Raw genomic sequence first — 64,840 nt, 5'->3', positions numbered from 1 at the left:
ACGGCCGCAGTAATCTCCACTTGTATACGTCATATGTTCAGTTTTGTGACCCCCGGTGCCGGGTCAAATTTGAGCCCAGGGGAATAATTTGAATAAATTTGGTAGAGGACTATTATATATCACTACATACCAAATTTAGTAGCCCTAGGCTCTATAATTAAGAACAAGAAGATTTTTAAAGTTTGCACACAATAGGCCTTATTTAAGCATATGTTCATTTTTGTGACCCCTGGGGCAAGGTCAAATTTGTTCCCAGGGGCATTATTTGAACAAACTAAGTAGAGAACTATTATATGTCACTACCTACCGAATTTAGTAGAAATAGGCCCAATGGTTATGGACAAGAAGATTTTTATAGTTTGCACAAAATCGGCCCAATATAAGCATATGTTCAATTTTGTGACCCCTGGGGAACGGTCAAATTTGATCACAGGGGCTTAATTTGAACAAACTTGGTAGAGGATAATAAGATGTCATTACATACCAAATTTGGTAGCTCTATGCCATACGGTTATGGACGAGAAGATTTTTAAAGTTTGCACAAAGTAGGCCTTATATAAGCAAATTTTCAATTTTTTAACCCCCGGGGCAGGGTCAAATTTGACCCCAGGGGCATAATGTGAATAAACTTGGTAGAGGACTATTAGATGTCACTACATACCAAATTTGGTAGCCCTAGGCCCAATGGTTATGGACAAGATTTTTAAAGTTTGCACAAAATAGGCCTTATATAAGCAATTTTTTTAATGTTTTAACACCCCGGGGCAGGGTCAAATTTGACCCCAGGGGCATAATTTGAGAAAACTTGGTAGAGGACTATAAGATGTCACTACATACCAAATTTGGTAGCCCTTGGCCCAATGGTTATGGACAAGAAGATTTTTAAAGTTTGCACAAAATAGGCCTTATATAAGCAAATGTTCAATTTTTTGACCCCCCGGGGCAGGGTCAAATGTGACCCCAGGGGCATAATTTGAACAAACTTGGTAGAAGACTATAAGATGTCACTACATAGCAAAGTTGGTAGCCCTAGGCCCAATGGTTATGGTTAAAAAGTTTTTAAAGTTTGCACAAAGTAGGCCTTATATAAGCAAATTTTCTTTTTTTTAACCCCCCGGGGCAGGGTCAAATTTGACCACAGGGGAATAATTTGAACGAACTTGGTAGAGGACTATAAGATGTCACTACATAGCAAATTTGGTAGCCCTTGGCCCAATGGTTATGGACAAGAAGATTTTTTAAGTTTGCACAAAATAGGCCTTATATAGCAAATTTTCAATTTTTTAACCCCCCGGGGCAGGGTCAAATTTGACCCCAGGGGCATAATTTGAACAAACATGGTAGAGGACTATAAGATGTCACTACATACCAAATTTGGTAGCCCTACGCCATACGGTTATGGACAAGAAGGTTTTTAAAGTTTGCACAAAATAGGCCTTATATAAGCAAATTTTCAATTTTTTGACCCCCGGGGCAGGGTAAAATTTGACCCCAGGGGCATAATTTGAACAAACTTGGTAGAGGACTATAAGATATCACTACATACCAAGTTTGGTAGCCCTAGAACAAATGGTTCTTGACAAGAAGATTTATAAAGTTTGCACAAAATAGGCCTTATATAAGCAAATTTTCAATTTTTTGACCCCCAGCGGCAAAGTCAAATTTGACCCCAGGGGCATCATTTGAACAAATTTGAAAGAGGTTCACCACAGAAACATTCCTGAGAAATTTCATCAGAATTGGACCAGTAGTTTAGGAGAAGATGTTTTAAGAAAAAGTTAACGCACGCACGGACGCACGCACACACGACGGACACAGGGCCATGACATAAGCCCCGCTGGCCTTTGGCCAGTGGAGCTAAAAAGGAAAAACAAAACAAATATGCGCCTGCTCTTGAGTTTGAACCCATGAACTCTTGAAGCAAAAGCTAACGCAATTTAAACAAGAGGGCCATGATGGCCCTGAATCGCTCACCTGACTCATTAAGATCAGATGAAAACTATGACCTCTATTGTCTACACAATGTTTTTCTATGATTTGACCTAGTGACCTAGTTCTTGACTCTAGATGACCCAAATACAATCCCAATCCAGATTTCATCAAGATAAACATTCTGACCACAGTTCATAAATATTGGATGAAAACTGTGACCTCTATTGTCAACACAAGGTTTTTCTATTTATTTGACCTAGATTTTTACCCCAGATGACCCAAATACAATCCCACCCAGATTTCATCAAGAATTCTGACCAAAAGTCATAAAGGTTGGATGAAAACTGTGATCTTTAATGTCTACACAAGGTTTTTCTATTATTTGACCTAGTGACCTAGTTTTTGACCCCAGATGACCCAAATAAAATCCCAACCCAGATTTCATCAAGATAAACATTCTGACCAAATTTCATAAAGATTGGATAAAAAAATTGTGACCTCTATTGTCTACAGAAGGTTGTTCTATTATTTGACCTAGTGACCTTGTTTTTGACCCCAGATGACCCAAATACAATCCCAAACCGGATTTCATCAAGATAAACATTTTGACCAAATTTCATCAAGATTGGATGCAAACTGTGACCTCTACTGTCTACACAAACAAATTGTTGACGGACGGACGCACGGACACACGCAGGCACGCACAACGGACGCCGGACATCACACGATCACATAAACTCACTGTGTCACTTCATGACAGGTGACCTAAAAATATGTGTCGGAGATAAACATGAACAGTTGTGGTTAAAATCCCATAGAAACAAGGGCTGTTTGTAAAACATGCATGCCCCCCTATATGGGCTATAAGTTGTAGTAGCAGCCATTGTGTGAATACGTTTTTTGTCACTGTGAATGGTGGTGGTCGGTGGTTGGTGGAGTAGTAGTAGTAGTAGTAGTAGTAGTAGTAGTTAGTAGTAGTAGTAGTAGTAGTAGTAGTAGTAGTAGTATAGTAGTGTAGTAGTAGTAGTAGTAGTAGTAGTAGTAGTAGTAGTAGTAGTAGTAGTAGTAGTCGTAGTAGTTGTCGTCTGTCGTGTCGTTAGTAGTAGTGTAAGTAGCCGTCAGTAGTATCGTCGTGTTCGTCGGCGTGTGGTAGTGTCGTCAGTCGTCGTCGTCGTAGTCGTGGTCCCGTGTAGTAGTAGTGGCAGTATAGTCGAGTCGTATCGGCCGTGGTGGTGGTGGTGGTGGTGGTGGTGTGTGGTGGTCGTAGTCGTATTAGTCGTACTAGTAGTAGTAGTAGTAGTCGTAGTAGTAGTAGTAGTAGCGTCGTGTAGTCGTAGTCGTCGTAGTCGTGAGTAGTCGTCGTCGTAGTAGTAGTAGTAGTGTAGTAGTAGTAGTAGTAGTAGTAGTAGTAGCAGCAGTAGCAGTAGCAGTAGCAGTAGCAGCATTACAAGACCAATACTTAAGAATGATCAAATGGGAAAAGGTAACATAGCACCAGCAGTAAATATGGGGCTCATTTACAGGTCAGATTTGGAATCTCTGCTGTAAAATGAGATTTTGAATGAATTGAAGGGAGGCAAATCTGTAATAAAAAGAACATGCATAAACCGTAGTTGTTTCCCTTGTTTGAACCATGCTAAATCCTTACAAGTTTGGAAAGAATTGGATGAAAAATTTGGACTTTATTGCATAAACACCATTTTCTCAATTCAAGGGGAGGTAATTCTGTACTTCATGGACCAATAATGCTCATTTTTTGAAGGGTTTGTGTCCTCATTGATATAAAGACACTGTGCAAATTTGGAAAGGATCGGACAAAAAATGTGGAAGATTTTTGAAAGTTTTCACAAAATAGGCAAAAACGAATAAACATGCAAAGTTCAACGAGCTCCTGCGGCCATGTTTTTTGACGAATCAAATTTCTTTGAACAACTTTTTCAGGGGAGCCCTCAAAGGTCATCCCTGTGAAAATTTTTGAAAATCTGATGAGCGGTTTCTGACAAGAAGATTTTTTAAGGTTTTTACCATATATGGTCATGGCGGCCATCTTGGTTATGTGATTAAATTTTTTTTAACAATTCTTTTGTCCCATGACCTAGGGATGCTCCAAATGAAATTTAGTTGAAATTGGCTCAATGGTTTAGTAGAAGAAGATGTTTACAAATTTGTATACGGACGGACGGACGGACGGGCGGACGGACGCTGAGTGATCACAATAGCTCACCTCGAGCTATCGCTCAGGTGAGCTAAAAATAAAACAAGCATTCTTTTAAAATCTGTGACATTTTTGTCAATTTGCAAAACTGTGAACAAGTCCCTTTCATGTGTCTCATTTTGCTTGTTTCATAGCATTGTCGGTTAAAGGTACACATGCACGGTTGTCTGTATATTTACTACGACAAAACTCTTTCTTGTGGAGTTAGCTTTTCTATTTTTCATTCACTGTGAAATTTTATGATGTTGCTTTTAGACTCTGAGTAACCTTTTTCTTTAAGATGACCTAGTGGCATAGTTATTGACACACATGGCCCAGTTTAGAACTCTGCCAAGATAGCGTTGGGACAAATGCTTTAATCAAGTGTCATAAAATCTTCTAGAGAAAATGTAAAACAAAAGTTGACCACAGACAATGAACAAAATGTGATCATAAGAGCTAACCATGTACATATTGTGATCAGGTGAGCTAAAAAGTGACGGAAGTTGCTGTTTCCATTTAACTGATATGAAGTCATTTATACAATTGAAAATGCCTCTAAGTTTTCAGTTGAAACACAAGTTATGTAGACATGGACGCAGTTGGAAAACTCCGCTGATGTGTTCATACGACACACAACGCAGTCTTGGATGTGAAACTAATTAACATTCCCTCATTGTTTATTTATTTATGTTTTATAACTGTCCTCGTTCATTTTGGCGTGTTATTTAAATGCAAGAAAATTAAATGTTGACATTAAAATTGTTTTTTAAAACATAAATATAATTATTATGATCATTTCACAGACCAAAATGTTTATGGTTAAATGGTTGAAAAAACACAATTCAATGTACACTGAATGTTTTCGATTTAATATAAAATCTCTTTGAACATGTTCACAAAAAAAACAGTAACTGTTGGAGTTCAACACATACACAGAAGAGGCATAGATAAATTCATTAGTATGGTTGTGCTTAGCCCTGCCTGTTATTATGAGTTACTATCAGTGCAGGTTTGTTACTAATAACAAGACAGAGCTTGAAGGATTCAGTGCAAATATCTTCCATCGTAAAACACTTGTGTACATAAAATACAGCTGTCACACTCAGTCCATATACAAGTTGGTTTCTATACGTGTCTCAAAACAATGTAGTGGTCTGGTAGCTTATAAGCCTCTGAAGCCAACACATAGCGGCCCAACATCCCTTATTATCACTCATAGGAAATCCTGAATGCATGTTGCTTTCAAGGCCCTCACATTTTCTCCAGAGGTCGCAAACCAAGCAGTTCCATTCCTGAAGACAGGACTACCCTACTCGCGTTGAACATCTGCAGATACGCCTGCAACACAAGATTTTACCCTTTACCACTTAGATACATATTTTGACGCATTTGTCATCACTATCAAAGTTAACTTTAATTCAAGACTTTTCTTACTTGTTTCAAGTTTTAAAGGCTTTATATTGAAGCCTTAGATACTGATGAGCAGCAAACAGCATAAAACCTGACCAGACTGCCAGTTACTCGCAGGCTGTTCTGGTTTATACTGGTTGCAAAAGCCAATTTCACTTCACTTCTTATGGCGAAAAAGGTTAACAGTCCAGAAAGTGGTTGGTCCAGACCACAATACCATACCAAAATTGAGTACCTTTCAATAAACAATTTATAGCTGGAAATTGCAACTATAATTCAAAAAGAGTGCCAACTTGTTACTAAATACGCTTTTTTAGGGTCTGGGTAAAATTTATAAGTGAGTGACATATAAATGCTGTTTAGCATAATAAACTAAATAAATCAAAATAATGTGCAATCTAAAATTATGCATGCAGGAAAGCTACCTACACACAAAAATATACCATATTAATACCTCAATCACAAGTCAACTAACAGTGCAGAATATACCATATTAATACCTCAATCACAAGTCAACTAACAGTGAAGAAACTTCTTTTTTTTATTTCTAGCCACAGTGACATTGAGGTTTATAAAACTGGTCCAAAATGCAGTCCAAGCTAAGTCTTCATCACAGTAACTTACACACAACATTGCAATGCAATACCATCCAAGATCAGGTAATTCAGTTGAAGCTGTTGTTTATTTCAGTAAAAGAGACCTTGACATACAACTGACAATTCCAAGCTAGATCTTCATTCAAGCTAACTAAATCCACAGTGTCACCTCAATTGGTCATTCAAACAAAAGTTATTGACAGAACAAATCCTTTAGAGACTTTAATTCGGCAAATTTTGGATCATTCAAGGGCCATAACTCAGAATTGCCAAAGCAAATTTGGCTAGTTGTCATACATGGGGTACATTATTTAGAACAAACATGACCACAAAGTTTAATAATAACTTGGAGTAAAAGAGCTGACAAGGTATTTTTGGCTTTATTTTATAATTCATGGTACATAATTCAGAAGTGCTTCAGGGATCTGGTTGGTTATCAGCCATGAATGCCCCTAGACATCATAACTAAGTTTCATCATGTTCAGATTTATAAAGCAAACATTGTTTTCCTAGATGCCTCTCAACTGCCCATCCTGATTTTATACGTTTCTTTAAAAACAGTCATATAACCCATTCCCATTCAGAAATAAAAGTGAAAATGGCTCTGTGCAAACAGCATAAAACCAGAACAGAATGCAAGTAACTTGCCGTCTGTTCAGGTTGTATGCTGTATGCTGCTCATCAGTATATAAGGGTTTGAAATGAAGCCTTTAAAACTTGAATCTAGTAAGAAAGGTCTTTAATTAAATTTAACTTTCAAATGGACTACAAATGTACCATAATAACTATCTGAGTGGTGAAGGGATAAATAAAGTTCCAACTTTCATGAGTTGATTAGGTAAGAGTGTTGGGGCACTCTTCTTGTCCTCACATAATGCATGGATGGACCTCTACTACTTTGAAATACACCTACAACATACACAACAGTGTTAATGTAGAAAAGGCACATGCTTTTCTATCAGCTGCATGGACAGGCCTCTTACACTTTGAAATACACACACACCATACACAACAGTGTTCACTTGGAAAAGGAACATGCTTTTCTATCAGCTATCAAACAAAGCTTATTGATTACCTACAATTTAATGATCTAATGGAAGCAAAACATGAATATGAAAAGCTACAATCATGATATTTGTGTGTTTTTCCTAGACTATCAATTAGACATTGTAATTCCGCGGAGATAAAAGAAACTTTACCTATATTATCTGATAAACTCAAGAAAAGCATAACATAAATTTGTGTTATCTCAGCAAAAATTCTCTTTGCAAAAATTAATTTATACCATTAAGAACAAACAAATGAGGAAAATATGACTAGAAAATGATTAAAGAATATGATAGGAATTCCTTAAAAAAGGAATTTAAAATAAAATAGATGAAAATATATGTACACTTCTCATTTACACTAAACTGCACAAAAGTAAGCGAATCTACTAACCCATTCAGGGTAGACTTATCTTCATACATGATCAACAAATTTATTACCCTGCGTCGCCATGACATCCTGAATACTTTACCTGAAGCTTGGCATCTTGAGCCTCCTTTACTCTGCATACCTTGTATGCTGCATTCACTTTGTGACTGAAGTGAAATGAAGCAGATATATACAAACTGACAGCGCTCCAGCTAGGATTTGAAAAGGGCAGGGGGGGGGGGGGGGTACTTGGTCAAAGGGGCACTTTCAAGCGTGCAGGGGTATTTGGAATACTCCCTGTTGCATATTAATTTAAATGTTATTAATAATTGTTAGAATTTATTATTCCCATTAGTATTCAACCATGCAAACAAAATGTCTACAATGAGAAATAAAATTATATTCATTAAAATGTTATAAGAGATTTATAAATTATCATATGTAAAAAAAATATATATATTTTTTAATAACTAAAGGGGCAGGGCGGGGCTTCGGAAGGGCAGGGCAGGGCGGGGCACCCTTCCATTTAGGCCAAGCTGGAGCACTGCATAGAGAATGGTGACTGAAGTTAAATTATGCAAGAATATACACAATGAATGGTGACTGAAGTGAAATGAAGCAGGAAAATACACAGAGATTTGTGACTGAAATGAAACAAAGCAGGAATACATGTATACACAAATAATGGTAACTGAAGTGAAATGAAGCAGGAATATAAACAATGAATTGTGACTGAACTTAAAGAGGGAGAAATATACACAGAGAATGGTGATTGAAGTAAAAATAAGCAGGAATATATACACAGAGAATGGTGCTTGCAGTGAAATGATGGAGAAATACATGCAGGGAATGGTGACCGAAGAAAAATGAAGCAGCAATTTACACAGAGACTTGTGAATAAAATTAAATGAAGCAGAAATATAAAGAGGAAATGGTGACTGAAGTAAAATGAAGCAGGAATATACAAAGAGAGTGCTGACTAAAGTAAAACAAGAGCACCGCCTTGCCTATGCAGACCGCTCATCTCTTTTTCTTTTTAAAGGTTAAGGGAACTATCTCAATACTTCAATCAACAAGATGTGTTTGTGAAACACAATGTCCCCCTATATGACGTTTGACCTTGAAGGATGACCTTGACCTTGTGAAGGATGACCTTGACCTTGACCTTTCACCAGTCAAAATGTGCAGCTGCATGAGATACACCTGCATGCCAAATATCAAGTTGCTATCTTCAATATTGCAAAAGTTTTCATAAAATAAGCAATTTGGGCCACATATATTAAACCTCTGACCTTGAAAAATGACCTTAACCTTTCACCACTCAAAATGTGCAGCTCCATGAGATGCACATGCATGCCAAATATCAAGTTGCTATCTTCAATATTGCAAAAGTATTTATAAAATAAGCGATTTGGGCCACATATATTTGACCTCTGACCTTGAAGGATGCCCTTGACCTTTCACCACTCAAAATATGCAGCTCCATGAGATACACATGCATGCCAAATATCAAGTTGCTATCTTCAATATTGCAAAAGTATTCATAAAATGAGCGATTTTGGTCACATATATTTGACCTCTGACCTTGAAGGATGACCTTGACCTTTCACCACTCAAAATGTGCAGCTTCATGAGATACGCATGCATGCCAAATATGAAGTTGCTATCTTCAATATAGCAAAAGTTATTGCAAACTGTTAAAGTTGGCGCAAAAAAACCAACAGACCAACAGACAGGGCAAAAACAATATGTCCCCCTGCTATAGTGGGGGACATAAAAAAGATGGATGGGTGGGATGGAGAGGGGTGTATAGTGTGGGGGTGTGGTCATTTATTATATTATCTTCCAAAAATAAGAAATAAAAATGCAAAAACAAAATAAAAATAATTTATTTTTTGGGGGGGGAGGGGGATTCTTGGGTGGGATAGTTGGACGGTCTTTCAAAAATAAAATAATATAAATAAATATTTTTGTTTCTTAACCATGTGTTTCCAAAAAAAAATAATTGGGGGGTTGGGGGTTGGGTGCGGTCGGGGGTGGGTATAGTGTGAGGGTGTGGTCATTAAAAAGATGATCTTTCACACACACAAAAATGAAAAATAACAAGGGCTGTTTGTAAAACATGCATGCCCCCCATATGGGCTGTCAGTTGTAGTGGCAGCCATTGTGTGAATACGTTCTTTGTCACTGTGACCTTGACGTTTGACCTAATGTAAGTTATCATCCGGAAACCATTGTACTATTTCGAGTCACTGTGACCTTGACCTTTGAACTAGTGACCTGAAAATCAACAGGGGTCATCTGTCAGTCATGATCAAGGGGGGAGTGAGAGGGGTATAATGTGGGGTGGGGTAATTTATTTTTATTATTTTTTTTGGGGGGGGGTGGGGGGGTGGGGGGTGAGAGGGGGGGGGGGTTATAATGTGGGGTGTGTGGTTAATTTATAGATGTTTAAAACAAAATTGGGGGGGGGGGTGGGGGGGTAGGGGGAGTGAGCGGGGGGTTAAAATGTGGTGTGTGGTAATTATTAGATGTTAAAAAAAATTGGGGGGGGGGGGGGGGGTGGGGGTGAGAGGGGGGTGGTATAATGTGGGGTGGGGTTATTAATTAGATGTTTAAAAAAAATAAAATAAATTGGGGGGGGGGGTTGGGGTGGGGGGGTAGTGGGGAGTGAAAGCGGGGTATAATGTGGGGTGGGGTAATTTATTAGATGTTAAAAAAAAAAAAAAAATTTTTTGGGGGGGGGGGGGGTAGGGGGGAGGGGGGGGGGGTGAGAGGGGGGGTATAAGTGGGGGTGTGGTAATTTATAAGATGTTAAAAAAAATGGGATGGGGTGGGGGTGGGGGGGGGGGGGTAGGGGGAGTGTGAGAGGGGGGGGTATAATGTGGGGTGTGGTTATTATTAGCTGTTTAAAAAAAAAATTGGGGGGGGGGGTGGGGGGGGGCTTGGTTTGGGGGGGGGGGTGAGAGGGGGGTATAATGTGTGGGTGTGGTAATTTATATAAAAAAAAAATTTGGGAGGGAGTGGGGGTGGGTAGGGGGGATGGGGGTGAGCGGGGGGGGTAATAATGTGGGGTGTGGTTATTTATTAGTTGTTTAAAAAAAAAAAGGTTTTTGGGGGGGGGGGTTTATAATGTGGGTTGTGGTAATTTATTAGATGTTTTAAAAAAAAAAATTGGGGGGGGGTGGGGGGTAGGGGGTTGGGGCGGTAGGGGGGGTGAGAGGGGGATATAATGTGGGGTGTGGTAATTATAAGATGTTTAAAAACAAAATTAGGGGGGGGGGATGGGTGGATGGGGGGGTGGGGGGAGTGAGAGGGGGGTATAATGTGCGGTGTGGTAGTTTATTGGATTTTTAAAAAAAATTGGGGGGGGATGGGTCGGGGGGTGGGGGGTAGGGGGGTGGGGGTGAGAGGGGGGTATAATGTGGGGTGTGGTAATTTATAAGATGTTTAAAAAAAAAATTGGGGGGTGGTGGGGGGTGCGGGGTAGGGGGGATGGGGGGTGAGAGGGGGTAATAATGTGGGGTGGGGTAATTTATTAGATGTTTAAAAAAATGGGGGTGGGGGGTGGGGGTGGGGGTTAGGGGGGGAGGGGGGGTAGGGGGAGTGAGAGGGGGGTTATAATGTGGGGGGGTGGTAATTTATTAGATGTTTAAAAAATGGGGGTAGGGGGGGTAGGGGGGAGTGAGAGGTATAATGTGGGGTGGGGTTATTATTAGATGTTTAAGAAAAAAAATGGGGGTGGGGGGATAGAAGGGGTGGGGGTGAGAGGGGGGTTTAATGTGGGGTGTGGTTATTTATTAGATGATGTTTAAAAACAAATTGGGAGGTGATATCCTCTATTCATTAAACATGAAATTTTAACTTATTGCATTTGTTTCCCCTGTATATAAGAAAGATATAATAGTGTATTACCTCCCCTGCCCTGCTTATATTTATATTAACCAACAAAATTAAACATTAACACAATATTTAATTTACCAAATATACAAAAAGAATCATATTCTTATAATATTTTTTCTGATCCACTTTATTTTACTCAAAGGATGATGTTTCATTGGACTGATAATTATAGATTTAGGATTACAGACCCGTTGCTTCAGTTATATTGTTCAGAGTTCGCCCTGTTGGCCGTGTATGCATTCTTGAGTTATCATCCAAAAACCATTTTACTATTTCAGGTCACTGTGACCTTGACCTTTGACCTAGTGACCTCAAAATCAATAGGGGTCATCTGCAAGTCATGATCGATGTACCTATGAAGTTTCATGATCCAAGGCCCAAGCGTTCTTGAGTTATCATCTGACAACCACCTGGTGGACGGACCGACAGACAGACAGACAGACAGACCGACATGAGCAAAGCAATATACCCCCTCTTCTTCGAAGGGGGGCATAAAAATTGTTTTCTTTGGGGGGGGGGGGATTAGGGGGGGGGGGGTTTGGGTGGAGTCTATTGTAGTATGTCATGTAAGAGTTGTTTTGTCAAAGTATCAATCAAATCTGATCATAAATAACGAAGTCATGGCAATTTTTGCAAAATTTAATCATTTGACATCGAGAGTCAAGGTCATTCAAAGGTCAAGGTAGAATTCAACTTGCCAGGTACAGTACCCTCATGATTGTATGAAAGTATTTGAAGTTTGAAAGCAATAGCCTTGATACTTTAGAAGTAAAGTAGATGTAAACACAAAATTTAACCATATATTCAAAGTTATTTAGTCAAAAAAGGGCCATAATTCCGTCAAAATGACAACCAGATTTATGCCACTTTTTCCGTACAGTCCCCTTATGATAGTTTGTGAGTGTGCCAAGTCTGAAAGCAATAGCTATGATACTTTAGGAGTAAACCGGCCCAAAACACAAAACTTAACGAAATTTTCAATTTTCTAAGTATCAAGGGGCCATAATTCTGTCAAAATGCCAGTCAGAGTTATCTAACTTTGCCTGCCCAGTCCCCTCGTGATAGTAAGTAAGTGTACCAAGTTTGAATGCAATAGCTTTGATGCTTTATGAGAAAAGTGGACCTAAACACAAAACTTGACCAAATTTTCAAGTATAAAAAGGGAAAATAATTCTGTCAAAATGCACGCCAGAGTTATCTAACTTTGCCTGCCCAGTCCCCTCATGATAGTAAGTAAGTGTACCAAGTTTGAATGCAATAGCTTTGAAACTTTATGGCAAAATAGGACCTTAACACAAAACTTAACTGGACGCCGACGCCAAGGTGATGACAATGGCTCATAATTCCTTTTTCAAAACATAGATGAGCTAATGAAGCAGGAATACACAAAGAGAATGTTGACTTTAGTGAATTAAGTGAAATGCAGCAGGATCATACTCTGCCAATGGTTTTGTTCACAAATTTGTGAATTGAGTCAATATCAAGTGGAAATACATTCATAAAACAAGAGGGCCTGAAAGGCCCAAAGTCACTCACCTGAGATAACAAGATATTATTAAGACAAATCTTCTGACCAAGTTTCATGAAGATCGGAAAGAAAATGTGGCCTCTAGAGTGTTAACAAGGTTTTACTATAGCCATATAAGGAAAAATGCCCCGCCCCTTGGAAGCCATGTTTTTCAAGCAAACATAATTATTTTCGAACTCATCCAAGATATCATTGAGACCAATCTTATGACCAAATATCATGAAGACAATAAATGTGGCCTCTAGAGTGTTAACAAGGTTTTACTAAAGCCCTATAAGGAAAAATGCCCCGCCCCTGGTGGCCATGTTTTTAAAGCAACCAAAACCATTTTCGAACTCATTCAGATTATCATTGGGACAAATCTTCCGACCAAGTTTCATGATGATCAGAAAATAAATGTGACCTCTAGAGTGTTAACAAGGTTTTAATATAGCCATATAAGAAAAAATGCCCTGCCCCATGGTGGCCATGTTTTTCAACCATTCGGCATCATTTTTGAACTTGTCCAAGATATCATTGGGATGAATCTTCTGACCAAGTTTCATGAAGATCTGACTATAAATGTGGCCTCTAGAGTGTTACTATAGCCACATATAGCCATATAAGGAAAAATGCCTCGCCATTTGGCAGCCATGTTTTTCAAGAAAACGTAACCATTTCAAACTCATCAAAGATATCAATAAGACAAATTTTCTGACCAAATTTCATGAAGATTTGACATAAAATGTGACTTCTAGAGTGTTCACATATTTTCGCTATATACATTTAGAGAAAACTGCCCCGCCCTTTGGCGGCCATGTTTGTTCACCGATCTGGACCATTTTCGAACTCGTCCAAGATATCAATGAAACAAATGTTTTGACCAAGTTACATGATGATTGGGCAAAAAATTGTGACTTCTTGAGTGTTCACAAGGTTTCTCTATAGCCATATAAGGAATACTGCCCCGCCCCCTGGCAGCCATGTTTTTCTACGAACCGGAACCATTTTTTAACTTAACCAACATATCAGTTAGACAAACATTTTGACAAAGTTACATGAAGATTGGGCATCAAATGTGACTTCTACAGTGTTCACAAGGTTTTTTCTTTTTTTTGACCTAATGACCTAGTTTTTGACCCAGCATGACCCAGATTCGAACTCAGTCGAGGTATGAGACAAATGTTCTGACTAAGTTTCATGAAGATCGGACAATAAATGTGGCCTCTGGAGTGTTCACAAGGCAAATGTTAACGGCTCACGACGCACACCGCACAACGGGAAAAGGGCGATCACAAAAGCTCACCATGAGCACATTGTGCTCAGGTGAGCTAAAAACAAATTATTAATTTGTTTGCGATTGAAGTTTATAATTATCATGATGATTATTTTTAATCTGGGACTGAGGAGAGATATAAGAGCAACATACACAAAGAATTTTCTCGTTTGCTTTGCAACTAGTTTGCTGCAGGGAAATACACACATTAAATGATTTTCTTTACTTGCTGAATAATGAGGTTTGCAAGAGGAGCATAACAGGAAAATCGTTATGCAAGGTTAACTTTGCCATTATTTTCAGTAGAAGTTTACCTTTTAGTCATATTCTTACCATAATGCATAAAGATATCTGACGATCACATACGGCTCTAGAGTGGAGAATGACCTCTCAACAGCCTGCTCAAACCTTCAAAAAATAACACAATATGTCTAATATCCTCATAGAAGTCATTGACAAGAAATTCATACAAACTGATATTTGAAAAACAACATGCTTTTTACTTTCAAAGGCCAATGGCCAATATTGACAAAGTTTGTAAGGTGAACTTTGCACTTGAATGGAAAATTGTGTTTTATATACGAGAGTGCCTGTTTTGTCACAAGTAATTGCAAACCCAATTTTCACACGATCTTTGGTTTCAGCATTATCAAGACATCTTTTATAAACATTAATCTGACAAGCCTGTGACCTTGACCTCTAAATGGATACTTCTGATACTATAACAAGTTATAACTTGTCAAAGGTGTCTTGCTTTCCTACCCAATGATCATCATTTGACCTAAAATCATTTGCATGCTTGAAGTTCAAAGAATTCTCTATCAAGCAAAGACAAAAGTTATGGGCCCACAAATAAAAACACAAATGCAATTTAAAACTTATACTTTGAAACACAATAAACAATATATCTCTTCAAGCAAGAAATGTGTTTGTCAGAAACACTATGTCCCCTTCGGCGCCGCTTTGAATTTTTTTGACCTTTGACCCTGAAGGATGACCTTGACCTTGAGCTTTCACCACTCAAAATGTGCGGCATGTGTTTGTCAGAAACACTATGTCCCTTTCTGCGCCGCTTTGATTTTTTTTTTTACCTTAAATGATGACATTGACCTTTCACCACTCAAAATGTGCGGCTCCATGAGATCCACATGCATACTAAATATCAAGTTGCTATCTTTGATATTGCAAAAGTATTCATAAAATGAGCAATTTTGGTCACATATATTTGACCTCTGACCTTGAAGAATGACCTTGCCCTTGACCTTTCACCACTCAAACTGTGCAGCTCCAAGAGATGCACATGCATACCAAATATCAAGTTGCTATCTTGAATATTGAAAAAGTTATTGCAAATGTTAAAGTTGGAGCAAACAGACCAACAGACAGACAGGGCAAAAACAATATGTCCCCCACTATAGTGGGTGGGGGACATAAAAATATACTAAAATACATTCTTGCTTGCCTCATTTTACTAGAATGGAGCCCTAATCTGCGATATTGAGGCATAATTTATGTGCCTAAAGTGTCGTCTCATATTTACCTGTGCAGTCTAAACAAAAGTCCAGTGCAGGCAAAAAGTGTTGGCCCTGATATAATTATATAGGCTAACTTGCCATGACACTTTCAACTATGCATTAAGCCCCATTTTCTCAGACACTTTCAACTTTGCAGTAAGCCCCATTTTCAAAGACCCTTTCAACTTTGCAGTAAGCCCCATTTTCTCAGACACTTTCAACTATGCATTAAGCCCCATTTTCTCAGACACTTTCAACTTTGCTTAAAGCCCCATTTTCTCAGACACTTTCAACTTTGCATTAAGCCCCATTTTCTCAGACACTTTCAACTATGCATTAAGCCCCATTTTCTCAGATCGCTGCTCAAATTAACTCTTACTCCTGCAGATGGTTGATCAAATCTGCTGCTTGCTGCACAGAATAATGTTCATCCTCCAATACCATTTCCTCCAAGATTGCGACTTCGCTATTCATTCTTTCTATGCTGAAAGAGTAATATTACAAATGAAATCAAAACATTCATCATAAATGACACAAGTAAAAAAAAAGGTCTTCATTCAACATCTCAACTAAAGATGAAAAATATAATTTATTTACAATTTTATGTTTTACTTTGCACCAGATACCAACAAGACCATTCAACACTCAACTGAGTTCACAGACAACTATTTATTCAAGACTTGACATGGTGATCTCGTTTTTACCCCACCTGACCCTGATTAAAACATAGCCTTCATATTGTAAGATAAACATATTAATTTCATAAAGACTGAGTCGTAAGTGTAGTCTCTAGATTCGAAACAAGTTCTTACATTTAATCTGGTGACCTAGTTTTGGGACAAATGTCATCCAGATACAAGCTTGGCCAGGACAGTGTCAAATAAATGATTTGACTAAATTTCATCAAGCTTTCGTAATAATTTCTGCTCAATGATCACTAAGATTTTTTGTAAAGATCTGACAAGATGCATGTGACATAGATTCAAACCTTGCCAAGATATTGTCAAGATAAACATTCTGACCTAGTTTCATCATAACTCAGTCATAAATGTGGCCTCTAGAGTGGTAACAAGATTTTTCTAAGATTAGACCTGTGACCTAGATTTTGGGACGTACATGGCACAGATACGAACTAAATCTAGAAAATGTCATGATGATCACTTTGACCAAGATTTATTGAGCATAAAAAATAAAGAGTGTTATCAATATTTTCTATGATTCACCTGGTAACTTTAGATTTTTACATGTATGACCATGATTCAAACTTGGCCTAGATATTGCCAAGATACACTGATAAATGTGACCTCTGTAGTGGTATCAAGATTTTGACATGGTGACCTAGTTTTTTACGCATCTGACCAGCCTAAAAAGTATCAAAATAAACATTTCAACACATTTCATCAAGATTGAGCCATGCCATAAATACCGGTAAGGCTTTGAAAGAGGTAACACAGTTTTTCTTTGATTTGATTTGGTGATCAAGTTTAAGGTTGCACGTTACCCAGATTAAAACTTGGTCTACATATCGTCAAGAAAAACATACTTTCCAACTTTCATCAAGATTGAAATGTAAATGTGGCTTCTAGACTGGTAACAAGGTTTTACTAATCATTATTTAACATTGTGACCTAGGTTTTGAACACACATGAACATATTCAAAATTGGCCTCATTATTGTCTAGATAAACACAAGTTTCATTAAGATTGGATGAACACTAACGCCTCAGTTAACAAGCTGAAAGCTGACGACATACACGACATACTGCACAATGACAGAGGCTGCTAATAGGCTGACCACAATAGCTCACTTCATTTTTGTGAACTAAAAAAAAATGTTGAGCTGCATATTTGTTTCCACATATGTTAAAAGTGACTGTAAGTACAGACTTAAGAAAAACTGTAATTATGCCTACCTGCAAAGCCGTGAATGACAATACTGCAGAAAGACTCCTGAATCCTGATTAAAATTCAGCACTCGGTCCCAATCAAAAGCGTAAGGTTTCAGCCTTTGTTGGCTCAAGTCTTGGGCAAATATTGCACTGCGACCAAGTTCCTCTGCAGTGCCAGCAATCTCACCAGGTCCAACACGTGTGGCTGTGAGGCGATACAAGAATACAATGGTCAATGTTTTGACCAAGCATAAATAAGCAATTTAAAATTTAGGCGAGAATATCTTAAAATAGTGATTTTCACTTATAAGTGTGCTGAAATAATCTGTAATAAAACATTCTCTGCTTAGATCTTTTCATTTAAATACTGATGTCATGTTTTCCAGTTATATATAAAAAGGAAAACAACAATTACACTTCTTTTCTTATAAACTCAGACAGCATTACTTTTTAACCTTAATGCAAGTATAAACAATCGTATTACTTTAAAAGAAAACAGGTAGTGTTAATGATTAAACAAGAGCTCATCTATTTTTCTTTTTAAAGGTGAAGGGACTCTCAATTTCAATCACAAAGGAGGTAGGGATGGAGTGAAGAGGGGTGTATAGTGTGGGGGTGTGGTCATTTATTACATTTTCTTCCAAAAATGCAAACAAAAATGCAAAAAAAAAAAAAAAATCGGGGTGGGGGGAGGGGGTTCTTGGGTGCCATGGTTGGACGGTATATCAAAAATAAATTAATAAAAATAAATATTTGTGCTTTTTAACTGTTTCAAAAAAATAATTTTGGAGTGGTGGGGGGGGGGGGGGGGGTTAGCGTGAGGGTGTGGTGGTCATTTGTGAGATGATCTTAAAAAAAATGGGGGGGGGATTCGGGGGGAGGGAGGGCGTGGGGATTGGTTTGGGTGGAGTCTATTGTGGTATGTCAGGTAAGAGTTGTTTTGTCAAAGTATCAATCAAATCCAATCATAAATAAAGAAGTTATGGCAATTTTAGCAAAATTTAATAAATTGACCTTGAGAGTCAAGGTCATTCAAAGGTCAAGGTAAAATTCAACTTGCCAGGTACAGTAACCTCATGGTAGCATGAAAGTATTTGAAGTTTGAAAGCAATAGCCTTGATACTTTAGAAGTAAAGTGGATCAAAACACAAAATTTAACCATATATTCAAAGTTACTAAGTAAAAAAAGGGCCATAATTCTGTAAAAATGACAACCAGAGTTATGCAACTTGTCCTTTTACTGTCCCCTTATGATAGTTTGCAAGTGTTCCAAGTATGAAAGCAATATCTATGATACTTTAGGGGTAAAGTGGACCAAAACACAAAACTTAATCAAATTTTCAATTTTCTAAGTATAAAGGGCCCATAATTCCGTCCAAATGACAGTCAGAGTTACATAACTTTGCCTGCACAGTCCCCTTATGATAGTTAATAAGTGTTGCAAGTATGAAAGCAATAGCTTTGATACGTAAGGAATAAAATGGACCTAAACACAAAACTTAACCAAAATTTTAAATTTTCTAAGTATAAACAGGGCACATAATTCTGTCAAAATGCACACCAGAGTTATCTAACTTTGCCTGTCCAGTCCCCTCATGATAGTAAGTAAGTGTACCAAGTTAGAATGCAACAGCATTGATACTTTATGAGAAAAATGGACCTAAACGCAAAACTTAACCAGACGCCGATGAACAATGATGACAAAAGCTCAACACTTTTTTTAAAAAAAATAGATGAGCTAATATTTTTTTTCAAAAAATAGATGAGCTAAAAATAGATCAACAGTTCAGAAGAGGTATAAGCAGAAAAGAAACAAAAGAGAAGTTCTATTCAAATGAAAATAATAGCCCAACATGCAACAGAAACAAATACTCTGTAGGTAAATCCCTATTACCAGTATTCTGAGAGACAATTACTCCGTAGGGAAATCCCTATTACGAGTATTCTGAGTGACAATTATTACGTAGGGAAATCCCTGTTACTGTTATTCTGAGAGACAATTACTCTTTAGGGAAATCCCCTTTACCAGTATTTTGAGAGACAATTACTCTGTAAAAACCTGAATCTAGGTCTTTAATGTAAATAGATTTTCGAAGGGACTACAAAAGGCTTCAAAGTGTATATCTGAGTGGTAAAGGGTTAAGACGTACTAGATTTGGTTTTGAGGGTTTGGGTCATTCTGTTCCTGGCCTCATCCAAGATATCCTTGAGGAACACCACGTTCCCCTGTCGAGTGCTCATGCCTTCCACACGACCAAACTTAACGTGCAGGTCTGCATTCAATCTGGACAGAAAAAATTTGCACATATATAAATGCTTAATAATTTAACATCCTTAACCAAATAAATTGGACTGTGCTCTGTGAAAAGGGGGTTAACTTCAAGTGCATAAAGTGTCGTCCCAGATAAGCCTGTGTAGTCAGCACAGGCTAATCAGGAACAACACTTTTCGCTTTTATGGTATTTTTCGTTTATATAAAGTATCTTCTTAGCAAAAATCAAGTTTCAGCGGAAAGTGTCGTACCTGATAAGCCTGTGCGTACTGCACAAGCTAATCTGGAATGGCACTTTACAAACATGCATTAAACCCCCTTTTCACAGAGTTCGGCTCAATTGTATTTCCTCTGGCTTTCACAAAGGCATCCAACTGTATAAAAGTATGCAGTGAAAAGCAGTACATAAGCATTGCTCAGTAGGCACACTATTTTTCAGTTTTTATGTCATTTTTTGTCATGGTGACAAGGCCCCATGCTTGACGTAATACCATATTTCTCAAACGTATTAACATGAGAAACAAAAATGAAAACATGAATTTTCCACAGTTCATTAAAAAATTTCAAATGCCATAAACATATTCTTGACAACAAATCTTGAATTAATTGCAAGGACAGACACGTGCTTATCATTCTTGGCTAGGGCTGCACTTTATTCCAGAATTGAGAAATTGAAAACCAGCGCAAGGAAATCAGATTTTGTTCAGATAACAACCATTTTACAAACTTCACATAATATAACAAAACCCTACCTATCCTTGTATTCTGGCAGTGTGTTAATGACTCCATACATGTGCTCAAAATGCAGGTGCTGGCCATTCTCCACCTATGAACAACAAATGTTTCAATAGGAAATCTAGTGCATCTGATATAAGTTTGCTGTTCAAGGGTGACAATTGCAACAGTTCCTAATTTTATAAGGTTAACCAAGACTGCACTCATTAAAAATATGCAACAAATGGTCTAAGAGTCTAATGAATAGCTTTTGGGCAAGAAACAATGACCCTTTAAGGTAAGTGTTTATTTATCAATTCAATTGAATTTTCACACACATGTATAGAATTTGATTGTCAACTAATTCATAGAATGTTTAAATCATTATTGTGTATACATATCTACAAGAATTATTCACACAAAAAAGTTAAACAATTAAGACATTATTTGTGGGTATAATTATTATCTTAAGTACATGTATTTGATAAAATTTAATTCACAAGAAGGCCAGAGGCTAACAGTCCCTCACCTAAGACTTTCGGGAACTGAACTGGTTTCAGCAACTTTTAAGATGTTTTTGAAACTATTTTCAAACTTGGCGAAAATATCAACTTAAGATTATTATTTTATTTATTTTTTCCAACACATTTTTTTTCCAATTGCAAACAAGTACATATACAATATAAATTGTGACAATAATGATTTGCAATACGACACAACAAAAAAGAAAGAGTTAACAAGGTTTTACTATAGCCATACAAGGAAAAATGCCCTGCCCCCTGGCAGCCATGTTTTTCAACCAACAGGAACAATGCTTGACCTCAGCCCAGATATCATTAAAACAAATGTTGTGACCAAGTTTAATAAAGATTGGACTAAAAATGTGAATTCTGGAGAGTTAATACGATTTTATTATTGCCATAAAAGGAAAAATGCCCTCCCCCTGCGCGGTCATGTTTTTCGGCCCTAACTATTTTCCAACTCAGCTAAGTTATCATTAGAACAAATGTTTTGACCAAGTTTCGTAAAGATTGGACCAAATATGAGACTTCTAGAGAGTTAACAAGGTTTAACTGAAGCCATATAAGGAAAAATGCCCTGCCCACTGGTTGCCATGTTTTTCAACAGACGGGAATCATTTTCAAACTCAGCCCAAGTATCAATAAACAAATGTTTTGATTAAGTGTCATGAAGATTGGACAAAAATGTGACTTTTAGAGTGCTAACAAGGTTTTACTTTAGCCATATAAGAAAAAATGCGCCGCCCCATGGCGAACCATTACCATTTTTTAACTAAGCCGAGCTATTATTATAACAAATGTTCTGACCATGTTTCATAAAGATTGGACCATAAAAGTGACTTCTAGTGTAAACAAGGTTTTACTATGGCCATATAAGGAAAAATGCCCTGCCCCCTAGTGGCCAAGTTTTTCAACAGATCAAAACCATTTTCAAACTCCTCCAATATATAATCAGAATTAATCTTCTGACCAAGTTTCATGACGATGTGAAAATTAATAAGACTTCTAGCATGTTAACAAGGTTTTACTATAGCCATACAAGGAAAAATGCCGCTATGTTTTTCAACTTACCGGAACCATTTTCAAACTTATCAAAGATATCATTCAGACAAATTTTCTGACTAAATTTCATGAAGATCGGACAATAAATCCGGCCTCTATAGTGTTAACAGGGCAAATGTTGAGGCCACACGACGCACAACATAATAAAGACAAAAGGCGATCACAAAAGCTCACCATGAGAACCTTGTGCTCAGGTGAGCTTAAAATATACAGATAGATTAAGCAAAAAAAGTTTTAGGGATAAAATTGACACCTTGTTGTCACAAAAGACATTTGTAATTAACAAAACAGGATAATTTGGGAGCAGTGGTCTAATGGTAGGACGCTGGCTAAGATATCAAGAGGTCCCTGGTTAGAATCACGCCCTGACCACTAGAATTTTCCTTAGCAAGAAATTTATCCTACATTTGCTCCTCTCTACCCAGGTGTATAAATGGGTACCTGTGAGGGAAATAAGCCAATGTGCTGTGGCTGCATACTGCGCCGAATGTTAACATAAGAGATCAGGGGGTAAATGTGAAGTCAATTGAAGATCTATATTGAAATCAGACTATAAACACACCTTTACTTTACTAATTTCACCCCTGATATTCAAACTAAGGTGTCTAGAATAAAATGATGAAAACATAATTCTTAAAGAATGGAAAAATCATACCACATAGTGTATTTTCTCAAAGCGGTATCTCTCAAACCTGTCCATTAGGGCAGCAATCTCTCTTAAATAGAATGTATTCACATTCAAGCTTTAGTTGAAGACTTCCACTTGAACAGTAAGAAGACAAAATCATTAATCCATTTATGCCTAGCGTCTAGAAAAAAAGGCCTTGGCAAACAGCGTAGACCCAGATGAGACGCCACATAATGTGGCGTCTCATCTGGGTCTACGCTGTTTGCTTAAAGGAATTTTTGTAAGAAATATTCAAAATATAGAAATAAATATACTAGACATCCCTAATTTTAGAAATAAATTGATCCAATTTAGAAGGATGGGAGAGTCCACTAGGCATAAATGGGTTATTAAATTTTTACATCAAGTTATTGGAGCATATGCTATTGTTTTTAGTTCAGACTGTATTACATGTATTCTATAAAAAAACTTAAATTTTTAACATCTCTTTGACAATTATTCTCAGGTTAAATATATTTAATTGTGTTTGCTATGTTGTTGTTTTTGTTTCGCATTTTGCAAAACCCAACACCAGTGAATCATGACGTATTTGGTAACACATCATAGATACAATGATGTACCTTGTAATATAGAGAGAGGTTCCATCACTTTTCAGCACCACAACTGGAATGGTTTTGGCTCCAGTTTTGAACTCAACATACCCTTTACCCATGCTGGAAATAAAGGGAGAACTGGTGGCTAATTGGTTATGATCAAACCCTGTATGCGTTTTTATTGAACACATGTAACATGATGTTTATACAAATTACAACTTAATGGCCAGTTACTTTTACAACATAAATTCCTTTAACTTAAAGTATATGACATTGAACATTATTAGCATCCTGTCAGAGAATATAAGAGTAGATTTGAACTTCTACATCATCATGTACAACATACCAGCAACACAACAACTAACAATTATGCATGTCTCCTGTGTAACCATTATACAATATGCATGGCTGAAGGTCAAAGTGTCTCATAGAGCAGAAATCAATCATTTGAGGGCCAACCAACCAACCCAGGCAACTGACCTATTGATGGTCAGCTACTCCCTCCATTCGTACCCAGGGGGCAAAATCAGCACAAAAGGCATCAAAGAAAATTTAATTATGCAATTGCACCATTATTTCTGTTATCAAAGTACAAAATAAATCAAAGATCCAGATCAAAGAGCAAAGTTTGGAGGTGTTTTTTTTCAAAAAAGAAGCAGACAATATCTCTGGCATTGGATCAATACCAAATAATAAAGTACAAGAAAGATAATAATTTCTGCAAATGTTCAAACAATATAATAGTGTATGAGCCATGCTATGGGAAAAAGAGCTTAACCGTTTGCATGCTGGGAAATTTGTCGTCTGCTAAAATGTCGTCTGCTGAATTTCTAAAATTAGCATTTTCTTCATTTTTTTCAAAGAATACTATCAGAATAGCAAACAGTTTGGATCCTGATGAGACGCCACGTTCTGTGGCGTCTCATCTGGATCCAAACTGTTTGCAAAGGCCTTCAAAATTCGGTTCCAGCACTGAAAGGGTTAATGAATGCATATAAAGTGTCATCCCAGATCAATCAGGGACGAAACATTCTGTCTAAACTGAAGTTTTGCTAAGAAAAGAATTCTTTTAAACAAACAATACCATATAAAACAAAAAGGGTTAGCTCTGATTATCCTATGTTGACTGCAGCGGATTTTCAAGGACAACAATTTTCGCAAATGCATTAAGCCACATTTTACCAGATAGCCGCTCATACCAACCCATAACCCATGAGTAACACTCACTCATCCTTTTTGAACAGCCCCTCTTTCTTCAGTCTGTCTATGACGGACACTCCAGCATCTTTATACATGGACTCGGAATGTTGCTCTGTGAACTTGACCCCCAGTCTCTAGATAAGAAACAAGCTTAACTCTGTCACATTTACATTTTATTTATGTTCACTTGGCATTGTTGTCAAAATTAAAATTTGTTACTGTCTAAATTTTCTTCAGATTTACCTTGTTTCATCTACAGTTACACTATTTCTCCTAAACAAAGTTGTAAGTATTGTCAATGTAATAATCTTTAGTCACACTTTGACAGTCATCACGGTTGCACTCTTCCAAAGTACTGCAAAGATGTAAATGCTACTGCAACTTCATAATTCCATGTTAAAACTCTATTTGAAGATGTAAAATGTTTAAGTCTAAATTATGTCTGCAGATTAAGTAAGGTAAATCATATAGTAAATTTGGACAAGCAACAACAACTTGACAGATTCAAGAAGTGTCAGCTTAATTTAAAATGTAAGCTGCAACAAATAACTTGCCATTCAAAGGCACTAAGAAATCAGTTAAAAGGCAAATGAAGCCTATCTAGATAACCTCCAGAAATGCTGGGTTCAGCCAAAATCACTTACCTCATACATTTTGTCATACTCCTGAAGACTTATATCCTTTAGCCTCTGCCACATTGATAATGCCTCAGGATCACCTATAAAAACAAAGAATCTGTTTCACTTATGTCTTCTGACAATCATCAATATTGAGATATAAATGGGCCGTGCTCTGTGACATAAAGTGTTGTCCCAGATTAGCCTGTGCAGTCCGCAAAGGCTAGAAGGGACGACACTTTTCGCTTAAACTGGATTTTTGCTAAGAAGAGACTTTCTTTAAACAAAAAATATGATAAAAGCATAAATGGCCATCCCTGATTAGCCTGTGCAAACTACACAGACTAATCTGGGACAAAAATGTACGCACATGCATTAAACCCCCTTTTCACAGAGCACGACCAAAATAAATATAAAGGTCCTGTAGAGAACATCCAGTAATTTGATTGTCAGGGAACGTTTTCTGAACTTACCACTTTCCATTCTTTTAAACATTTCCAAGGCAGCTTTGTCAATCTCCTTATTTCCTAATGACTTCTCCTTGTTTATATTCACATAAATCTGAAATGAAGTCCATACATAAAAAACACTGCTGCCAATGTATTATGTGAAGTTAGACAAAACACACATCAACATTAGACTGGACATCTTTTGTATATTTTTGAAACAAAACACTGTGTATTTTATATTGTTGATGCACGTAAATGTTGTTATTTTATAAATTTCAATCAGGCAAATAGAAAGTCATAATAAATTTATTAATACAACAAATAAAAGTGCATAGAAAGCATTGTGTAATAACATAGTTTTGTCTAAGATTGATGTCTCATTCCACATAGTACAATGTGTTTACAGTAGCATATCAAGGATAATTCAGTGACTTCAATCTTTCTATAAAATCAAATTTTCTTCTGAACCGTTCAATGCAATAAATGCTCAATGCATGAGCGTTAAGTGACAGCGATTTTCCTCCTTCTTTATAAAGTACCGGTAAATGGCACTTTCCCAATTACGAAAAAAATACAAATTTCCCAATTGCTGTCCTTAAATTCCCAATTAAAGGTAAAAAAAAGGTTTTTAAGCAACATTTAGTTAGTTTCCCTTTGCAGCTCTATAGCTTGAACCTAGGTTTATATATAATATTGACAGCTTGAAAACACTTGGTTATCAATTTTAAAGTATTTGGGAGCAAAAAATCAAATACACCAATTTCCCAATTTGAGGTTTTCACAACTCGATTTTTCCCAATTTTGATGTTTTCACGACTCGATTTTTCCCAATTGGATCGGTACGGGTACTTTTCCCAATTGGACAAGGAAAATCGCTGAAGTGTCATTCCAGATTAGCCAGTGCAGTCTGCACGGGCTTATAATAGATGCCACTTTCTGCTTGTATGGTATTTTTCATATGAAACAATTCAGTTTAGACACAAAGTGTTGTCCCTGATAAGCCTGTGCCGAATGCACAAACAAATCTGGGACAACACTTTACGCTCAGGCATTTGACTCTGTTTTCCCAGAGTGAGGCTCATTGTCCTTATGACAATTGGCTCAAATCAACATTTCTTTATGACAATTGGCTCAAATCAACATTTCTTTATGACAATTGGCTCAAATCAACATTTCTTTATGACAATTGGCTCAAATCAACATTTGTTTATGACAATTGGCTCAAATCAACATTTCTTTATGACAATTGGCTCAAATCAACATTTCTTTATGACAATTGGCTCAAATCAACATTTCTTTATGACATTTAGCTCAAATCAACATTTCTTTATGACAATTGGCTAAAATCAACATTTCTTTATGACAATTAGCTCAAATCAACATTTGTCTGCTTTTACTTCTGCAGCCATACATAAGATTTATGACTGTCTCCATAAAACATGACCATTAATAAGTGCCTAGCTCAGTGAAAACGGGGTTTAATGCATGTATGTAAAGTGTTGTCTCAGATAAACCTGTGCAGTCCACACAGGCTAATCAGGGATGACAATTTCAGCCTTAACAAGATTTTTGCTAAGAAGAGACTTTCTTTCAACAAAAATATCATAAAACCAGAAAGTTGTGTCCCTGATTAGCCTGTGTGGACTGCAACTTTACGCACATGCATTAAACCGTCTTTTCACAAAGTACGTCCCATATGTTAACGCTGCCAATACCAGCACAGCTACTGGCTTATACTATTTCTTAAGGGTTGGTACTATTTCAGAAATTGTTTTTCAAGGAAGCAATATTTTATAAAGTTCTTAGCAAAACAAGATGTGTTTGTGAAAAACACATATATGTGTGCCCATATATTTGACATTTGACCTTGAAGGATGACCATGACCTTTCACCACTCAAAATGAGCAGCTTCATGAGATACACATGCATGCCAAATATCAAGTTGCTATCTTCAATATTGCAAAAGTGTACATTAAATGAGTTTGTATATTTGACCTTTGACTTTGAAGGATGACCTTGACCTTTCACCACTCAAAATGTGCAGCTCCATGAGATACACATGCATGCCAAATATGAATTTGCTATGTTCAATATTGCAAAAGTTATGGCAAATTTTAAAGTTTGACGCAAACAAACCAACAGACGGGGCAAAAAAATTATGTCCCCCACTATAGTAGTGGCCGACATAAAAATAATTTAAAGAACAGGTTGCCAAACAAATTGGTTTCTAAATCGTTTTTTAATCTAACAATAAATTGTTGGAAACAAAACAAAATAATTCTACACGATACCCACGGAATTTACTTCTTAATAAAGAGCAAAATTTCCATAGTAAAACCACTAATTAATTAACATTGAACATTATCTCCATCCTCTGCTCGCCCAATACAGCGTAACCCTCTGCAATCAATCTAAATTTAAAAGCTTGTCTAATATGGAAAAAAATATAGCCAATACAGAAAAACGCCGCCAATATGAGATAAGACCAATTAGTTTTCAATGTTTCCTTGGCCAATACAAGGTTTGACGAATGAAAACCCATGCTAAGCTTGGCAAATGCAAGAAGACATTTTTATGCCATTTTGAAAACACTCCATAGGTTTTACCTTTGATGTTTTAGTAAAAATTTTACAGTCATCACAACACAAACTAAAGTTTCAATAAATTTGTGATAGTCTACTGAATGGTGCATAGGCCTTTTGAAATCCTGACAATAACGGCCCTGATAACGTGTAATACAGAATGACATCGGACGTACTTCCCATGAAATATTCTTCAATAAAGCGTCTGTTCATGTTTTTGCTTAAATGCATTTGTTGAAATTAGTGTAACATTTGGATTAAAGGGACCTGTTCACACTTTGGTATATTGACAACATTGGAAAAAATGGTTTCAGATTTGCAAGTTTTGGTGTAGTTATGCTTTTTGCGAGGAAACAATAATACTGAACATTTACCATGCTCTAAAAAAATCCATTATATGCATCATTTGACGATTTAAATACCTGAAAATTATAAAGCGTTACAAATATGAAACGATAGAATAATTTGGAGAGTTCTGTTGTTATTGTAATATTTTGTAACACTACCTGGATTTCGTATATAAAGTAAAAAATTCAATAAGATGTGTACCAGCATAAATGGCCCATCGGTTTAAGCGGTAGACTTTTACTCAAAGGGTAAGTAGTTCGTGCCCACGTATGGATAACTTTTTTTTCTCTCTAAATTATTTTTTTCTTGTTTTGTACTGGAGCATTTTAGTTCCGCTTTTTACATTTATCAATTTAAAGCTTAAAATGAAAACTTTAAAAACATACACAAATCTGTGAACAAGTCAACATTCAATTTGATGCAAACCAGAATGGAAAAGAAATCTGCATGTTTGCTGAGCATTTAATCTGAAAACTTGCCAAGACATCTTCAAAATTACAAAAATGTAAGAAAATATTACCATGAATATTAATGAAAGCAAAAAATGAGACAAGTAAGAATAAGTTTTTCCTCTATTTTTATATTTCATTCAGCAATTATTAGGTAGTCTTTGCATGTTGTCCACTTTCAAAGAATTGTACGACCATATGCATCTAGTTACATGAATATTAAGCTGCAAACTGTTGCAAGGAAGAATATTAATATATTTACATCTAAAAATTTATTTACTGCTCTATTTTACTGAACCTGCTGCATAATATTATAAACTCAATTAATAAAATACTAGTCAATTAATTTTGGCCTTATTAATTCAACTCCAGACTGTTGTAATAGCCAATGGCCTCGGGCTTATACAGCGGTCTTCAACCAAGAAACAATGCCATTATGAATTCATCATATTACTAACATTATACTATCAACAACGCAGAATAAACAAAGAACCAAATGGCTGTACACATTTGACATTAATTAAATATTGTTCTTATTACCATTTAACATTTTTGCATTAAATCAAGTTAGAACCAAAAAAAATTTCTAGTTTTCATTATTTATCTGACAATAAGCAAAAGAGTGATCTTATATTTTTGTATGTGTGGCTGTTAAACAAACCTGGTAGTTGCCCTCATGGATTACTTCCTAGCCATTAGAACTCCACATTTGTTTCAATGATCAATGTCTTGATAATAAAAATAGTAACATAAAAAAGGCCTACCTTTTTTAAGTCTATACACATATATCATTAACCCATACCCACTTTGAAATGTATTTTGACGTATGTGTAGTCCTTAAGGAAGTTAAATTTAATTAAAGACCTTTCTTACTAGATTCAAGTTTTAGAGGCTTCATTTCCAACACTTAGATACTGATGAGCAGCAAACAGCATAAAACCTGAACAGACAGCAAGTTACTCGCAGGCTGTTCTGGTTTTATGCTGTTTGCACATAGCCATTTTCACTTTGCCTCTGAGTTGCAAAACCAGGCCAATGCCTACTGTTTAAAAAGTTCTTACATCAAATAAATGCTGCAGAGGATTTTCTTTCAATTTCTCCTCATCCCCATACTTTTTAAACGCCACTGCCAGTACACCTGCAGGAAAACACAGCATACAGCTGCTAAAAATATAGCTAGGAATGTAACAATCTATTAAACACAACATGAATAAGTTGGCAGAAATAGCTCCCACGATCATAAATACAAGTTTATATTTACAACGGCTCTGCCACTATATAGTATACAATAAAAGAGGCAATATGGAGTTAGATAGCGCACCCAAATAATGGGACATGGCCAGTTTTAAACACAAAGAGTATGCTTGGAAATTTTTTAGAAGAAGACCCCAATAATTTTTCATATACAGTACTATATTGAATATGGGCCACACTCTGTGAAAAGGTGGTTTAACGCATGTGCGTACAGTGTCATCCCAGATTAACCTGTGCAGTCCACACAGGCAAATCAGGGAAGACACATTCCCCCTAAACTGGATTTTTGCTTAGAAAAAACTTTCCTTAAACGAAAAATATCATTAAAGCGGAAAGTGTTGTCCCTGATAAGCCTGTGTGGACTGTGCAGGCTAATCTGTGAAAACGCACATGTTTTAAACCCCCTTTTCCCAGAGCACGGCCCATATTCAATTTAAATCATTGCAACAACACAGCCACAGACAGGGCATATTGTAGACCTGGAGGCATGATTTGAAACAACAGCACCGCATAACGGGTGCCAAAGCTCGGCTGCAGGTGCAGTTAGACCTTCACCTTTGACCTAGTGACCCAAAAATGGGTGTGGCATGTAGAACTCAACAAGGTGCATCTTCATATGAAGTTTCAAAGTTGTAGGTGGAAGCACGTTGATTTTAGAGCCTTTGTTAAAGTTTTATAAGAGGTATCAGTGACCTTGACCTTTGACCTAGTGACCCAAAACTGGGTGTGGCGTGTAGAACTCATCAAGGTGCATCTACATATGAAGTGCCAAAGTTGTAAGTGGAAGTACTTTGATTTTAGAGCCTATGTTAAAGTTTTATATTAGAGGTCACAGTGACCTTGACCTTTGACCTAGTGACCCAAAAATGGGTTTGCATGTAGAACTCATCAAGTTGCAACTACATATGAAGTTTCAAAGTTGTAGGTGGAAGAACTTTGATTTAAGAGCCTATGTTACAGTTTTATATAAGAGGTCACATTGACCTTGACCTCTGACCTAGTGACCCAAAAATGGGTGTAATGTGTAGAACTCATCGAGGTGCATCTACATATATGAAGTTTCAAAGTTATAGGTGGAAGCACTTTGATTTAAGAGCCAATATTCAAAAGGTTAACAAAATGTTAAGGTTTGGGACATAACACGACGAGCTGGCTATGACAATACCTCGGGTTTTCTCTGAAAACAGCCGAGCTAAAAACAAGAAGCACCAAACGATGATACACACCCAATATTGAGTTACTGACCAGTACCGTTTCAGAGAAGATTGTGTAAGTTATTTACAATACATATAAGTCTTAACAAACATGATTTGAACAAACTTGGACAGAACCTCGATGTGATGTTTCATACCAAATACAAGACTTGTATTTCCAGAGAAAAAAAAGGTTAATTTTTTTACTATAAAAGTTAACATAAATGACGTGATCCCTGGGGCGTTGCCAGTTTTGACCCCTGGAACACAATTTTTACAACTTTTGTAGACGACCACTTTCGTAACTATGTTGTTCTGTGTACGGTTGTGAGTAAAATAATTTGAGATATAATTTGATATACAATCAAAATTGAGCTAAAGTGCCATTAAATTCATGTAAAAAAAATAAATAAATGACTACCAAACTGTGTGCCCCAGTCCCCAAGGTAGTTGAGACGTATGACATTCCAACCAAGTCGCTCATACAGGGTTGCCAGGAAGTTTCCCAATATTGTTGACCGCAGATGGCCCATGTGAAAAGGTTTGGCTATATTCGGGGAACTGGAAACGACAAAAAGCATTCTACAGCAATGTATTCATTTAAATAAGTCTGCATATTAAGAATACAAAAATTATATTAAATGTTTATATAATATAATGGTATGATAAGATCTGTAGGCCATTAAGGTATACTCACACACCAAAAATCACCTTATAATCTCAAGGCATTGTGAAAAAAACAAGAGCACCGCCTTGCGGGTGCAGACCGCTCATCTATTTTCTTTTTAAAGGTGAAGGGACTCTCATTTTCAATCACATAGGAGGGAGGGGTGGAGTGAAGAGCGGTGCATTGTGTGGGGGTGTGGACATTTATTACATTTTCTTCCAAAAATGCGAAAAAAAGGAAAAAAAATTTGGGGGGTGGGGGGTGGGGTGGGGGTGGGGGGGGGATTCTTGGGTGCGATGGTTGGACGGTATTTCAAACATAAAATAATAAAAATAAATATTTGTGTTTGTTAACCGCTTCATAAAAAAAATTGGGGGGGGGGGATGAGGTGGGGGGTATAGTGTGAGGGTGTGGTGGTAATTTGTGAGATGATCTTTAAAAAAAAAAAAAAAAATAGGGGGGGGGGGGATTCGGGTGGGGGGAGGGGCGGGTGGGGGGAGGGGGGGGTGGGGGGGGATTCTTGGGTGCGATGGTTGGACGATATTTCAAACATAAAATAATCAAAATAAATAGTTTTGTTTTTTAACCGTTTAAAAAAAAAATTGGGGAGGGGGTGGGGGGGGGGTATAGTGTGAGGGTGTGGTGGTCATTTGTGAGATGATCTTTAAAAAAAAAAAAAAAAAAAAAATAGGGGGAGGGGTTGGGGGGGGGCACGGGCGATGGTTTGGGTGGAGTCTATTGTGGTATGTCAGGTAAGAGTAGTTTTGTCAAAGTATCAATCAAATCTTATCATAAATAAAGAAGTTATGGCAATTTTAGAGAAATTTAATAATTTGACCTTGAGAGTCAAGGTCATTCAAAGGTCAAGGTAAAATTCAACTTGCCAGGTACAGTAACCTCATGATAGCATGAAAGTATTTGAAGTTTGAAAGCAATAGCCTTGATACTTAAGAAGTAAAGTGGATCGAAACACAAAATTTAACCATGTATTCAAAGTTACTAAGTCAAAAAAGGGCCATAATTCCGTAAAAATGACATCCAGAGTTATGCAACTTGTCCTTTTACTGTACCCTTATGATAGTTTGCGAGTGTTCCAAGTATGAAAGCAATATCTATGATACTTTAGGGGTAAAGTGGACCAAAACACAAAACTTAACCAAACTTTCAATTTTCTAAGTATAAAGGGCCCATAATTCCGTCCAAATGCCAGTCAGAGTTACATAACTTTGCCTGCACAGTCCCCTTACGGTAGTTAGTAAGTGTTGCAAGTATGAAAGCAATAGCTTTGATACTTAAGGAATAAAATGGACCTTAACACAAAACTTAACCAAAATTTTCAATTTTCTAAGTATAAAAAGGGCACATAATTCTGTCAAAATGCACGCCAGAGTTATCTTACTTTGCCTGCCCAGTCCCCTCATGATAGTAAGTAAGTGTACCAAGTTTGAATGCAATAGCATTGATACTTTCTGAAAAAAATGGACCTAAACACAAAACTTAACCAAAATTTTCAATTTTCTAAGTATAAAAAGGGCACATAATTCAGTCAAAATGCACGCCAGAGTTATCTTACTTTGCCTGCCCAGTCCCCTCATGATAGTAAGTAAGTGTACCAAGTTTGAATGCAATAGCATTGATACTTTCTGAGAAAAGTGGACCTAAACGCAAAACTTAACCGGACGCCGACGCAGACGCCGACGCCAAGGTGATGACAATAGCTCATAATTTTTTTTCAAAAAATAGATGAGCTAAAAATGGAATTTTTTGTAAATAGTGTTTACTTTAGTTAACAAATATTTACACGGATAAGATAAGATAACAAGTCTTGCTCTTGGTTATCAATACATGAATCATGTGCTTTCAGCTAAATTTGAAACTTGAAACTTGCTAATTTGATGAAACGCCGATTTATATAATTATATTCAATGGCGTTGTACAAAACATATAAATATACATACAATTGATAAAAATAAGAGCGATTGATACTTTTATGCAGCATTAATTAAAGGATTAATAATATAACAATGTGTGATATAAATAAAAATGCTGTAAGAAACTTAAGCAATAAAACAATACAGGCTACGATATTAAAACACAGGAAAAATAAAATATTATGCAATAAATTGATATAACTAGGGTTAAGACAATAATTATAATGATATTATGAGCAGTTTTGGCAACAAAAAGATTCAGTTTTTCATTTCAAATGACTTATAATTTAATCCATGTCCGTTTAAATAGTGCATTCTAAAAACACTGTAGAAATCGTTTATTTCTTTATTGTAATCGCAAATTGCAATAAATCGGGATTATTTGATGTTTTTTTTTTTTTAATTAACAAAGCAACGCAAGTTTCGCTGCGCCATTTTGTTTGTTTTATGGTGAGGTTGATCAGCCACGCTTGACTCATTGGTCGCACATTTTTAAATTTTTAATCAATTCACGTTTGTAATCCATTAAAACAAGCGATGACACTGAAACATTTGTAAACATAATATACAAATTCATAATTAAAAACGGTGAAACGAAACGTAAATTGTGAAATGTCCGTTTTTTTACAATTTTTAGCACAAAAAATCAGTTTTTAACATTAAAAAAAGCCGTTTTTGTAAAAAAAAATTGTGGACGTGTTAGATTTGTGAATTGCCTGTGTCAAAATTGTGAAATGTCTGTCTACCGCCAGCCTCAAAGAAGGAAAAAAGCCCTGGCATTAGACTTTTACTCCAGGGGTCAGTGGTTTGAGCCCAGTTGAGGGTTACTTTTTTTCATTCTTTAATGTTATTCTTGTTTTTTTACTGGAGCTTTTTAGATCCAATGCTTACATTTATCAATATGAAGCATTTAATGACAAACTTCAGTTCATGCCAAAATCTGTGAAAAGGTCACTTAAACAATAACGTCTTTTTCTTTCACAAGTGGTATTTTATGCCGACAAGTTGATTAATCAGTTTCAATTGTGTGTGCACAAGATCAAACGTTTTATATGTCAACATCCCTGATTGAACAATGGCAGTAAGTATGTTCAACTGTTTCCACTACCTGTACTCAACAACAACTATGTGCTTAGCATTCTCCAACCGATTGCTCTCATCACCAAAGCCATATGACGGTCCACATTTTCTAATGTGCCTTACAACATGCTGAAATATATAACAATATTGAATTTTCAATAATATATCAAAACGTGATTGAGAATATACATAATTTACATCATAATCATTTTTATCCGAACAAAATTGCTATCCGAAAACATATGCATTGTTGCTCAAAGAAGCGAATGTTCCTGAACAATATCAACTCAGGGCATACAAACTACATTTAAAAAAAAATAGAGTTCAATAATTGTTTATTAAACATACGTGCTGTGATAAGAATTTTCTCAAACAATATGTTAGTTTCATTTTGCAATGACAATGTTGGTACGAACATCAAAGTAACTAAATATCACAATAATAGTGTTTGGAAAATTTCGCAAAAAGGCTTATAGGTCATAATATACTAAAAGGTTTCCTTGTATGAATCATTGCAAAAGCGACAAATAAATAAAACATTTTGCACAAAGAGACCCCATAACCACACCTTTTTAAAGACCATTCTAAGTAGAATCGATTAATGCAATCAAAAATACAATTTTATGTACAAACCAAGAAAGAACTTGACACAAATCAAAATCGACTGTTTTTTGCAAAAAAAAAATTCTGGCCGCATCTTAGTGAAATGTAACCTTTTTCTGTGCAATGTTTCACTATAGTCTCGCATTTCAGGGATCTAGTAATGAACACCTTTTCATGCCATACCCTTATCTCCAAAAGATAAATCTAAAACAATAGTTTAAAGTGTAGAACATGCCTTTGAGGAAACTATGATATTTTTTAAGAGAGTACATGAAACTTTTTACTTTTTTGTTTGGAAAATTATAAGTGTAGCAAACACACTTTTAATTTTCCATACTTTTGTTTTATCAAATTTTAATTTTTGCCCAATGACCTGGCATTTCTGTTCAGAAACTAATATTAAAAAGATGGAAAAACTTCAGCAAAGGGCAATTCGTTTTATATACAACGACTATAGCACTCCATATAGTGATCTTTTACATAGGGTAGACCTTCCGTCCCTGCAAATAAGACGTATAAAAGATCAATGGCTATTGAAACATTTAAAATCATAAATGAAATTTCTCCACCTTTGTTAAATGATTTAGTTGTTAAAAGACAGTCAACCATAAATTTTAGATACACCAATATATTACAGATACCACATGTACGCACATCAATCTATGGTAAAAATTCGTTTAGATATGCTGCCCCCTCGCTGTGCAACTCCCTACCGGAAAACTTAAGAAAATGTACAACTTTTTCGCAATTTAAAACTTTTATTAGTTCGTGGAATGGAAACATCTGTATGTGCAAAAGCTGTAGATTTAATGGGATTTCCACAGCAAGGGAGCATCACATCATTTAGTTCTGAAGTTTTACTTTGTGTACTTGATTTAGTTCCAAAGTTTTACTTGTGCCTCACGAGGGTTATTTTTTACTTCAATGTTATATGCTGTTAATATTTTTCTTAGCTTTGTTTGCTTTGTGTGCTGCGCATGCTCTGTATGCTTTGTATTATTTGTGTGCATGCATGTTTTTGTGTGCTTTATATACTTATATGCCTTGTTTTGCTTTGTATACTTTGTGTGCTTTGCATGTTTTGTGTGCTCTATATACTTTATATGCCTTGTTTGCTTGGTATATTTTGTGTGCTGGGTATGCCTTGTATATTCTGTATGCTTGGCATGTTTTGTGTTTGTTTGCGTTGTATGCTTTGTATACTTTGTGTGCCTTATGCTTTGTATACTTTGAGTGCTTTGTATGCTCCGTACGCTTTGTATGCTCTGCATGCTATGTATGCTCTGTATGCTTGATATGTTTTGTATGCTCTGAATGCTGTGTCTAGTGGATATTTTATTCTTTCTCTTAAAAAATTATCTGACTTTAAATGCAGACAAATCTAAACTTTTTAAAGTACCATATCTGATATGTTGTAATATCATGCTGTATATTTTTATGTATATTTGCCTTTTAATTGTTGTACAAATTGTTTCCAGTCTTTCAGCTTGTATACACTTGTTATTTCTTATTCATCATGTTTTATAGTCGGCTGTACCAGCTGCCTGAGCTTATGTTTGTTGTTTTCACTCTTTCCGACTCAAAATAAATCTTATCTTATCTTTAACGATTATTTAGTATATTGTAACCTATATCAACTTTACGACTAAATACAACAAAAATGAAATACGACCTCAAATTTCAAAGATCTATATTTATTGATAGATCTTTGATTTGATTTACATTGAATTAACCTCGAAAGAGTTAGCAGTTGGTTAGGCTAGTAGTTAAATGGGGCGAAATTTTAATCCATATCCATAATTTACACACATCATTTCCAAAGCTGAAATAGATTACACTGGTTTCTACCGGAAGTTATATTTTGTGTTCGTTGAAATCCAGCAGGAATTTATGCTGTTCTTAAATTAATTCTCTGTTGTTGCACAGACGTAACTGGAGTCGATGCTCTGCAAATTATTCACAGTGCTATTTAGAAATCTATTTTGACCGAATCTGTTTATTCTGTTATTTCTAAATTGCATAAAGAACATAAATTTAACTTAATGTAGAATGTTCATAACATGGCATGGTTGTATCATATCTGCACGTTTTCATATATAAACCAACAATTGAAGACCTAGCTCTTTGAACCTTTCTTCATAAATAAGGTAGTTCGGATACGGTATGCGTTTAGTTGCACGCCTCTGAACATGTTCAATGTTGAGAATGTCCTTTTGTATGTTGGAGTTCAATATCAAGCAAGCGTATTCGTTGTGCATATAATCTTACATATTGGCGGAACAAAATTCCTTAAAAAATTAAAGGGGCCTTTTCACAGATTTGGGCATGTTTTGAAGTTTGTCATAAAATGCTTTATATTGATAAATGCAAACATTGCATCTAAAAAGCTCCAGTAAAAAATCAAGAATAAAATTGAAAAAGGGAAAAAAAGGTAACCCTCAGCAGCACTCAAACCATTTCCTCTGGAGTCCTGGAGTAAAAAGTCTGCACATTAAACCACTCGGCCATCCTTCCATATACAATGTAAGATGTATTTTATACTTCATGTAAGCGATCCTCGTAGTTTAACAAAAAATAACGACAACAACAGAACTCTCCAAATTATTGAATCGTTTCGCGTTGCAACGCTTTATAATTTTCAGTTTTTTTAATCGTCAAAAGATGCATATAAAGGCTATTTTAGAGCATGGTAAATGTTCAGTATTACGGTTTCCTCACAAATATCATAACTAAAACGAAAATTTGAAAATATGTAACAACTTTTTTCATTTTTGTCAATTTACCAAAGCGTGAAAAGGCCCCTGAATATTTGAACAAAGTTTTTCGTATTATTGCAATTGATCGGTTGGCTTTCTTAATATTCAGGGTCATTATGTAAACTTCAATCTTCTTCTTATGTGTTTTCCATGTTTATCACATATATAAAATACTGATTCGTGAATGTCATTTGCGTGGTTGCATTTATTTACATTTTCTTGCATTTAAGTTTAAAAACAACTTTACGGCCAAGATGTTTAGTAGATCTAGATCGTTGTGAGGGAATTGTAGATCTTAATCGTTTAATGATTGACACAGTCACTTTGAGAAAACACCTGCCGAAAGATCTCAGTATCGTGTGCATCCAATTTGTCATGTTTTAGAGGATTTGGCAAGTCGTACATATTAATTTCGAACAAATATGACAGGAGACGCTGCCCTAGAAGATCACACTAACGCCGCGATGATCTGACTGGAACTTTGCTGATTTTATCGAAGCCTCTTATAGTCCGCGAATGGCATGGGCTTCAATATTCTGCAAGTCTTTGGTATGATACCATATCAAAGGCTTTTGCAAAAACTAAATAAAAACACCCAATATCGCCTCATTGGTTAAGTACATCTGAACAAATATCAACAACATCAGGTATCTGTAGGACACATGATCATTTTTCCTTAATGCATACACATGTAGATGAAAAGTAAATTAATTAGTATCTTCAAAATGTTTCATAATTTTATCTCGTACAAATGATTCGATAAGTTTACGCGATCTTGCTATTTGGACTACTGTTTAGTTGGAGCATATATTTGTGTTTCCTTTTTCTTAAAATAAGGGCATTACTTGAACTTTCCTCAATATTTCCAGAACAGACTCGCTTTGAACCGACGGATTAAATAGTTTAATGATAATATAACACAGTCCGTGCATGCCTCCCTTGAGTAATGAAGGGTGGATTTGGTCAATGCCGGTGGACTTTGATGTTTGACAGCTTTTTAGTAGGCTCTAACATGTAATCGAAATCTCGTCGAACAATTGACCAAAATCTCTCACATTACTGGTAGTTAATACTGACACGCCGCTCGCAAATTTACCTTCAAAAAGGAATAACTGGTAGATTTGCCGTCTCGGCATCTGACAAGCTTAGAACACCATTGTCATTTTCGAGGTCACTAAACCCGTTCATGATTTTGATCGAAATCTGACATTGATTCTGAAGGATTTTGGATCTATGGTATGCTTTAAAATACTTTGAGTTCAATGGTTTTCTCGCTTATCTGCTTGCTATGGTTGCTTTTTACAAGATCCCGAACAATTTTTGACCTGTTCATAAACCACACGTTACAACATAAACTTTTTTTAGATTTACAAGACAGCAAATGCGCGCACTTTCGCAGAGCGAGGTTATGACCGACGTTTTAAAATCGACTACCTCCAATAAATGTTGTCACATAGATTACGTGTTTACAACTTGAATAATTCAGAATAATATTGTCACAAAATATTTAAAACTTGCAATTGAATGCGCCATGTGTAACACCAGATCTGAGACAAATATAGACATTGTCTGTATAAAACAACTTTTTAACCCCCATGATATATTTTCCTGCCGTAAAAAATATATATTGACACACATACACAAAACAACTAAATGTTCCAAACCTATTGAAAATTTGAAAATCTATGACAACTGGTCTAACTTATGGCCTTTTTTCAATAGAAACAAGCTTGCAGTTTTCCTTCATCAGATAACCTTGTACCTTAAGAGCGTTTTAACACCCGGGGGGGGGGGGGGGGGTAGGGGTGTCGCACTGAAACTTCCGAAATGTGACCCATTTTTGTACCGGAACTCTGATAAAGTAGACCCATTTTGATACAAGATTTTTGAAAGAAAAAGCAGACCCATTTGTATACGATAACATTGAGAAAATGGACCCATTTCTATACAAGATTTTCGATAAACTGGACACATTTCAATACTAGAATTTGATAAAGTGGACACATTTCATACTAAAATTGTAACGTCTATCATATCAATACAGTATACTTATTGAATTTTTATTTGTAAATTTCATATATTTTTGATACCCATTTACATACAAGAATGAAATTTATCATGCCCAAAACCATGCTCAAAACCATACCCATTTCTATAATTTTAGTCGAAAAACACACCCCATATTTTCGGCCCCCCCCCCGGGGGGGTTTAACCATTCTTTTCATTATTTTTGCGTGCTTGCGTAAACTCTTGCTTGAATTAATAGTAACGTTTTATGGTCCGCGTGGGATCTCGTGTGAGGGCGAGCAGATATTTTGAAGTTTTTATGATCTGCACGGAGTGTTCCGTTATATGAAACCGTGGATCATTGTGAGCAAGATTGTACTAGTCATTAATTGATGGTTTGTTTTTTTATCTTTACTTTATTTAATTCCATTTTACTTAATTGATTCCTTACATGATGAATGAAGACAGCACGTGTAAGTAAATATATAAAGAATACGTGAATTTTTAATCGCATTTGATTTTAAAAACTTAGTCTCATTCTCAGAATGCACATGCCATTAGTTATCTTATTTAATTCTTTGTTTTACCACTTTGTATGATGAGTTATTCGTTTCAACACTCAAAACAACGAACGCAGTGTATCATTCTGAGACTAGGAATCTTTCGTAATCCGACGGGAATACTGTAAGTAGATACCTCCTGTCTTGAGTCCCGTGGCTGCACGCCTGTTTGTTTTTTTTTAGAATTTCCGGGTAAACTTACCTTTCTGTCTAATGATTTCTTAAAATATTACCTGTTATCAAACTATCGGTACATGCTGTGTTTGATCCATTAAAATCTTTTCGCGGTTGTTGCACACTTGATGCACACATTAGTGGCCTGGACATTAATTATTTTACATATTATAAGTGAAACTGGAACCATATGGTTATGGTCCGTGGTATCATTTGTAATGATGATTTTGAGCCGTTTTTTTTTTCGCTATCATATTAACATTTTCATCCCGTCTTCACAAATCTTGATCGTTTTTTTGGAGATAAGACTTTGACCGCATATAAAAGCCCCAGATATTGAGGTTACCTTAAATCGGACTTCCTTTGCTGTTTTCATTTTAAGCACATCGTATTGTATCCAACGTTAACACAACGATGTCGAAACTTTGAAGACCTTAAAATGTCCGCTAAAATCATGCATACAGCTTTTTCTTTATGGTTATCTAATTATGCAAAAGAAATGCCGTTTTAGCTTTGACACAAACTAGTTTGCTTTTGATCAAGAGATGCTCAATGTGTAATGTTCACTAGAAGCATATAAATAGATTTATTAAAGAACAAAAACACATAATTTATTACTATGATTTTTATTATATCCACCTGGTGTGAACATTGGAAAATCAGAATTGAATAACAATGATATGTTTCATCATTTTCATAAAACTAGTTATAAAATAAACACATAATGAAAGTATGTGTCTGGAAATAAATGCACATGAAGAAAGACATTGTATGATAAACTGAAAATCAAAATGTTTACATGTATATATATCACTAAGGAAAATAACCTTCAAACCGCAGAAACATTGCGAAATAATATATTTCACAAAATCATGTCATATATCATAAAATATGAGTCGCGTTCTGAGAAAATTGGGCTAAATGCATGTGCGTTAAGTGTCGTCCCAGATAAGCCTGTGTAGCCCGCACAGGCTAGTCAGGGACGACACTTTCCGCCTTAACTGGATTTTCGTGTAGAAGAGACTTGCTTTCAACGAAAAATACCATAACAGAGGAAAGTGTCGTCCCTGATTAGCCTGTGCGGACTGCACAGGCTAATCTGGGGCGACACTGTACGCACATGAATTATGCCCAGTTTTCTCAGAACAGACTCATATATGAAATCATCTCTATGGCCATTCTTCCCCCACCTCTGATTCGAGCAGGGCAGTTGTCAGTTACTGGCATAAGAGCGTGCACCTAACACTTGCAAAACAGCTAACCCAGGAACGTGTGAGTTGGTAAACTGGCCGAATAGAGCTGACTTAAACACAACTGTACCATTAATATAATGGCGGCATTAAACACGGCGATCTACCAAAAACAAACTAATACACTAAGACTGATAAAGTATGTTTTATTGGCGTCGCTCTGGAGAGCGGCGACTAGTATGTAATGCATTTTTGTTTCGCTTATGGGAGAAGTTATTTTACGGATCAATGTATATATTTTTGTTTTAAGAATATCTTGCATAGTGGTGATATTTTGTGCAAATTAGTGTAAATAAGTACTGCATTTGTGCCTATGACATTTATTACAACATTTATTGCCAATAATGCAAAGCTAATTGTTTTAATTAATAACTGATCCACAACTGATCACAGGGGAAAAATCACAGGGACTGGGCAAATACGCGAAACTTTCTGGTTTTGTATTAAAACAAAACATAATCAAACTATATTTATTTTGTGTTTTTTCTAATTTGCTTATTTAGTGGAGAATCAATGAAGTACGATATTTGACGACCTATCGCGCAAGCAAGTTTATTGGAAGGCGTAGTGGTACGAAAACGTACAATGTATTAGTTTATTAATAGACATATAATAACGATCGCTATATACAACTTTACCAAATAGCAGTACGTAATTGATGTCAGCCGGAATAGCTCAGTTGGGAGAGCGTTAGACTGAAGTTGTTTACGCAACAATCATCTAAAGGCCCCCGGTTCAATCCCGGGTTCCGACACGAACGGAACAGTTTGGCGGCTGACAATTTTTTTCAGTCAGGTTTATAAATATAATAAAGCTTTATTTTATGTAGACAATTTAAAATCCATTTTACTACAATTGGACATTTTTATTAAAATTAATGGATGCCGCGCGGTGACAACGTTAATTAAAATTTCTTACATCACTTAAATATCTTATAAAAAATACACGTGTTTTTATATTAAAAAATAAATACAAACAACACATCTATTATCCATGTATTTTTATGGTTGTCTACCATAGGCCCTAAGTACTATCCCTACCACATATAGAGCGCGAAGCGCGACAATTAAATTCAATTCAATTCAATGTTTTATTAGAGTCTCATTCGCAATACATATACAATTAAAATACATATAAAAGCACAGTTACATGTATGCGACCAATCATAATATGATTTATAAGAGACTATATAATTACATACATATATACATTAACAATTATTGACTAACAAATGAATTCCACATCGTTAAAACTTACTTCTATTAAAATAAGTTATTGTAGCTAAGACTATGTGGTTTTATTTACACTTGTCAATATTGTTCATACATTAAAATACCATTTGTTTTTGTTTTTTAAAACCTAGACTAGTCTATAAACTATTTTACAAATGTACAGCATAAAACTTAAGTATATACAATTCATTTTGAATATAGAATATTCCTTCTTTCTTTGAGAATACTAAAGCAGGATTTGGCTGATATATAAAGCAACCATTCATCTGTAAATATGTATCTAAGTTTCTCAGTATCTGACATGTTGTGACAATTTGGAGTTTCAATTAAAATGTCCATTAGACTTTTCCTGATATTCACATATAAAGGACAATGCAAAAGTACATGTATCTCATCCTCCACTATGTTTTTACAGTGGAAACATGTTCGATAACCCAATTCAATATTTTCATATCGACCAGTTTCTAATCTCAGCGGTGCCACACCGCATCGAAACTTAGCTAATGCACTTCTATACAAAAATGGCATGTTATCTTTAACATAAGCTTCTGTTCCGAATTCTGTTTTAAATAATTTATACAGTCTCAATTTATTATGACCAACACCTCTAGTTCCAGTATTACTATTGACTGCACTTCTCCATTTGACTTTTTTTTTTCAAAAATCCTAGATTCTAAATCATTTACAATATATTTAATATTGTTAATAGGTATATCAACTAAATCAGACATGTTTACATCTATCAGACATGACTTTATTCTAAAATAGCTATTTTTAACATTTCTTGATTTAGACCACAGGTACATTTTCTTATTTATTCTGGAATCATTCATATTTACATTTCTAAAATGTTGTCTAATAACAGCTCCCCATTGCTTTACAATTGGTGGTTTCCAACCCATTTCTCCCAGAACAGCCGCATTAGGGGTGTATTTACCGACACCTAAATGATACCGCATTGCCCGATTCTGGACAGCATTAATACATGAGTAAGGTTTATCGCCCCATATTGGTGCACTATAGCTGATAATAGGCCAAACCATAGAATCAAAAAGCTTGGTGAAAGTGGAATATTGGAAACCTCCAAATGCTTTACTTTTCGAAATAATTAAACCTAGTGCTCTAGAAGCAGACATGGCCACATTTTTTTGCTATTTCATGGTAATCTAAAAATTCATTTAGAACAACGCCAAGATATCTATAACAATGTACAATTTCCAAAGGTTGACCATCAGTGTTAAAATTAAAATCAGTTTTCATAAAACTCTTGGGTCTAAAATGCACAATTTTTGATTTTTCACAATTGATATTCATCTTATTATGTAAACACCATGAAGATAATGTATTATTGATTGTAACAAAGAGTTGCGATAAAGGAAGCAGCCGCTTATCAAGGAGGAGCTGTGTCCCAGCAACCCGTTTCCCTAAAGTCAAGCACTCCTCAGAGTTGTTTTTATAAGAACCACATATAGAGCGCGAAGCGCGACACGTATTACTATCCAGGTGGTATGGGCCCTTTAGCATTATCCGACCATTACGTCCATAGTTATCTTCCTTAGAATTTGAGAAATTTTGAAATCGTTGTTCGAAGTCCAAAATTTTCATCCGATTGTTCCCAAACTTGCACAGGTTTTTTATCAATGAGGACCCAACCCAAACCCTATATGAGCAATATCGGACCATAAGTCCAGAATTATGTCTCTTTGAATTTAAAAATAAAAGTGAAAAACTGCTTGGTTACGTGATTATGTCAACATTTTTCATCAGATTCTTTCCAAACTTACAGTGTCTTCATATCAATGAGCATTTTTACCTCATTTAAAATGAGAAACATCGGGACAATAAGTCCAGAATTTTTTTCTATTAAATTTGACAAAATAAAAAATTTCCACTTGTTTAAAAGATCTCACAACTTTCGTCTGAATCTTTACAAACTTGTTAAGTGTTTTTATATCAGTATTACCGGTACTCGAATCCTATTGAAAATGTTGAATATCGGAGCAATAAATCTATTATGATCTTTTACTGAATTTCAAAGTATTATGAAATGCAGCTTCTTTATGCAATTTACAGTTTTCATTCATTTTTTAAACGTTTACAGTGTTTTCATATCAATGAGTACTCAACCCCTATCGTAAATGAGCAACGTAAGAATAAGTTCAGAATCATCTTTCCTTGGAGTTGAGACAAATATGAAATTACGCTTACAAGATGAAGCAGATTTTTTAAAAACTACACAGTTCTGTTCCATTAATATAAAATGCACAAGGATGCCAGTAAAAAAGGAAACCAATGTAAATAAAATGAACTATGAAATATTTGGGGGTAACAACACAAAATCAAAGATAATGGTTATTTGGGGGTTATAACACAACATCATAAATAATGGTTATTTGGGGGATATAACACAAAATTATAGATAATGGTTATACCAGTATCTTTTTCTTTTTTGTTTAAAATAATCGGCCAATATATTAATATTTAAAGTAGAAAAAAAATCGTTCCATGTAACTTCATTGAGTGCCTTTTACACTGGAATTCCCGACGCCCTTTGATGCTTTGCATCAATACTTATCTTGTATTTACGTTAGAATAAGATGTTGCAAACGCCATGATGTTTCACGACGATGGCCCAGGTGAATGTTGGAAACCTTATTACATTTTCTTATATTTTATGGCACGTGACAGGCAATCCGTGTAAGCCGCATTTACATACCAATAGCATCTCAGATTCAATACATGTTTTTTATTTGACAAACTTGTTGCATAATATCTTAGCACATAACAGAACTTTTATTTGCAGCTTAAGCAAATAGACCTACCGGTAATAGTCACAATCAATAAAGCAATAATGCCAACATAAATACGCACACAAAAATAAGGTCAAAATATAACAACAGCAACAAAAACCGAGCAAGTAAAAATGAAAATAAAACATACAATCAAATTGTTATGTTTTTTAAACAAAAATTAGAATTTTCGTGAGAAAGTCGGATATATCAGAAGGTTCGTTTAACCCATTTATGCCTAGTGGACTCTCCCATCCTTCGAAATTGGATCAATTTATTTCCAAAATTAGGGATGTCAAGTACATTTATTTCTTTATTTAGAATATTTCTATCAGAAATTCCTTTAAGCAAACAGCGCAGACCCTGATGAGACGCCGCATCATGCGGCGTCTCATCTGGGTCTACGCTGTTTGCCAAGGCCTTTTTGCTAGACGTTAGGCATAAATGGGTTAACATTAGCCCTTTTGAAGTGACTAAACCATGTCTTATTAGGGTAGCGTTTCATTATGTCTAAGTTTGCTAACTCTGAGTTGCTCTTCCTTTATGCATTATCTTTCCCTAGAAATCTATCTACAACATGCTCAGTTTTACAGCCAATAGATGCATATATACAACTAAACTTAATAGATAAAATGGCATAATCATAATACACATTAGTGATAAACAATATACAAAAATATGGCGTCTACAATAAACATACCTGAGATTCTGTAAACAAATGTGTTATTGAAATTATAATCAGCAATTGTACAATTTGATATGGTAATGTAAGACAACCTGTAGTAAATTATTCCCTGCTGCGTAAATGGAATGTCTTTATGTCCATCGCACGCATGCGCACTCGTTCATTCGATCCTAACTTTCGCTTTTCCTGCAAATGGGAGAGGAACATTTCACGGACGTCATAATTCGGATTGGCTTTACGAGGGTTGAATATAGCGTCTGGTATAATTTCTGCCTCGTTGTTCACTGGGCAAAATAATTCTGTCAGATTGCCATGGCAACCGTATGCTCGTCTGAAGACGGCCAACGACAACCCATCATGCAAGTTATCATTGGAATACGCAAGATTTTTAACGTTAGCTAACACGAAGTCACATGAAATTTCATGATGCAGAAATGACTTCAGATTGCTGGCAACATAACCATTTTCATGAGATGAGAATGCGTAAATAGGGTGTTGCAAAAGGTCATTTAAAAATATGCTATTTATAGTGGGAACCGTCGTTTCCATCGAAACATGCCCTTCAAAAATACTGCTAGGTAACATTTCCATAAAAAATGTAGTCAATGTTGGCTTATTGTCTTTCACCGGCTCGGGAAGATCCATTTCAGGTCTCATTGCCACTCTGTCCAACATAAAATCAATTTCTCCGGAAGTACTACCCACTACTCCGTGCGGCTGCGCAGAATGAACGACTAAACGTGCGTGCGCATCTTCCAAAATGGCCATGGACGACATCGGATAAATATTCCCATCAAAGGGTAAATCTTTTCTGAATTTCCTCCCCATCATCTGTAGTCCTGCAGAATCAACAAAGAATAGCTCGTTTTTAATGTCAGTCTTGACCCTCATGGCGAAATTTCCCACCTTTTCGACTGCCTTTGAAAGGTCACTTAAAACAGTTACCTTAAGAGCTTGACCCGGAGCCGAGTGCACTAAGGTTAGTGTCATATTGTAGGAATAGAAACCACTCGTGACCTCTATGCCACACGTGTATGAACCCCGTATGGATTTAACCGTCATGTTAGCAGTGGTTAAAGGCACACTCCTCCCGTGGGTGATTGAGGCGTACGCACCGCCTCGTTCTTGGAACCAGCGCCAATCGATCTGCATGCGTGCGCAAAACTGTTTCCCGTGGTAGCACAATCGCTCGGGCGTCCCGGTAATTAATGAAAACGTGACGTTCATGAGCGAGTTTTTACATGTCATCCGTGTTTTTTCCGTGTCTTGTAAACGTATATTATTTCGGTTTGAATTTGTTACAACTTCTACTTTCACACCGTTTTCTATTTGGTCTCGATTCTTATTGCTTTGTTTAACCGTTAAAATAACTAAGCCTAATGGCGGGAAATCCACCACAAAGTTTATTTTGAATGTCCCGCTTGCGACCTGATACAAATCAAACGCGACCTCATTGTTTTTATAGTCAATGATTGTTATATTGGATACAGGAACCAGCAGACTGACCAGCTCGCGTCTAGACTGTGTCAATGAATTCACTAGCAGTAGCTGGGTCCCGGCTTGATACATCGGCAATAAAACTTGCCTAGTAAGCCGATTCTCAGTTGGCCTCGCTAACAGCGGCATGAGACCGGAAAGTTTAGAATTGGACCCATCACCACTAAGCAGCAGCTGCACGGCGGTAGCCAGTACGCGCTGTGATGACGTAAACGCTGACGTCAGCAACAGTTCATAGTCGCGCGCCACGTGTTTTTTGGAGGTTCCCGTTATGGCATCGTGGTGCTGAAAAATGCCGAGATTTTTGCGCGCGATCACCAGATCGCTCAGAATCTGCTGTCTTACTTGACCGTCAACGTGACCGCTGATGGCGACGGCGGCGAAAAGCTCGGCGCTCCGCAGACTCTCAAGAACCTCCCTACCAAGACGCTTGTTGAACTGACGCGTGGTGAAGTACCCAGTCCAGTAATCTTGGTTTTCCGTGTACGAGTAAAAGTCTCCAGTAACCACTGGGTAATTTAGGCCATATTTTTCGGTCTGTCTATCAACTTCCATAAAGAAGTCCTTCAGCGTACCAAAACGCATCTGGACGTTAAAATCCTTGCGCTCGTTGACGTATTTCATGAATATCTTCATGTTGCGGTACTGCTTGTCCCATTCGTACTCTGTGTCAAACCGGAAGTCACCGCCATAAGGAAGCATCATGACGTTGTACTTGTAGTTTGCATTCTTCAGACGGAACTGCTCCACGAGGGAGTTTGCCAATGTCTCCAGCGGAATTCGACCACCCGCGGGGGGAACCGGCTTATTGGGATCCGGAAGATCCGGCTGCTCTTTGAAGTCCAGTTTCATGCAAGTGGGTCTGTCTGGACCGCAGCTGTCGGATATGCTCATCCACTCGTACGTGTCTACCTGTGCAATAGACGGAAATAGCATATGTTTATAACAGTGAATATATGCATCAAAATGTGGAGGATAAATGAAACAAGAGGGCCTGAAAGGCCAAAAGTCGCTCACCTGAGATAAAAAGAAATGACCTGTTCTTTGCAGTCCAAGATATCAATGGAACAAATGTTATAACCAAGTTTCATAAAGAATGAACAACAAATGCCCCCCCAGGTGGCCATGTTTTTTAACAGACCTGAACCATTTTTGAACTCTTCCAAGATATGTCCAAATTTCATGAAGATTGTGCAAAAAATGTGTCTTCTAGACTGTTCACATGTTTTCACTATATACATATTAAGAAAACTGCCCCATCCCCTGGCGGCCATGTTTTTTCACTGATCACGACCATTTTCAAACTCGTCCGAGACATCCACATAACTAATGATTTGACAAAATTTCATGATGATTAGGCAAAAAATGTGACTTCCAGCGTGTTCACAAGCTTTTTTACTATATAAATATATGGAAAAAGACCCCCCCCCCTGGCGGCCATGTTTTTTTACCGATCCAAACCATTTTCGAACTCAACTGTCGTATCCAGTAGTGCGTTCAGTTACAGCGAACGTTCGCTATAGTTCGCGAACGGTCGCGAACGTTCGCTACTGAACGCTCGGTTCGCCGCGAACGTTCGCGAACCGAAGCGAACCCACTTGGGAGGTAGTTCGCTAGCGAAACCAAGATGGCGGACAAATAAATATGTTGTATTTGTTCAGTGTAACTTCGATATTGTTTCCTTTTTTTGTAGTACAAAAATGAATTGAACAATAAACAAAGTGTACAGGAGGTTTTGGGGATTCCGATAATGACGTCACGTTTGCGCATCCTCAAATTTTGGCCGTCAACACTGCGGCCATTCTGCTATTGTTTGCGTTTGATGATCCGCCTCGTAATAAGATTTCAATCATATTCGCGACCCTTTTTAAGAACAACAAAATACTCAGAAATTGAAATTCTTTCAGATTAAATAGAATCCAATGAATGAAAACAAATAAGGACGAAAACAAACAACAAATTGATTGATTTTATGTAATCAACATAAAGAAACTATTTGAACCTATATGTCCGTAAAAACTTACCTTGTTACATATTAACTAAATCCTCTTGATACATGTAAATGTTTTTATTTAATTGTTCACACCAATTTTGACACTCCTTATTTCAGCATTTTTAACCACCCATTGTTTAATTGCCCCTTTGTTCATCACAAACCGATTATCTCGATATGATCGGATACTGTCCAGACAATTACTAAGAAAACAGGGTGTCATAAACCCAGGGACCTATATTTGTATGACTCAGTATGGGGTCATTAACCACATGTGTCTGGTCATTAAACACAATTTATGATACCTCCGTGTCATCTCTTGGCATATTCAGCCCAAAACTTTACAGTTGCTTTAATAAAACATTTGAACATATTTAAAAAATAGGCGTACATTTGTCCGAAATGGATTAACAGGAACTATTAAGTATATATATATTAACCAGTTTAAACATAACACTTAAGTGTTTTATAATGAAAATACATTTAAAATATTGTAGAAAAATTTACTGCTACACAATTATCGTATTTAACGGGTACCTGCAAATGTAAACTCCGATGTAATAACGTGTAAAGATCGTGCGTTTTTGCAGTGTTCGAAACATCATCGTGAAAACAAGCAATCGCGTTTGATCATAATACGGATATAAAATACTTGGGTGAAATAAATGTATAGATTTATGGTATAATAAAATGCCAGATTTGTATCGCTCATTATCACTACAAAAGAGTTTTCAATATAGATGTGCATTCAAAGACAGTTCAATTCGCAAAATATGCAGGTGTTTTTTTTCCATTTGAATGCTAAAATTTATTAATATTTTCATTAAATGTAAACGAAACGAAAATTCATTCAATGTAAAAGAAAATTACAACTACATTTGAAGATTGTAATGTATTGCGCTATTTTAGGGCTTTGTGTTAAAACTGATTCAAAGCACCTCTTACACTAAATTTCGATCGCTAATGAAAAATAACACTATCGCATCCACACCACTTATAATTATAATCAAATTATTATAGGTTTTATTATTATTTTTTGAAATATCTGTTAGTTAAGTACTTTCTGTGTTATTAGCGATTTCCGCCATCAAAATCGCAATCAATTTTCTGGGAGCCGCCATCTTGAAACGTTCGCGCCGAACTTATCGTTCAATAAGACCGAATCGGAAACGAACCATCATTGGCGAACGTTCGCTGTAACTGAACGCACTACAGTAGTGCGTTCAGTTACAGCGAACGTTCGCTATAGTTCGCGAACGGTCGCGAACGTTCGCTACTGAACGCTCGGTTCGCCGCGAACGTTCGCGAACCGAAACGAACCCTCTTGGGAGGTAGTTCGCTATAGTTCGCTAGCGAAACCAAGATGGCGGACAAATAAATATGTTGTATTTGTTCAGTGTAACTTCGATATTGTTTCCTTTTTTTTTGTAGTACAAAAATGAATTGAACAATAAACAACGTGTATATGAGGTTTTGGGGATTCCGATAATGACGTCGCGTTTGCGCATCCTCAAATTTTGGCCGTCAATACTGCGGCCATTCTGCTTTTGTTTGCGTTTGATGATCCGCATCGTGATAAGATTTCAATCATATTCGCGACCCTTTGTAAGAACAACAAAATACTCAGAAATTGAAATTCTTTCAGATTAAATAGAATCCAATGAATGAACACAAATAAGGACGAAAACAAACAACAAATTGATTGATTTTATGTAATCAACATAAAGAAACTATTTGAACCTATATGTCCGTAAAAACTTACCTTGTTGCAGATTAACTAAATCCTCTTGATACATGTAAATGTTTTTATTTAATTGTTCACACCAATTTTGACACTCCTTATTTCAGCATGTTTAACCACCCATTGTTTAATTGCCCCTTCATCACAAACCGATTATCTCGATATGATCGGATACTGTCCAGACAATTACTAAGAAAACAGGGTGTCATAAACCCAGGGACCTATATTTGTATGACTCAGTATGGGGTCATTAACCACATGTGTCTGGTCATTAAACACAATTTATGATACCTCCGTGTCATCTCTTGGCATATTAAGCCAAACACTTAACAGTTGCTTTAATAAAACATTTGAACATATTTAAAAAATAGGCGTACATTTGTCCGAAATGGATTAACAGGAACTATTAAGTATGTATATTAACCAGTTTAAACATAACACTTAAGTGTTTTATAATGAAATACATTTAAAATATTGTAGAAATTTACTGCTACACAATTATCGTATTTAACGGGTATCTGCAAATGTAAACTCCGATGTAATAACGTGTAAAGATCGTGCGTTTTTGCAGTGTTCGAAACATCATCGTGAAAACAAGCAATCGCGTTTGATCATAATACGGATATAAAATACTTGGGTAAAATAAATGTATAGATTATGGTATAATAAAATGCCAGATTTGTATCCCTCATTATCACTACAAAAGAGTTTTCAATATAGATGTGCATTCAAAGACAATTCAATTCGCAAAATATGCAGGTGTTTTTTCCATTTGAATGCTAAAATTTATTAATATTTTCATTAAATGTAAACGAAACGAAAATTCATTCAATGTAAAAGAAAATTACAACTACATTTGAAGACTGTAATGTATTGCGCTATTTTAGGGCTTTGTTTTATAACTGATTCAATGCACCTCTTACACTAAATTTCGATCGCTAATAAAAAAATAACACTATCGCATCCACACCACTTATAATTATAATCAAATTATTATAGGTTTTATTATTTTTGAAATATCTGTTAGATAAGTACTTTCTGTGTTATTAGCGATTTCCGCCATCAGCATCGCAATCAATTTTCTGGGAGCCGCCATCTTGAAACGTTCGCGCCGAACTTATCGTTCAATAAGACCGAATCGCAAACGAACCATCATTGGCGAACGTTCGCTGTAACTGAACGCACTACAGATGTGGTAGTGCGGTCTCGTTCGCTTACGCAAGTGAACCGGTCACGGGACGGTTCTGAGTTATGTAACTTTGTGAGCACTTATGTAATGCGGAAATATTTATTCGACGCTTATTTCCGGTCAGGATGACACCACTGACTGATTGTAATTCAATTAACTAAAGGCGTCAAGTCAGATACGCCTGAATACACTCAAAGAATAAATCTATAAGTGAAAACCAAAGCAGCTTTAACGAAAATAACTTACTTTTATTCCAAGAACTCGGAAAATGAAGAACAATGACAGAGAATTAAGAACAGGTACAAGCCAAGTCTAAAGAATCTAAGTATCGTTACAAAAATGAACAAAATACAGCAAATACCTTAATAAATGTAAAAAGAAGTTAACAATCTGTCAAAAAAACTGATATAAATATTAGTTACTGTAAGTCTAGAAGTTGCTTCAAAAATGTAGTTGAGAAAATAGGTCTAACTTAATCTTAAGAACACAATTTATGGAGATTAGGAAACTTCAGTGAATCAAATGTAAAAATAAGAAGAAATTACTTAAGTTATTGAAATAAAATAGAGTCTTTCTAATTTAGAAAATACCAAATAAAAATAATCTAAATAATAAGAATAATTTAGAAAATCTTGCCAAAATGTCTTGATGCTGGTGTTACAATAATTTAGAGTTTAATTATTTCAAAATTCCAACCTTTTTTACAGATCTGTTACCTTTTCAAGAAAGCATCAAGAGGTGATTAAATCAGCCAAAACAGCTTATTTAATACAGTTTTGAGAGCACTGGCAGAAGAGTCTATTTTCCCCCAGAACAGTCCATTTATCAATGATCAATATCTTCCCAAATTCCAGAGCAGAACTAAAAATAGATTACTACCCCAGGTTAAACACGGGAGATAAATACTGCAAAATTATGTACATGTTGTCTTTCTTTCAGCTATCTCTTAGTTGATAGGCTTATCATAAGTGCTAATGACTAAAACAGTTATGTTAATTATGAAAATTCTGTGTTATGAAAAATTACATAATACAGTTAATGTTACATAATAATGACATAATAAAACAAACTTTACTACACAGGAAACAAACTTGCTGACCAAATTTCATGAAGATTGGGCAAAAAATGTGTCTTATAGACTGTTCACATGTTTTCACTATATACATATAGAGAAAACTGCCCCATCCCCTGGCGGCCATGTTTTTCCACCCATCATGACCATTTGCGAACTTCTCCGAGATATCTATAAAATCGATGTTTAGAAAATTTATGATGATTAGGCAAATAATGTGACGTCTAGAGTGTTCGCAAGCTTTTTTTTACTATATAAATATAAGGAAAATGACTACCCCCCCACCCTCTGGCGGCCATGTTTTTTTACCGATCCGAACCATTTTCGAACTAAACCATCATATCCAGAAAACACATGCTTACCAAATTTCATGAAGATTGGACCAAAAATGTGACTTCTAGAGTGTTCACATGTTTTCACAATATACATATAGAGAAAACTGCCCCGCCCCCTGGCGGCCATGTTTTTTTACCGATCTGGACCATTTTCGAACTCTTCCGAGATATCAATTAAACCAATGTTTTGACCAAGTTTCATGATGATTGGGCCATAATTGTGAATTCTAGAGTGTTCACACGGTTTCTCTATAGCCATATAAGGAATACTGCCCCGCCCCCTGGCGGCCATGTTTTTCAATGGACCGGAACCATGTTTGAACTCAACCAACATATCATTTAGACAAACATTTTGACAAAGTTACATGAAGATTGGGCATCAAATGTGACTTCTACAGTGTTCAGAATGCAGGGCTCGAAATTAACACTCGCACACACGCAAAATGAGAGTGAAAAATACCGATTGCGAGTTAAGTTTTAAGCCACTAGAATTTTTTTTGCGAGTGAAGAAATAGTGAAAAAAAAGAGTTATATTGCTAAATGCGCTCGACGTTGTGAACGCTAAACCGCAGGTGAATTAATAGAACGTCCGAATACCCATATGCGGAAGCTTGCACCTTGTATGTTGACTGGTATACTTATAGTACATATATGCGGATGGTATTGGTACAAAGAACATGAAACAGTCGATTATCCACACATGTTCACTATAAAAGAGAACAAACCTGAACAGTCATGTCGTCCAAGCGAAATATTACTAGTTTCTTTTTGCCCACAGATTGAAATAACAATTCGAAATATAATGCAAAATTAACCGTTGAGTTGAGAGAAAAATAAACGGAAATTAAATTCTTCCACGAAAACAGTGAAAAAGTGGGAAAAAGAACTTCAGATATAACACCAAAACTTGTGGTTGATGTCATATTTTATTTAGTTTTAATAGTACTAAACTAATGTCCAAACTTGCTTTTATTTATGTTTCCAGCAAAATTTGCGAGAATGTTTTTGATTTTGCGAGCTGGTATTTAAGCTGCTCGCAATGTTTTGCTAGTAGAAAGAAAAGTTAAATTCGAGCCCTGCAATGTTTTCCTTTTTTTGACCTAGTGCCCTTGTTTTAGACCCAGCATGACCCAGTTTACGACTCAGTCGAGGTATCAATAGGACAAATGTTCTGACCAAGTTTCATGAAGATCAGACAATAAATGTGGCCTCTGGAGTGTTCACAAGGCAAAATGTTGACGACGGACGACTGACGACGGACAAAAGGCGATCACAATAGCTCACCATGAGCACGTTGTTCATGACGATTTGACAATAAATGTTACTTCTAGAGTGTTAATAAGGTTTCACTAAAGCCATATACGGAACACTGCCCCGCCCCCTGGCAGACATGGTTTTCAACGTACCGGAACCATTTTCGAATCCAGCTGAGATATCATTGCGACAAATATTCTGACCAAGTTTCATGAAGATAAATATTACTCCTAGAGTGTTAACAAGGTTTTACCATAGACATATAAGGAAAACTGCCCCGCCCGCTGGCGGCCATGTTTTTTTAAAGGACTGGAGCCATTTTCGAACTCAGCCGAGTTATAATAAGAACAAACGTTCTGACCAATTTACATGAAGATTGGACCATAAATGTGACTTCTATAGTTTAAACAAGGTTTTATTATAGCCATAAAAGGAAAACTACCCCGCCCCTTGCGGCCATGTTTTCCAAACAGCAAAACCATTTTCGAATTCAGCTGAGTAAACATTAAGACATATGTTATGACCAAGTTTCATGAAGATGGGACAATAAATGTGACTTCTAGACTGTTACCAAGCGTTTTCTTTAATTTGACCTAGTGAACTAGTTTTTTACCTCACCTGATCCAGTTTCTAACTCGACCAAGGTATCATTATGACAAATCTTATGACAAATCCTTGGACCAAGCTTCATGAAGATCAGACAAAAAATGTGGCCTCTAGAGTGTTAACAAGGCAAAATGTTGACGATGGACAACGCACGACGGACGACGCACGACGGACAAAAAGTGATCGCAAAAGCTCACCATGAGCACGTTGCGGTCAGGTGAGCTAAAAACTGTCTCGTCCCCGGCTTTCCATGTTTTTTAACTAACTTTAACCATTTTAGAACTCGAAGATTGAACTATAAATGTGACTTCTAGATTGTAAAAAAGATTTTACTATAGCCATAAAAGGAAACTGGCCCGCCCCCTGGCGGCCATGTTTTTCAACGGACCAGAACTATTTTCAAACTCAGCCTAGCTAACATAAGAACAAAATGTTCTGACCAAATTTCATGAAGATTTGATAATAAATGTGACTCCTAGAGAGTTAACAAGGTTTTACTATGCCCATATTAGGAAAACTGGTGGCCATATTTGTCAACGGACCGGAACCATTTTCAAACTAAACTGAGCTATCATTGAGGCAAATGTTGTGACCAAGTAAGGATTTGTCTTAGTATAGAGATCACATTTAATGTATTCAAGGCGTATAACCTATTCAGAAATTCTTTGCCGTGTGTCTCTCCGACAGGAACAAAGTTTCCTTGATTGCTTTGTGTGAAAGAACTAGAATTCTTCAATTATGACTGCCTTATAAATGCTTACATATATTTTAAAATTCAAACTGTCATACCATTTGAAAGCCGTGCGTATTCTTAAACAATGCAGAGCTAAATTTGTCATATCAACTCGCAAATACATGAGCCTAAGAGTCAGTTTCGACTCTTGAATTTTGTATCGAATTAAAACCATGCGCGTGTTCGAAACAACATGAAATGCGCCTCCCAAATATACATACATGTGCAAAGATGTCATCGAGCCCCTGGCTGTCCCAAATCTGTCGCCACCGGAAGTTCATCCGATGCTGCGTCCCGAACTTCTCCTTGACCCATCGGTTGATTCGCTTAATGAGCACGTGCTTGATTCCTGCGAGCTTGTTAAGATACGGCATAGTGCTTGAGTACCCAAACTGGTCGTAATTCAACGACGACTCGGGTACGATCCCCAGGTTCTTTTTTACCCAGTAGTGTCCCTCGATCATCTGGTCAACAAGCGCGAAATAATGCGGAGATGCCTCGTCCGGTGCCACCCACATACCGGAAGCTATCTCCAATCGCCCGCTGTGGACGAGTTCCTTGAAGCGGCTGCGGGTCTCCAGCGTCTGGTTTAGCCACCAGGTGTCCAGGAAGGTACTCTCTACCCAAATAAACGTCATATCCGGGTACTCGTGAAGCTTCTTGACCATCAAAGACAGGATGTGTGTCGTCTGGTCGTCGAAGTACTCTCTGTAGGTCTTCTTCCAGCCGGGGTCGTTGTGTGAGTGCGGGATTACAATAACCTGCAGTGGTTCCGTGTCAGGAACCGTCTGTGTTTTGTCGGCACGAGACATCGCCGCTGTCGTGGTGACTGGCAGTTGAAACCCGGAAGTGAGTGATAGCGCGTCCAAAACGCTGTTCATTGTGAAATTCGCCGTAATGCGCCATGACTTCGCCGCGGACACACAGGCGCTTGTTTTGAACCGGGGACCATGATACTTTGCGAAGTCACGTAACGACGCCCAGTTGGCGTTTAAACCACGTTGTTCCCATTCCTGCGACGCGGAAGGCGATTTATTCCAGACACCGACGAGGAAGTATATAACTACTCCGCTGAAAATGAGCTTTAGCAGAAAGGACTTCTTTTTTATTCGCATCGTGGCACGCCTGGTCGTCCTGGCTGTCGTTCCTGGTTCCGATCAGCTATGGCCTGAAAATATGATGGATTCACGGATCGCATAATAAATTATGATTGCTTATTTTATCATAAAGAAAAATAAAATCTATATTATACACAAATCAACAAATGTTCTTTTTATTATTTGATAATACACAAATTTCGACATCACGTCGAAAATAATAATTCCTATTTGAACAATGATATGTTCAAATTTTAAAAAGTTCTATCAGTCAATTTCTAATGCTAATTTATACGTCTTAAACACTAACTTACATATAATATTTCTTTAAACAAACTTAACATATATATAGAAAACGCTAAAAGAAATGAAAACGCTCGTGACACTGCAGTTTGTTCGCTAAAGCGTGAACATACGGCAAACGTCAAGTCATTTTAGACCAGAACTATATACCGTTACATTTTACTGCTGCTGCTGCGATAAATGCTACCGATGGTATAACAGCAACAACTATTACTACTACTACTATCCCTACTACTACTGCTACTACTAGTGATGCTACTACTGTCACTGCTGCTGCTTATGTCGCTGCTACTGTCGCCGCTGATATTTCTACTACTACCACGTCCACTAGTGCTGCTACTGCTACTGCTACTGCTACTGCTACTACTACTACTACTACCTCTACTACTACTACTACTACTACTACTACTACTACTACTACTACTACTACTATTACTACTACTACTACTTCTACTACTACTACTTCTAATACTACTACTGCTACTGCTACTGCTACTACTTCTTCTACTACCACTACTACTACTACTACTATACTACTACTATTACTACTGCTACTGCTACTGCTACTGCTACTACTACTACTACTACTACTACTACTACTACTACTACTGCTACTACTACTACTACTACTACTACCGGTACTACTACTACTACTACTACTACTACTACTACTACTACTACTACTACTACTACTACTACTACTACTACTACTACTACTACTACTACTACTACTAATACTACTACTACTACTTCTACTACTACTACTGCTACTTCTTCTACTTCTACTACTACTACTACTACTACTACTAGTCTACTACTACTACTACTACTACTACTACTACTACTACTACTACTACTACTACTACTACTACTACTACTACTACTACTACTACTACTACTACTGCTGCTGCTTCTGCTAATACTACTTCTACTACTACTACTACTACTACTACTACTACTACTACTACTACTACTACTACTACTACTACTACTACTGCTACTACTACTACTACTACTACCGATACTACTACTACTACTACTACTACTACTACTACTACTACTACTACTACTACTACTACTACTACTACTACTGCTGCTGCTGCTACTACTACTACTGCTACTACTACTACTACTACTACTACTACTACTACTACTACTACTACTACTACTACTACTACTACTACTACTACTACTACTACTACTACTACTACTACTGCTACTACTACTACAACTACTACTACTACTACTACTACTACTACTACTACTACTACTACTACTACTACTACTACTACTACTACTACTACTACTACAACTACTTCAACTAATGATATTACTACTACTACTACTACTACTACTACTACTACTACTACTACTACTACTACTACTACTACTACTACTACTACTAATACTACTACTACTACTACTTCTACTGCTGCTGCTAATACTACTTCTACTACTACTACTACTACTACTACTACTACTACTACTACTACTACTACTACTACTACTACTACTACTACTGCTACTACTACTACTACTACCGGTACTACTGCTACTACTACTACTACTACTACTACTACTTCTACTACTACCACTACCACTCACCGGATGTTCACGTGCTCGTGAAGTCAAGTGTCGATCTGCAACGCCTCGTGGCAGCATAACACCCACTCGTGAAAATAATTTTGGTGGATATTTATGAGAGCTATTGACCGTACCACAGGAACGTCCACTGTAGAAATCCAGTATACTCCACTTCTTTGTTTTTGTAATTACCAATTTGTGTTTAAGCACAAACACCCTTTAGCTCCTCCGTTCAAATAAATTTCACCGCTGAAATGAAAAGATGAAAACGCGTTTGTATATACATGTTCATGTTTTTGCAAACGACGGAAGCATTATGAAATGTTACGTCAACGTCAACAGAACGGTAATAAAATTACGAACGTTTAACTCAGCTCGGAGCCTGGATAATTTATTCGACGCTTGTCTTAACTGTTTTAAACATCGTAGACAAAAATAGTATAACGTTCCCCGCGCATGCGAGTTCATGTTCTGTAAAAAAAGAACACCAGTTACTATTTACTAACATTTTTTTTATGTTTACAGCGTGAGTCGACAAATTCATTGTTTTGATGGCATGGTTTGATTTACGTTTTATGATCGTTTATGAATATTTTATATGAGGATTTTTTATGTTATGTTGGATTTTATTTAGTTGGACTTCACTACAAAACCTTTAAAGTGTTATTTGAATCTCGTTCTGGGACACTGGTATTAATTGAGTCGCGTTCTGAGAAAACTGGGCATAATGCATGTCCGTAAAGTTTCGTCCAAGATAAGGCTGTGCAGTCCGCACAGGCTAATCAGGGAAGACACTCTCCGCCTTAATTGGAGTTTTGCTAAGTAGAGACTTCATTTAAACGAAAAATGTCATAAAAGCGGAAAGTGTTGTCCCTGATTAGCCTGTACGGACTGCTAATCTGGGACGACACTTTACACACATGCATTATGCCCAGTTTTCACAGAACATTGCTCAATGCTTGTGCTTACATGGTTGTCCCATGTTAGCGTATACAGTGTATCTTGATATTTATCAAGACACATCGATAAAATGAGCCATTGGTCGAAATAGTAACGGTATTAAACGACCATTTTACTACTGTTTTTGTTAAGAGAATTTAATTTGGGCCGTGCTCTGTGAAAAGGGGGTTTAATGCATGTGCGTAAAGTGTCGTCCCAGATTAGCATGTGAAGTCCGCACATGCTTATCGGGGACGACGCTTTCCGCTTTTATGATATTTTTCGTTTAAAGAAAGTTTTTTCTTACCAAAATCCAGTTAAGGAGAAAAGTGTCGTCACTAATTAGCCTGTTTTTTTCTGCCATGTCTATACTAATTTAGTACAGAAACGATTTTTTAGCTATATTGCATTAAAAGCCTAAGGCTTATTGAGACAATCGATTCTGTTTCCTGGGTAAACCAATGATTAGTTTCTATGTGGGAAATCTTGAGAACGCTACCAGACAGCGTGATCGAACCCGCGACCTTCCGGTGTTTAATGGGACCACCATATTCACTATGAGACTGCGAATTTTTGTTTAATTTTATTATTTATTAAATACTAGTGATTTTCAGAGGACGTTTTCTGTGCAATGGTACACATTTACCGGATATTTGTTGTATTTTTTATATAGAAACGTCTGCCACTTGTTAGTTTCACCCCACTATACCGTTAACACAAGTTGGAATTATACAAATACATCTTTTTTGAACGTAGCAGGACATCAGACAAACAGTTAATAAATACACATGTACTACATATTCTGGAACATTTTGTCCATAAGTTCAACAACAAAATGATGTTTACTGACTTAACAACAAATATTGACCGGAATTTTGTTTCGGTGAAGGAATTCGTATTATGTACGTTTTCTATAAATTACTATACATGTGTTGTTGTGTTTTTTTTTTTGTTGGTATTTTTGGAGCTTTTAAACAGTGTGTCTTCGAAAAAATGGATTTATCCAATAATCGGCCACCAACAACTAAAATGATTGCACAAATTGTCGCAAATATCGCGGTCAAACAATAAAACCGTAACAGATTTGGCATGGTGGAAACATTTCCTATACATCTAAATACTTTACAATGAACAGCATTCGAAACAAGTGATGTTTGCTGTGTCGCCTTGTTGTAATTAAAAGCCCATTAACATTAACATTATGGTCATTAATCAAAAAGACTGTCAGCAACGACGCTAAAGACGACGTGAAACAAAAAGCATCAGTCGCCGCGAAGAACACTTAAACCCTGACACTGGTATTGTCATTCGCGATAAGATAAATTGGCCGCGCTCTGTGAAAAGGAGGTTAAATGCAAGGGTGTAAAGTGCCTTCTTCTTTTCTTTTTCTTCCCATTAATTGCAGGGCTCCTCTGGAGCATCGACGATATTTGGCAACTTAATGAGTCTTGGGCCTGGGTAGAACCAGTACTTAGTGCCTTTGGGGGAGATCTAAAGAACGCTCCCACAGTGGGGATCGAACTCGTGACCTCCCGATCGCTAGGCGGACACCTTATCCACTACACCACGGCGACCTTAGTGTCGTCCCAGATAATCCGGTGCAGTCCGCACGGGCTAATTAAGGATGAAACTTTCCGCCTTAACTGAATTTTCGTCAAGAACAGTATTCCTTTCAACGAAAAATACAATAAAAGCTGAATGCGTCGTCGCTGATAAGCCTGTGAGCTAATCTCGACGACACTGTGCGCACATACATAAAAACCTTTTCACAGAGCGCGGCCAAAATAGAAACGCCTCTTTGACGTAATGTGTGGCGCTTGATTAATAATCAAAAAGGCTTATGACTGCCACGCTAGCTCGAGGACTAGATGTTTACGTAATCACGCGCATTCGAAAATAAATCCCGTGAGCCGCAATATATGCGTTGGTGGGTAGCCTATTGCAGATGAATTATTATACACCACATATACAAATGCATAACTGGGGATTATATAAAGTCATCCTAAGAGGTAAATTGTTGCATTAAGTACCAAAAACGTGTACAAATGCAAAGCTTAAATCCACTACAGGAACATTGAAATTCCTGCATTAATAGTTGATAGTTTTTGTCGTGCTTGCTTGCGGTCAAGACGATATACACATGTCTATCATAGTGGCAGTTATGTGAATGAGCTTGCGTGCCTCTAGCAACTCAATCTTGTAAGAAATGTGATTATAATTCAGCATGTACTTTCAAAATAACGAAAGACACATGCTCACCATGTAAATAAGACACATGTCCCTAGCTTAAAGGTCAAGGTCAAACTTAGTGGAAAAAGGTCCAATATGGGCATATCGGAAAAACAGTGCTGTCCCTTAAAAATCAAACTTGCAACTTGTAGATGCATTATCAATATTAAAAAAAAAGTTATTGAAGGCTTTGTGCGCAAGAGTCTGATTGTATACGATTGACACGGTTAATTGTATGTTCATTCTTAGGTCATGTTTAACTTTTCTCAGCTGTTTTCAGGGAAATGTGGACTCAAGAACCACCGTAGTTTATCTTGCATGAACACCAGGATGCTTCTAACAGACAATCGCAATATATGCATCAACATTCGAAAAATAACCCCCAATTTTCATAACTGGTGAGCATAGAAAACCTCCTTTCCGTAACTGGTGTGTATGCAAAATGCACAATATGTAATTTCATATTACAAATTTCATTTGTCTTTTAAACTTTCAGGACAACAATCAATGCATACATGTTTTGTATCCGATTCCTTCCATTATGCCTAATAGTCATGGCAGATTGGTATGGTAATAGTTTTTTATGGATTTACTGAACAGAACATAATAAAACGTTTCTTCGTATAACTTGAACAATTCCGCCTTTCCATAACAAACTGGTCAGTAAACCTAGCATATGACCTAAACATGCACATAAAATGAACCGTGTCAATAGTAAACAATCTAATCAGGCAATCGGGTATTAAGTCTTCAATAACTTTTTAATACTGATAAAGCATCTACGGGATTTATACCGAGGTAAATGGATATCAGTAGATCATCCTGCGCGTAAGGATAATGTTCAATAAGTATGGTAAATGTAAAAACAGTTCAAAGGTTCAGACGAAAAATCAGCCGTTGATAGCCACCCATTTTGATCACCAATTATTAATATTTTTCTCACTTACGTCACACCAGTTACGTGCGTGCGATCTTTATCCTGATTAATTGGGCAGACACTAGACTGTTTTGGA

The 64,840-nt window shown here is 36.5% G+C and overlaps 2 protein-coding genes across 2 annotated transcripts; both read right to left on the bottom strand.

The window, feature by feature from the left end:
* Nucleotides 1-4,977: 4,977 nt before the first annotated feature.
* LOC127846656 (probable arginine--tRNA ligase, mitochondrial) lies at nt 4,978-35,651 on the bottom strand. Its single transcript, XM_052378090.1, has 16 exons — nt 35,548-35,651; nt 35,228-35,328; nt 31,943-32,082; nt 30,136-30,212; nt 25,720-25,807; nt 25,274-25,347; nt 24,657-24,763; nt 23,457-23,549; nt 22,864-22,924; nt 20,664-20,737; nt 19,790-19,923; nt 17,664-17,844; nt 16,131-16,235; nt 14,571-14,645; nt 7,655-7,718; nt 4,978-5,467 (listed from the first exon to the last, which is right to left on the bottom strand). The coding sequence occupies exons 1-16, from the start codon at nt 35,587-35,589 to the stop codon at nt 5,381-5,383; spliced, it is 1,503 nt and encodes a 500-aa protein (XP_052234050.1). The 5' UTR covers nt 35,590-35,651; the 3' UTR covers nt 4,978-5,380.
* Nucleotides 35,652-48,048: 12,397 nt separating this feature from the next.
* Nucleotides 48,049-58,556, bottom strand: LOC127846104 (alpha-mannosidase 2x-like). Its single transcript, XM_052377280.1, has 3 exons — nt 57,897-58,556; nt 48,841-49,664; nt 48,049-48,094 (listed from the first exon to the last, which is right to left on the bottom strand). The coding sequence occupies exons 1-3, from the start codon at nt 58,554-58,556 to the stop codon at nt 48,049-48,051; spliced, it is 1,530 nt and encodes a 509-aa protein (XP_052233240.1).
* Nucleotides 58,557-64,840: the final 6,284 nt, after the last annotated feature.

Source organism: Dreissena polymorpha, chromosome 9, assembly GCF_020536995.1.
Source record: "Dreissena polymorpha isolate Duluth1 chromosome 9, UMN_Dpol_1.0, whole genome shotgun sequence".
In the NCBI taxonomy this organism is placed as follows: Eukaryota; Metazoa; Mollusca; class Bivalvia; order Myida; family Dreissenidae; genus Dreissena; species Dreissena polymorpha.
The sequence above is the reverse complement of the archived record's forward strand: the minus strand, read 5'-3'. Positions and strand labels throughout refer to the sequence as shown.

Excerpts from the sequence above, each read along its gene's own strand:
- LOC127846656 (XM_052378090.1), bottom strand. The coding sequence starts at position 35,589 with ATGAAACTAACATATTGTTTGAGAAAATTCTTATCACAGCAC. Across the intron at positions 24,764-25,273 it reads AGTATGACAAAATGTATGAG|AGACTGGGGGTCAAGTTCAC; the intron begins GTAAGTGATTTT and ends TTTCTTATCTAG. Across the intron at positions 19,924-20,663 it reads CTGCCAGAATACAAGGATAG|ATTGAATGCAGACCTGCACG; the intron begins GTAGGGTTTTGT and ends TTTTCTGTCCAG.
- LOC127846104 (XM_052377280.1), bottom strand. The coding sequence starts at position 58,556 with ATGAACAGCGTTTTGGACGCGCTATCACTCACTTCCGGGTTTCAACTG. Across the intron at positions 49,665-57,896 it reads TCGATGACATCTTTGCACAT|GTAGACACGTACGAGTGGAT; the intron begins GTATGTATATTT and ends TCTATTGCACAG. Across the intron at positions 48,095-48,840 it reads ACTGAGAATCGGCTTACTAG|GACTACAGATGATGGGGAGG; the intron begins GCAAGTTTTATT and ends TTGATTCTGCAG.